Source organism: Tachyglossus aculeatus, unplaced genomic scaffold (assembly GCF_015852505.1).
Source record: "Tachyglossus aculeatus isolate mTacAcu1 unplaced genomic scaffold, mTacAcu1.pri SUPER_6_unloc_5, whole genome shotgun sequence".
NCBI lineage: Eukaryota > Metazoa > Chordata > Mammalia > Monotremata > Tachyglossidae > Tachyglossus > Tachyglossus aculeatus.
In genome coordinates this window covers 68,294-140,382 of record NW_024044840.1, presented here as the reverse complement: position 1 = coordinate 140,382, position 72,089 = coordinate 68,294, and the positions used below count along the sequence as shown (strand labels likewise).

Genomic DNA, 72,089 nt, shown 5'->3' with positions numbered 1-72,089 from the left:
CTGAAAGCATGAACTAGCCTAGCCTGGCCCAGCCCTAGATAAATTCCTGTAGTGTTATCCTATGGTCCACAGAGACAACATGGTCTACTGGGAGTCAGGGAACTAGAGTTCTAGGGTTTTAGCCCAGCTCTGCGATTCGACTGCTTGGGTAACCTTGGTCATGTGAGTTAACCTCTCTGGGCCTTATTAAATAAGAATAAAATATGTCTTCTCCATCTCTCTTTGATTGTAGTACAGGTACTGGGTCTGATCCTAGAACCCAGCTTAGGACAGTGCTTGGCACATGCATGTATAGTTATAGTAATAGTAATGATAGTGATCACTAGTTTCATCAGCTCGTGCCTATTTCCTTTTTCTCCACCAGCTGTAAAACATGAATCTCAGTTTTGATCTTTCTGTCTTGGTTATGGGAGAAGTTAAGTAATATTCAGTATTTTGGAGATTCTTAGGGGAAGATGTCATTATTAGGCAATGGACAGAAACATCTTAAAAGTGAAAAAAATCAAAGAGCAAAGGGATGGCAAGTAGTTTTATTTTTTATCACTGTGAAGTGTTTATATATAAAGACACTCCCAGAATGCTTTCTGAAAAATACAATTTTAAAGGTTCTTCTCTAGAATTTGACTTTCTTGAGGACGGTGGAAATATAATCATACTTAGGTAACTGTAATAGGTCTCAATCACAAGATTTAATTCAGACATTTGATATTAAACATATCTAAAGGAGATTAAATGAGCAAGGTGGCTAGATCCTTCGGTTTCTACCAGTTCAGCCCTTGCAGCACCTTACCATGGATCCATATTAACAAAGGAATATATTTAAAAGTAAATTTACAAATATCTACTAGAAAATTACTTCCCCCTTCCAAATCTAACCAAAAATATGAAAAAAATAGAGTAGCCTGGTGTTTTTAAGACTCAAATGGAGCAATTGAGGAAATAGTCTGACACATGGTTCAGACTACAATAACACGAATATTAAAATAGTTGACAAATTTAAAAAGAATATTCCTGCAAATTAACTATATGCTCCATTAACTATCTAGCTGTGCTTTAATTTTCCATCTGTAAGCAATTTCTTCAGACAGAAATCCATGTGACATGATTTGATTTTCGTTAACATTTGATCAAAAAATATAAAAACTTCAATAAACCTAAAAATTAGAATAAATGATTGGTACTACAAACACTGGAAGGAGGCAAACAAAAGTCTCTAAATGTTGATCCCTCAGTAGTGCATAGTTTTTGACTTTATCCACTCAACTCAAAGAAGGGGAAAGAAAGAGTCCTCTCTAAGTTTCTAGGTTTAGTCTGCCAATCAATTAAGCTGAGAGGTTTAGGTAATCTCACAGACTGTGGTGACTGGGTCCCTAGCTGTAGAGACAACATGTCTTTTTAAGCATAAGATCCATACTTCGTTCCAAGCACAGCTACCAATTGTATAACATATTTTAAAAATCTTTGATTCCCATTTTGGTCAGTACTGATGCTTGGTAAGTTCGCAGACTGATATTACTTGTCAACGTAGAATTTCAATTTTGAAAAATAAAACGACCTTCTTTAGCAACCCTAAAAGATTTGCATTCAATTGCAGCTCTCTGTATATTTGTGAAACTTCTTACCTATGGAGTGGAATTTCCCCTGAAAGACTGAATCAAGGCAACATATGATTGCCACTAAGAAGCTTATTGTGTAACTTTTTCTATTTAGAATAACATTGCTTTTCAATTATTACCCTGTAAAAGCCATTTTAAAGAATTCTAGGCATAGCATTCACACTTCATTCTTGTAGCTCTTAATTAGGATAGTATCTTCTATTTCAGTTGAAAATATAGAGCTATCCCATTCAAAGACAACCGTGTTGACAATGAGATTGAATTCATGGATGCAGGTCATACTGAGAACGAATTGCACCCTGTGCACTTGAAAACACAATAATTTCCTGGGGGAAACAGAGGTGGATTTAAAAGCCATTAATGTTTAAATACAGGAGGTCAGATCGAAACATTACCTCCATTCCTTAGGGATGCCTCCATCCCTCTGACATTCCTTGAACGTTTTAGTGAATAAATGTTTCTCCTAGCTTGGCAGGACCATTTGCTGACTTCTGCTTTTCTCTAGAAAATCTTCCAAACTCCAAAATGCACAACTCTCATTCTGGAGCAATAAATCAAGAACCAGAGTGGTTACTATTCGATTTTATCTAGGCTCACTGATACAGTTACTTTAATTGTGTTTTATCTACTTCTGAGCCATCTACAGAAGGCAATATTTCTGCTTCAAGCTAATCAGCTTGAAGGCTCCTAGATGGCAGAGATCACGTCTACTTACTCTAGTGTGTCCTCCCAAGTTCTTAGCACCATGCTATTTACAGAGCAAGTGTTCAATAAAAACTACTGATTGAGTGATTTCCAAGTGCTTCAAGGAAAGATTAACTCTGTCGTCATGGGAGACGAAGCAGTGTTTGTCAAAATTAAACTTAGCAGCCAGAATGATGGAAAGGTACTATCATCTGAATCTTTGATGGAAGAAGAGTTTCACCCTAGGATAACCATATTTCTCTGATGTAAGAAATGATTGTATAAGTTTTACCAGAAAGCACATAGAATAGGAACAGAATGTTCTGTAATTTCAGTTCACAAACTGAAACGTTTTCTGACACTCATAAGAGAGTTTCATTTATTTTATAAAGTTTTACTATACAGAGTTTGCTGGATTCACATGGGGCCTGTGGTCTCCTTGTAACTCGACAGTAGTAATTATGGTATTTTTTCAGTGCTTACTGTAGACCAGCAATTTTACTAAGAGTTGGGGTAGAACAGGTATTTAATCCCCTATTTTGTAGATGAGGAAACTGAGTTATGGAGAGGTTAGGTGACTTGCCTGGGGTCACAAACAGGCAGTTGTGGAATTGGGCTTATAACCCTGGTATGCTAGCTCCTAGGCCCTTGCTTTCACGACCAGGCCATGCTGACTTCTTAGAGGAGGTGGGAACTTAAAGATGCTTAAGAAACGGAGGGAGGGGTACATGTTGATGCTATTGACAACTGTCCACATGTTTTGTTTTGTTGTCTGTCTCCCCCTTCTAGACTGTAAGCCCGTTGTTGGGTAGGGGCCGTCTCTACATGTTGCCAACTTATACTTCCCAAGCGCTCTGCACACATTAAGTGCTCAATAAATACTATTGAATGAATAAATAGTATTCCCATGAATCTGCATGAATTCTCTCATTTAATGGTAGCCACTTTGCTTCTTACCTGCTAAAGTTTGCTGCCTCAAAATCGGAGGAGGTTGGGGCAAAAGCCAGAGGCCATATGAAGCACTAATTCTTTGACTGACAGGTGAAATCTGGCAAGAGTTTGTCTGTCATATTTTTAAAGTTGTTTCAAACTTGGCAATTTTCCCATGTCTCTGCAGTGCTGCAATAAGATACGTACAACAAATACAACAGATTGGGAGTAGCTTAGCCAGGCCTAGCCTTTTTTCTGTCTCATAAACTCAAGCTGAATATTGCTGGTACTATTGAAAAAATACTTTTCACCTCAATAATGAGAATTCTTTTCAGCTAGAACCATTTAGAGAACATCCCAAATTTCATGTTCAATATGCTTCTACGTAGAGGGTAAAAGGCAAATGACCCTTCTCCCATTCTTTTAGATTTGCTTCCCTCTCTGTACATCTTCTTGTTTATTGCACAATAACATTTTATTAGGAGACTAGATCAAACACTCGGGAAGAATCCATTTTGACTTAGCAATGAATTAAAAAATGGCAAAGTGATCACACTTTGTGAGAAATTCATTGTTTACTCGTATTTATTAAGCACTTAATGTGTGCAGACCACTGTACTAAACTTTGGAGATTACAGCATATCAACATAATGGGCACATTCCCTGCTCACAGTGAGTTTACAGTCTAGATGGGGAGAAAGATACTAATGTAACTATATTACCAATATGTACCTGAGTGCTGTGAAGCTGAGGCTGGGAGGTGAATAAAGGGAGCAAACAGGATGCTGTAGAAGGAGTCTGAGAGGAGGAAATGAGGGCTTAGTCAGAGACGGCCTCTTGGAGGAGATATGCCTTTAGTAAGGCTTTAAAAGTGGGGAGAGTAGTCATCTCTCGGATATGAAGAGGAAGGGTGTTCTGACAGGATGTGGGTAAGAGGTTGGTAGCTAAATAGATGAGATCAAGGCATGGTGACTAGGTTAGGATTAGAGGAACCAGGTGTACAAACTGGATTATAGAAGGAGAATGGTGAGGAGAGGTAGGAGGGAGCAAGGTGAATGAGTGCTTTGAAGTCAATGGTGGGGTTTTTTGTTTGATGTAGAGGTAGATGGAAAACCACTGGAGGTCTTTGAGGAGTGGGGAAACATGGACTGAATGTTTTTGTAGAAAAATAATCCAGGGAGTAGAGTGAAGTGGGGAGAGACAGGAATTAAGGAGGTCAGCAAGGAAGCTGACATAGTAAAGACGGGATAGGATAAGTGCTTGGATGAATGTTTTAGCAGTTTGGATGGAGAGAAAAGGGAGGATTTCAGTGATGCTCTGAAGGTAGAACTGACAGCATTCAGTGAAAGATTGAATATGTGGGTCGAATGAGAATTGTCAAGGTTCCAGGCTTGTGAGACAGGAAGGATGATAGTGTTGTCTACACTGATGTGAAAGTCACTGGGAAGAGAAGGTTTGGTTGAGAATATGAGGAGCTCTGTTTTGGACATGTAAAGTTCAACAGCAAGACAACTGAGTAAAGATGTCTTGAGTACGGGGGAAATGCAAAATTGCAGAGAGGGAGAGAGATCAGGGCTAGGGATATAGATTTGGGAATCATCCACATAGGGATGGTAATTGAAGCCTTTGGAGTGAATGAGTTCTCCAAGGGAGTGGGTGTAGATGGAGAATAGAAGGAGACATAGAATTGAAACTTGAGGGGTAGCTGCAATTAGGGGGAGAGAGGCAGAGAAAGAGTCCTCAAAAGAGACTGAGAACTAGCCACCTGAGAGATAGAGGGAGAATCATGGGAGGACAGTTTCAGTGAAGCCTAGGAGGGGAAGATTGACACTGTCAAATGTAGCTGAGGGCAGAGGAGGATTAGGATGAGATAGAGGCTATTGGATTTGACAAGAAGGAGATCATTTGTGATCTTTGAGAGGGTGGTGAAGGGGAGGGAAACCGAGTTGGAGGGTGTCAGAGGGAATTGGAGAAGAAGAATTTAAGACAATGGATGTACACAACTAGCTCAAGGAGTTTGGAGAGAATGGTAGGGGGGAGAATGGGAGATAACTGCAAAGAACAGTTGGGTTAAGGGAGGGTTTTTTTAGGATACGGGAGACATGAATAAGCATGTTTGAAAGCAGTGGAAAGAAGCCACTGGAGAGTTAAGAGTTGAAGCGGCAGTCAGGGAGGGAAGAAAGGAGGAGACAAGTGCTTTGATAAGGTGCAAAGGGATGGCATCAGATGTGCAAGTGGAGGTAGTGGATTTTGAGACAAAGCAGGAGATCTCCCCTCTTGAGATACTGCTGAGAAAGACTGAAGATGGGGCAGGAAGCAGGAGGGACTGAGGAGGGGCAGGATAGTTTTTAAATTCAACCGTATTTATTGGGCACTACTGTTTGCAGAGCACTGTACTAAGTGCTTAGGAAAGTACAGTACAACAATAGTGACATCCCCTGCCCACAACACGCTTACAGTCTAGAAGCGGGGGAAATAGTCAGTCATCCATACAAATAAATGAAAAGTACAGGTATGTAAGTGCTAAGGATGTGGGGCAAATATCAAGTGCTCGGATGGCCAGGATGGCAGGCTTCTCACAGGGAACGCCCCCCTCATTTCGACCCGAAGCAAGCCCTCCGAACGTCATGTCCCTGAGCACGGTGGAGTCTCCCAGCCCTAGGGAGACAATGTTTTCAAAAAGATCGGATATGCCCACATCATCTTCATCGTTGATGGGATTTGTTGAACGCTTGCTGTATGCAAAGCACTGCATTATGCACTTGGGAAAATCCAACACAGGAGAGTCAGTAAAGCCATTCCCTTTCTGGAAGGAGCTCCAGGTAGTTAAAGCAAGGGGAAGATTAAGGAAGATCACAATTTTCTCAATTAAGGAAGATAGCCAGGTCATTAGGGGTAAGGGATGGGGGAGGCAGGGAGAGGAAGGGAGTTAAACGTCTGGAATAAATGGTGAGGGCAATGGGTATGGGTGTCAGTAAGGAAGGATAAATTATTTTGCTGGGCAGAGTTAAAGCACACAAGGATGAACTTGAGGTGGACAAGGTCAGCCTGATATCTAGATTTCCTCCAGCAGTGCTCTGTGACTCTGTACTCTGTGGTTCATACACAGGAGTGATGGAAGTAGACTGTGGCTGATTCAGGGATGTGGGCTAGTGGTATGAGATTGATGAAAGATAGGGGAGTGAGTGAGTTGAGTTCATTAGAGAGGATGCTTTTGAGACTGTCAAACAGAGGTTTCTTTCAGGACAGATCTGTTGGTATACGGTGTGTGGGACAGAAGCCAGGTGAAGATGCTATAGTTAGATAGATTTCACCTTTGGTAAGGGTAGAACTTGTACAATGACTAGAGTTGATGAGATCAAGTATGTGTCCAGGTTGGTGAGTGGCTGAGCTGGGGTGGAGCAGGAGGTCAGTGGAGTTTAGGAATGATAGAAAGCGAACGTTAGAAAGGTTGTTCAGAAGCACCTATGTGGATATTGAATTCCCCGAGAACCAATGTAGGGGTGGAGAAAAGGTGGAGGAGTGTGAGAAAAGGATCATAATGGTTCAGAAAGTTGGAAGTGGGGCAGATCTCTTCCTGGGCGATTTTCGATTGTCCATGACGGTTTGTGGCCTCTCGGTGGACGGATTTCAATTTCCTTGGGCAGGTCTTTGTCCTGGGTAATGGTAGGTGGTATGCTTGCTCGTTCAAGCTCTCATCCTATCCCGTCTGGACTACTGTAACAGCCTCCTCTCCGATCTCCCATCCTCTTGTCTCTCCCCACTTCAATCCATACTTCACGCCGCTGCCCGGATTGTCTTTGTCCAGAAACGCTCTGGGCATGTTACTCCCCTCCTCAAAAATCTCCAGTGGCTACAAATCAACCTACGCATCAGGCAGAAACTCCTCACCCTCGACTTCAAGGCTCTTCATCATCTCGCCCCCTCCTACCTCATCTCCCTTTTCTCCTTCTACAGCCCAGCCCACACCCTCTGCTCCTCTGACGCTACTCTCCTCACCGTGCCTTGTTCTCGCCTGTCCCGCCATCGACCCCCGGCCCACGTTACCCCCTGGCCTGGAATGTCCTCCCTCCCCACATCCACCAAGCTAGCTCTCTTCCTCCCTTCAAGGCCGTACTGAAAGCTCACCTCCTCCAGGAGGCCTTCCCAGACTGAGACCCTCCTTCCTCTCCCTCTCCTCCCCCTCTCCATCCCCCCTGCCTTACCTCCTTCCCTTCCCCACAGCACCTGTATACATGTATATGTGTTTGTACGTATTTATTACTCTATTTATTTATTTATTTCATTGTACATATCTATTCTATTTATTTTATTTTGTTAATATGTTTTGTTTTGTTCTCTGTCTCCCCCTTCTAGACTGTGAGCCTACTGTTGGGTACGGACTGTCTCTATATGTTGACAACTTGTACTTCCCAAGTGCTTAGTACAGTGCTCTGCACACAGTAGGTGCTCAATAAATATGATTGATTGATTGACTGATGAAAGGCTGAGGCCTCTCCTGGTAGAGATCTCAGGATGCTCGGGGGGGTCTCTATTCCAAGAGATGTTTGTTGCTTCTGTGGCCTCTTGGCAGAGAAATCTCAGTGTTCTCAAGCAGTTCCCTATCCCGGGCAATGGTTGATGGTCCACACTAGTTTGTGGCTACTCAGCATAGAAATTTCATCGTCCTCAGGCAGGGCCCTGTTCCAGGCACTGGTCAATGGTACCCTTTGGTTTCTAGCCTCTCTTCAGAGAGATCTGTGTCCTCATGCAGATCTCTGCCCCGGGAGATGTTCAATCGTCCGTGCCAGTTTGTCATTTGCCAGATTCTCAGTGGAGCTATCTCAGCATCTCGGGTAGGTCTCTGTCCTGGGAGATATTAGATGATCCATATTGATTTGAGGTTTCTTGGTGGGGGAGTTCGTAACGATTTACTAAACAAATCCATGAGTTCCAAGGTAGCTCAGAAGCCTGTTATTACAGCCTGAAAAGATTGTAATTGATATTTACCATCCACTCTAATCAAAACTAATCATAAAAAATTGAAACAACTAAAAGCAACTTATACATCATGGAACCTTACTCTGACATTTGTCAGTTATCAAAATATAAACAGGTAGGCCTACAGGCAGGGGAGAAGGGTGGGGGGATATCTAAGAGAGACAAGAGACCAAAAGTTCAGAGAGATCATGAATGTAAGAAAGAAGACACAAGCTAATCGTTCAGGAGATTGGAAACAGAGTTTGCTTGTGACCATGTAGCAGACTGATTGGAAAATGAGTGCTACTGATAGACAATCAAGCTTGGACTGTACCCAACCTATCTTGTATTTTCCCTAGCATTTAGCATGGTGCCTGGTAATGAATAACATATACCATGAAAATAAATCAGAAAAACTCTTTATAATCAAATCATCTTCCTAGGGGACTAAATGTCTAGTTAGTGCTAAATTGTTCAAGATGGATTGGGTGCAGCAGGTTTTCAAGTTATCATCAATGGCAACATGCGCATTCATGTTAACATTAACTCCATGTTGCAACCTCATAACTCTGAAGTGGTAACTCCCCAAACTTTACTGCAGTATTCCTGCCCCTCGGTTTAGTGTTGTCAGTTATTCTGAATTATCTGTGCAGCTGCTTGCCACTATAAGCATGGATGACCTAGAATTGACTAGTTTCATTTTTAAGATCAAACCTGAAGTTATACGGGGGAAAGCACCAAACAATCATGTTAATTAACATTTACTGTGTGCAGAACACTGTACTAAATGCTTGGAGGGTGGGGTGGGGAAATATTACAGTATAACAGACACATTGCCCAAAATGAGCTCCACGTTCAAGTATGTTCAGTTTTGGTTGGCACCACAGATTAACGTTGGCATTAGGGATTATGACTACCCAATGTAATCATGACTGTGACATTCCACGTTTAGATGTACTAACATCTTCAGCTCCCAGAATTCAATCTAATAGGAGGGATTTATGAGACCCTGTCACCCGTCGTCCGGGGATGGGTTAGTTTAGTGATCAGTGAGTTGAGAGAGAGAGAGAGAGAGGCCAGGGACGGAAAGTCTGAGTTTTATATAAAATTTATTCTGCGAGGCGAATTGAATTTATGTAATTGTTTAGGCACAGTGGATTTAACTTCCCTTTTGGGAGGAATATAATCAATTAGCAATATTAGAGCTTCCCTACACGGGAGGAACACAATCATATGTTAATCGCGTGTGGGTGAGGTGGCTAGTTCTCACCCATGTGCACTTCCCACTCGGGAAGAATCCACTTACTTTCCCACATGGGAAGAATCTATTACATTACCCGCACACGTGGTGGGTGGCTAGCTCTCACAATGTGCTCTCCCTACATGGGAGGAATCCACTCATGATTCCCATCAGCAGCGGGGTACCTGGGTCCCACCCACAAGACAGTCACCTGTCCCGCGGCCTTTGCCTCAGTGTGTTGGTTCTGGTTGTAGAACGGGCATCTGGCCTTCTAGGCAGAGAGAGACACGTGGGCTGCTGCTGCTGCTGCAGCAGTGGCTATTCCTGCTGCTGCGTGTCCTGGTGTTCTGACCCCGAAGGTCAGAGGTGACAGGTATTTATTGCCTGTGCCCCTAGGCCATTCCAGCTTCCGGCCTCAGTCTATCCAATCTCTGCCCTCCCCCCTCCTCCATACCTAATTTGATTGGCACAGGGACGAGGGACAATTTCTGTATTCACGGCTTGGGCTGTCAATCTAGCAGGTTTGGTCGTGGGGGCGGTATCCCACCCTCACTTCCGAGTTCTGCCTGCTGGCTCAGGTGGTCAGGAGATAGCTTTTGACCTTGAGATGGCCAGTACCCTAGGGTCACCTCGGCACAGACCCTAAAACAGAATAAACTAGGAATTACTTTCACTGGCCTAGAAAGGGGATTTGTTCAGGTGAACAATAAACATGGATTACAGGGCTTCATTTTTGACCAGTGAGAGGTATAATTTCTCATGCCGTGGGAACCAACACTGTTTATTAGAAGAGCACATTGAAACCCTTGTGATGCCAAATTTGATGCTAATTAGGGGAAGCAGCATGATGCAGTGTATAGAGGATGTGCCTGGGAGTAAGAAGGTCATGGGTTCTAATCCCAGCTCTGCAACCTGTCTTCTGTGTGACCTTAGGCAAGTCACTTCAGTTCTCTGTGCCTCAGTTAACTCATCTGTGGAATGGGGAATAAGACTATGAGCCCTATGCGGGATAGGGACTGTGTCCAACCCAATTTGCTTGTGTCCACCCCAGTGCTTAGTACAGTGCCTGGCACATAGAAAGCACTTAAGAAATACCGTTATTATTATTATTATTATTAATAATAAATGTCTACCTTTAGAGCCCACTCCTACAGCCATTGTAATCCAACTATTATTAGTGATTTCCATATCTGTTTTGCCTGTAAAAGTTAAAATTTCAAAGTAAATCAGTGGTTTTTATTGATCAAATACTCTGTGCAGAGTGCTGTAATAGGCACTTAAGAAAGTGCAAATCAATAAAATTGGTAGATACGATCCCTGCCCACAAGGAGCTTGCAATCTATAGGAAAGTTGAAGTCTGTCCTTAATAAATGAAAGGAAAGTTCAGTAGTGAATGAACAGCTAATATTAAATCTAATATTCAGAAATCTACAATGACTAACAAACGGAGCAATTTTCATTTCACCCAGTCACCAAGCATTCAAACACAGATACTAAAATAGCATCAGAAAAAATCCTATCAAGAATTTAGTTTTATAATTTATGTTATGTCTAACATGAATACAATGAAGGATTCCAACAGTTATCTACCTGTCTTAAATTCGGGCAACAATTTAGATGATGTTTTCCTTTTAGGAGAGTAGACTTTGAAGGCAAGGCTTTGAAATATCCAAATCCCTTAAAGTTCAGGCAAACACATTTTACACTTAACTCCCAATGTGCATAATTAAAAATTCAATGATTTCACAACATCTTTTAAGTGTAAAAAATTCAGGCATCCCATGGGCATGATTTGTGAGGAATTAACAGTCCCTCATTAATTTCATCAGTCATACTCATATAGTGTATGTACATGTGTAAGCATTCCTATTAAAATTAGCACAGTTCCATAATGAAAATGTCCCTAAATTTAATTGGTTAAGGGTAAAAATTACACATTCATTTTCTGAGTTCATAAACTCTATTCAAAGGAATTGGAAAGATGAAGCAGATAATGGGTTGGAGAATATATCCAAATTAAGTAACACATGTAATGACAAGAATCCTGAAGCAGCATTATTTTTCCACTGTGTATAAATGCTCAGTGAAATTATAGAATCAATCAATTATTTTTCGATTTGAGTGCTTATTGTGTGTTGAGCACTGTACTAAGTGCTTGAGAAAGTACAACATAATGGAATTGGCAGACACATTCCCTAGCCTAGAGTAGCATACAATCTAGAGGGGAAGACAGCAAGCAATTGGTTTAAGTTATGGATATGTACTCCCTTTGAAGCGACTATCCATGGATTCTTATTAACAAAGGAATATATTTAGAAGTAAATTTACAAAGATCTGATAGAAATTGCTCTGTCTCCTCCCAAATCTAACCAAAAGTCTGCAAAAATGTAACAGTGTTTTTTAAGACTCAAATGGAGAAACTGAGGAAAAATACTGATACATGGCTCAGATTACCAATATTATGAAAATCAAAATAAATATTTTATACAATAAACTTTGAATGAATACTCCTGTAAATGTGTGGGCAGGGAATGTGACTGTTTATTGTTTTATTGTACTTCCCTAAGCGATTAGTACAGTGCTCTGCACACAGTAAGTGCTCAATAAATATGATTGAATGAATGAATGAACTATATGCTCCATTAAATAGCCAGCTGTGCTTTAATCTCTTTCATATGCCAGAAAGCTTCTCAGAAAGAGATTTGTATGACATGATTAAATTTTCACTAACCTTTCATCCAAAAAAAAGAATATAAAAATTTAAATAAAGCTAAAAATTAGAATAACTGCTTACTACTACAACCACAGGAAGAAGGCAAACAAAATCTCTAACATGTTCAACAGTTATTAGTGCATAATTTTTTTATCTTATACACTCACCCCAATGAAGGGGAAAGAAGGATTCCTCTCTAAATTTGGAGATTTACTCTGCTGATCAATTAAGTAAAGAATTTTAATTGGACTGTGGTGAGTGGCTCCCTAGCTGTAGAGGTGGTGTGCCCCTTTAAGCCTAAAATCCATACTTCATTCCAAGCATGGCTAGCATATGTATAACGTACTTTAAAAATCTCGGACTCCCATTTTGGTCAGAACTAATGTTTGGTAAGTATACAGACTGATTTTACTTGTCAAAGTAGTGATGATGCTAAGCACTGGAGCTTCAATTTTGAAAAAAAAATAATGTGACTTTTAATAACTCCAAAAGATTTGCATTAAGTTGCAGCACTCCATATATTTTTGAAGCTTCTTACCTATGGAGAGACTGAACGAAGACAATGTATGAAATGTTACTGGGTAACATTTTCTATTAGAATTGCACTGCCTTTAACTGACTACTCCATAAAAGTCACTTAAAAGAAATCTAGGCATAGCATTCACCCTTTATTCTTGTATCTCTTAATTAGCATAGTGTCTTCACTTTCAGTTGAATAGAGCTATCCCATTGAATATATTCAATTTCAGTTAGAGCTATCCCATTCAAAGACAACAGTGTTGACGATGAGATTGAATTTGTGAGTGCATGTCACAGTGAGAATGTATTGTACCCTGCGCACCTGAAAATACAATAATTTTCTGGGGGAAATAGAGGTAGATTTCAAAACTGGGAATGTCTAAATCGGAGAGGTCAGATAAAAAAAAATCCCTCCATTCTTTAGGTATGCTTCCACCCCTCTGACATTCCTTGAATGTTTTAATGAAGTAATGTTTTTCCTGGTTTGAAGGGTCATTTCCTGCCATCTTTTCTTCTCTAGAAAATCTTCCAAACTTCAAGATACACAATCCTCATTCTAGAGCAATTAATCAAGGATCCAGGGTGGTTACTGTTTGATTCCATCTGGGCCCAATAATACAGTTCCTCCAGTTGCGTTTTGTCTTAGCTCCTTTAGAGGAGACAATCTTTTAGTTCTAAACTAATTAGCTCATAAACTCCTAGATGGCAGAGATCATGTCTACTTATTCTAGTCTATGCTCCCAAGTGCTTTGTACAGTGTTCTTCACAGACTAAGTGCTCAATTCCACTGATGGCTTGATTCTCAGTAAAGCTTTAAATGCATCAAGGAAAGTTTAACTCCAACTTCAGTGGGAGATGAAGCAGTAATTGCCAAAATTAAGCTTAGCAGCCAGAAAGATGGAAATCTGGGTCATCTGACTCTCTGATGGATGAAGAGTTTCACCCTAAAATAACCACATTTTTCCGATGTAAAAAATGATTGTATTAGTTTTTACCAGGAAGTACATAGATAGGGAACAGATTGTTCTCTAATTTCAATTCCCAAACTGAAACATTTTCTGGCACTCCTAAGAGAATTTAATTTGTTTTATAAAGTTTTACTATAGAGTTTGAGGACTTCACATAGTGCTAGTGGTCTCTGCTTGTAGTAGGACAGTGACAACTGTGGCATTTGTTCAGTACTTACTATAGGCCAAGGCCTCTACTAAGAGTGGAATACGTATTTATTCCCTTATTTTATGCATGAGGAAACTGAGACAAGGAGAAGTTAGGTTACTTGTCTGGGGTCTCAAACAGGCAAGGGGTAGAGGTGGGATTAGAACCCTGGTATCCTAGCTCCCAGGCCCTTGATCTCACCACTAGACCATGTTAGTTCTTAAGGCAAATAACTCTTTAAATGATCCCTCCAGGGTACTGTTTCCTGACCAATCAATACTCTTAATCTTCTTAACCATTTAACCACCTCCTGCATGTATGTGCCAAATTATTATTTATTTATTTATTTAGGACAACTCTCATGTCTTGCAATGCATTTGAAAAACCCCTTGCCTTTGCTATGACAAACCATTTTTTAAAGCGTCTATGATATTTTGGAGGCCAAAAGTTTTCTAAGTTTTCACTGGAGAGTTTACTTTTTGACTAGTATTTAATTATGCTGGGTTATTCTGAAATGAGCTTTTGGTAGCTATGGAGCAAGAAAAAGTACTGAATGAAGGAATACATCTATTACTGGGAATTTAGAAAATGTTTTTACGAAGCTGGAAGTTAAGTTAGTAAAAAGATGAGCAGGACTCAGCTTTCAGAAATGACTTCAAAGAGGAGTCATTTAAAGATAAAGATGCTTTAAAGATGCTTAAGCAAGGGAGGGCGGGAACAAAATCCATGGCACTGATCTCAGACCAACTTGTTGTTCTCCGAAATGACATCTGGTGTCCACAAATAGAGACAATCAGGGAGGGTAATTAAGAGAAGCAATGTGGCCTAGAAGCAAGAGCACGGGCCTGGAAGCTGGAGGCCTTGGGTCATAATCCTGGCTTGCATGCTGGCTGACCATGGAGAAGCCAGTGAATGTCTCTGTGCCTCACTTTACTCTTTAAAATATGAGTTCAATTCCTGATCTCCCTCCTACTGTCAACTACCCCCTTCTCCTGGAAACATTATCCTATCTCAGCTTCACTTGGCACTTTCCTCTCCTGCTTCTCCCGGGAGGGACAGTGACTGTATTCGACCTGATTTTCTGGTATGTTCCCAAGCGTTTAGTATGGTACTTGGTACATAGAATGTCACAGTTATTATTATCTTTATTATTAGTAGTAGTACTAGTAGTATTCCCACGAATATACATGATTTCTCTCGTGTCCTGACAGCCATTGTACTTTTTCTCTACTGAGGTTTGCAGCCCCCAAATAGGAAGAGCTTGGGCAAGAGCCAGAGGCTGCATGAAGCATTAATGAACTGTTAAGTGAACAGAAAACATTCGAATATATTTGGATAATTACCTCCCTTTTAGAGGGTTAGATAAAACTACACAGTTCTTTTGGTTTTGTTAGACTGCCACTAAATTGGCCTCTGGACTAGTGGAAATTGGTCTAATATTTCAAATATATACAACCAGGTCAACTACTCCTAGAAAACAAAAATGGTCCACAACCAAAACACAGTTATCATGATATGGAGTCTTGAGATAGATTTGGAATTTTGTTTTCTTTTTCCCTTGCATTTTATTAAAGCTATTCACAAATTGAATCCTACATTAAAAAAACCCAAAATATTAGAGACAACAATAAACCTTTGTTAGGGAAAGGCAAAGACTTCAGGAGTTCAGATAGTTTTCTTAGTTCCCTGCTTTTCGAACTATTCCTCCTCTTCCACCCTTGTGACCCTATTGATAGCATGCATCCTTCTTACCATTTTCAAAATAAGAAAGGAAGAGTAGGGAAGGATTTCTAGCTTCTGGGAAGGGAAAAACCAATAGTTTTTCTTTTTGGAACTCATGTCACAAAACTTAAATCATAGCATTACTTCCCTAAGAATGAGCTTTGAGAGAGAAAAGGGATAAGAGGGGCTGGATTTGTAACAGTGTCATCAAAGGAAAGCTGGGAGAAGAGGATGGGCAGGGAAACAAGAGAAGGAACCAATCTGAGGATTCTCCATGTTGCTAAGAAGCACATATTTTGATTTTTTTGTGTGTGAAATTTTAATCCTGTCATTTTTAGGCACATGAGCACCCAAACTATGTGTATGTGCCTAGTGTGTTTGTGTATAGGTAAGTTTTTATGTGTGGTGTAGGCATGTGTGTGTGTGTGTGTGTGTGTGTGTGTGCGCACGTGCATGTGTGTGTATGTATAATGGGGAGTTGAGGAGATTTCTGTGTGAGTCATGCATTGGGGCATTTTGGTCCCAGCCGACAAGCTGTGATAGTAAGTGCTTAACAAATACCATTATTATTATTGTCCAGCCCTATGAAGGTGATGAGATGTGATGGGAAAAATGTGAGTTCATTATGCTAAACATTAGTAGCAAGTGATGAAAAAATGAAACACTTTCTTAGCATTCCTTTGCATAATTTGCTTCATTGACTAACAACACCACTTACCCAGTTTCCTGAAATTGATTTTAGCCATAAAGAAGCTAGACACCACATATATTTCACATTGTGATCACTTCCTTCATCCTTAACCGAACAAGCTACCCAACGTACATGCGGACAATGTTTGTAGAAAAGACCTGGACTCTGAAAACGTCACTACAGATTTTTATACTGAACTGAAATGACACATTTTGGACCCAGATATTTCTGTACCCACAATGAAAAAAAAATTGCAAAATGAAGGAAGGCAATCAGTCAGATGTGACTGAATTCATTCTTTTGGGTTTCTCAAATCTCTATGAATTTCAGGTCTACCTGTTTATGATTTTCCTTGTTATATACCCCACCTCACCTTCTTGACCCCACCTCACCTTCTAGTTATCGCCCCATATTCCTCCTACCATTCTTTTCCAAACTCCTTGAACGAGTTGTCTACACTCGCTGCCTAGAATTCCTCAACAACAACTCTCTCCTCGACCCCCTCCAGTCTGAATTCCGTCCCCTAAATTCCACGGAAACTGCCCTCTCAAAGGTCACCAATGGCCTCCTGCTTGCCAAATCCAACGGCTCATACTCTGTCCTAATCCTCCTCGACCTCTCAGCTGCCTTTGACACTGTGGACCACCCCCTTCTTCTCAACACGCTATCTGACCTTGGCTTCGCAGACTCCGTCCTCTCCTGGTTCTCCTCTTACCTCTCCGGTCATTCTTTCTCAGTCTCTTTTGCAGGCTCATCCTACCCTTCCCATCCTCTTACTGTGGGGGTTCCCCAAGGTTCAGTGCCTAGTCCCCTTTTGTTCTCGATCTACACGCAATCCCTTGGTGACCTCATTCGCTCCCACGGCTTCAACTATCATCTCTATGCTGATGACACCCAGATTTACATCTCTGCCACTGCTCTCTCCCCCTCTCTCCAGGCTCGCATCTCCTCCTGCCTTCAGGACATCTCCATTTGGACGTCTGCCCGCCACCTAAAGCTCAACATGTCGAAGACTGAACTCCTTGTCTTCCCTCCCAAACCTTGCCCTCTCCCTGACTTTCCCATCTCTGTTGACGGCACTACCATCCTTCCCGTCTCACAAGCCCGCAACCTTGGTGTCATCCTCGACTCTGCTCTCTCATTCACCCCTCACATCCAAGCTGTCACCAAAACCTGCCGGTCTCAGCTCCACGACATTGCCAAGATCTGCCCTTTCCTCTCCATCCCAACCGCTACCCTGCTCATTCAAGCTCTCATCCTGTCCCATCTGGACTACTGCATCAGCCTTCTCTCTGATCTCCCAACCTCGTGTCTCTCTCTACTTCAATCCATACTTCATGCTGCTGCCCGGATTATCTTTGTCCAGAAACGCTCTGGGCATATTAATACCCTCCTCAAAAATCTCCAGTGGCTACCAATCAATCTGCGCATCAGGCAGAAACTCCTCACCCTGGGCTTCAAGGCTGTCCATCACCTCGCCCCCTCCTACCTCACCTCCCTTCTCTCCTTCTACAGCCCAGCCCGCACCCTCGGCTCCTCTGCCGCTAATCTCCTCACCGTACCTCGCTCTAGCCTGTCCCGCCATCGACCCCTGGCCCACGTCATCCCCCGGGCCTGGAATGCCCTCCCTCTGCCCATCCGCCAAGCTAGCTCTCTTCCTCCCTTCAAGGCCCTGCTGAGAGCTCACCTCCTCCAGGAGGCCTTCCAAGACTGAGCCCCTTCCTTCCTCTCCCCCTCGTCCCCCTCTCCATCCCCCCATCTTACCTCCTTCCCTTCCCCACAGCACCTGTATATATGTATATATGGTTGTGCATATTTATTACTCTATTTATTTATTTATTTTATTTGTACATATTATGTTTGTACATATTTATTACTCTATTTATTTATTTATTTATTTTATTTGTACATATCTATTCTATTTATTTTATTTTGTTAGTATGTTTGCTTTTGTTCTCTGTCTCCCTCTTTTAGACTGTGAGCCCACTGTTGAGTAAGGACTGTCTATATGTTGCCAATTTGTACTTCCTAAGCACTTAGTACAGTGCTCTGCACATAGTAAGCGCTCAATAAATACGATTGATGATACCTAATAGCCTTGATAGGAAAGCCCCACTTAGTGTTGGTCTCCTCAATTGGACCCCACCCTTCAAACCCCCATGTAGTTTTTCCTCAGGTGTCTGTCCTTTATGGATATCGGCTACACCACTGTCATCATTCCCAAAATGCTCACCAATTTCCTGTCCAAGAATCAAAGTATTTCCTTTGGTGGTTGTGCAGCCCATATGTATTTCTCCTTCTTTTTCGGACCCTCAGAATGTTGGATCCTGACAACAATGGCTTATAACAGACATGCAGCCATCTGTGACTCTCTCCACTATTCTCTCATTATGAACCGGAGTCTGTGTCTTCATCTGGTCCTGGATATCAGGGATTCTCGTGGCAACAGTACACACTACAATGATATTACACTGCCCTTCTGTGGGCCTAATGTAGTTAACCATTTCTTCTGTGATGGGCCTCCTCTCTTAGAGCTCGTGTGCACAGTCACCTTCATTTTTGCGGTATATAGTTTAACAGCAACTGTTATCTTCCTGATGTTACCCTTTGGAGTGATCATTGTATCTTACGTACACAGCCTTGTCACAATCCTGAAGATGTCTTCTTCCTAGGGCCTTCACAAAGTTTTCTCCACCTGCTCGTCCCACCTCATTGCGGTCTTGCTGTTCTTCAGGGCTATGAATTTGAACTATTTTCTAGTCAAATCCTCCTCTCCTCTGAGAGCAAGAAGCTGCTTTCTCTGTCCAAAGACTCTTAACTCCCATGTTTAGTCCCCTGACTGAGGAATCAAGAGGTGAAAGGAGAGCTGAGGAGAATTCTAGGTAAAAAAAAATATTTTCCCAAAAGCTGGGAGGCTCTGATTTGAGATGGTGACACTTTTGAGATGGTGAGAAGCATTGTGACCAAGTGGAAAGAACCTGGGCTTGGGAGTCAGAGGTCATGTGTTCTAATCCCAATTTGGCTACCTGTCTGCTGTGTGACCTTGGGTTGGTCACTTCACTTCTCTGTGCCTCAGTTGACTAATCAACCTAACCTTCAGCTCCCAGGAACTCCTAAAGCATACTTTTCTCATCCATTCTCCCAACTTTTTAAATAATCATGGGACAGCGTAATTACCTTGTATCTACCCCAGTGCTTAGAAAAGTGCTTGGCACATAGTAAACACTTAACAAATACAATCATCATCATTATTTTTTTGAGGTATCAAGAAGTCAATGACTTTGCTTATGCACCATTACCTGGCACATTCCCATCTCTATTATTTGCTGAGGGCTCACTACAGGGAATATTCTGGGCTCTTTGAAAAATCATGGAAGAGTAAATTTGTTATCAGAATTAAAGTAACCAACACCAGTACGAACTCAGAAACTAGAACGCTAGCTAGATATGAAACACTGAGACCTGAACACCCATAGAATTGGACATTTTCTCAATCAGTGGTATTTACTGAGGGTTTCAGGTGTGCAGGACATGAGGACAAAATTTTGTACCGTTAAATAATTAATGATATGGCTTAATGTTCCATTGTTTTATTTAAAAAGTATGGAGAATGATTCAGAAAAGTATGCTTTAGGAGTTCCTGGAAGCTGAAGTTTAGGTTGATTACTCATCCATCAGACAAATTCCTCTGTTCCTGATCCCCTCCTCTTACCAGGAGCACTATGCAGTTCTTATAGGGAAAACTCCCTCATTCAACAATAATGATGGTGTTTGTTAAGTGCTTACTATGTGCCAAGCACTGCTCTAAGCACTGGAATATTAATGGTATTTGTTAAGCGCTTACTGTGTGTCATGCACTGTACTAAGCGCTGGGGTGGATATAAGCAAATCGGGTTGGACACAATCCCTGTCCCACATGGGGCTCACAGTCTCAATCCCCATTTTACAGATGAGTTATCTGAGACACAGAGAAGTAACCTGCCCAGCATAACACAGCAGACAAGTGATGATCTGGAATTTGAACCCATGACCTTCTGGCTCCAAGACCTGTGCTGTATGCACTCTGCATTTAAACAGATAATCCATGTCTTAAAATCCAATTACCAGGCCTGATTTTTGAGGCAAAGCCACAAGTGAAGTGACATCTAATAATTTTCAGCACTCAACAAAGCTCAAGGCAGTACACGTTGTGTTCCAAAAAAAGAAAAAAAATCAATCCCTTTGAATATTAACACCCAGAAATGGACTGTTTGGTCTGTTTCTTTTATCAGACTTTTTGCAATGGTATTTGTTAAGTCTTTACTGAGAGCTAGGCACTGTACTAACTTAGTACATACAAGCTAATCAGAGGGGGTACAGTCCATGTTCCACATGGGGCTATGTCTTATTACTCATTTCATAGATGAGGTAACAGGCACAGAGAAGTGAAGTGCCTTGCTCAAGTTCACACTGACAACAATTGGGAGAGCTGGGATTAGAACCCAAATTCTTCTGACTCCCAGGTCCTGGGCTATCCACGAGATCACTTTATTTCTCAATTGAGTTTATTAGACTAGGTTGCTTGTGTCTATCATGTTTTAGGTGGGGTAATCAAATGGTAGATTGAAATGTGGCTGCTCAGCGGAGAGATCTCAATATATCCTCAGGCAGGGAGATAGTTGATAGTCCACCCCAGTTTGTGGTCACTGGGCATAGAGATCTCAGTGTCCTCAGGCAGATCTGTGTCACGACCAATGGTCGATGGTCTGCACCAGATTGTGGTCTCCCAGCAGAGAGATCTCAGTGTACTCAGGTAGGTCTCAGTCCTGGTGAATGTTCAGTGGTCCACACGGGTTTGTCACCTCTCGGTGGAGAGATCTCATCATCATTGGGCTGGTCTCAGTCCTGGGAGATATTAGATCACCCGTGGTGGTTTGAGATTTCTCAAAGAAGGAGTTACTAAGGATTTACTAGGAAAATCCATGAGTTAAAATGTAGTCCTGAAGCCTGGTATTCCAGGCTGAGGATTGTTATTGATTTCCGTATCTGTCTTGCTTTTAAAATAGCAAAATCAGTAGGTGTTATGATTTTGAGTACTATGTGCAGAGCACTGTACTAAATACTTAGGAAAGTACAATTCAATGCAACTGGGAAACATTATATCTGCCCACGAGGATCTTGCAATCGATAGGAAACTCTATCTGTCCTCAATCAACTAAAGAAAAGGTTAGCATTAAATGAACAGCTAAAATAATAATGATAATAATAATGGTATTTGTTAAGCACTTACTATGTGCAAAGCACTGTTCTAAGCGCTGGGGCGATACAAGGTGATCACGTTGTCCCACGTGGGGCTCACAGTCTTAATCCCCATTTTACAGATGAGGTAACTGAGGCACAGAGAAGTTAAGTGACTTGCCCAAAGTCACACAGCTGACAAGTGACAGAGTTGGGATTAGAATCCACCACCTCTGATTCCCAAGCCCGGGCTCTTTCCACTCAGCCACGCATGCCTAACAAATTCTGAGCAATTTTTTAATCACCCAGACACCAAACAGTTGAAAACAGAATCGAAAATAATAACAATTAAAAATCCCACCAAGGATTCAGTTTAAGAATCTATGTGGTATTTCTAATGTGAATACAATGAAAAATCCCAACAGTTATCTACCCGGCTTAAATTAAGGCAAAATGTTTGATTATATCCTTTCAGATAAACAGACTCATTCATTCATTCATTCATTCATGGACTCTGGAGGCAAGGCTTTCGAAAAATCTAAATCCCTAAAATCTCTTCACTGTGCGTCATTCTTGCCTGTCCCGCCATCGACCCCCGGCCGACGTCATCCCCCTGGCCTGGAATGCCCTCTCCCCACACATTCGCCAAGCTAGCTCTCTTCCTCCCTTCAAGGCCCTACTGAGAGCTCACCTCCTCCAGGAGGCCTTCCCAGACTGAGCCACCTCCTTCCTCTCCCACTCCTCCCCCCTCCATCCCCCGCCTTACCTTCTTCCCCTCCCTACAGCACCTGTATACATGTTTGTATGTATTTATTACTCTATTTTATTTGTACATATTTATTCTATTCATTTTATTTTGTTAATATGCTTTGTTTTGTTCTCTGTCTCCCTCTTCTAGACTGTGAGCCCACTGTTGAGTAGGGACCGTCTCTATATGTTGCCAACTTGTACTTTCCAAGCGCTTAGTACAGTGCTCTGCACACAGTAAGCGCTCAATAAATATGATTGAATGAATGAATGAAGGAATAAAAGTTCAGGCGAACACATTTTACACTTTATCTCCAGTGTGTACAATTAAAAATTCAATGATTTCACAGAATCTTTTAAGGGTAAAATATACAAGCATCACCTTTCCATATTATCTCATTGCTTCCTTTGTTGTAAGCAATGGCCAGTGGCCTTTCAAGGGTCACCCCAAAACTTCAAAGAGGCCTTATCATGTAGAACCTGAGCCCATCAAATCAACCAGGGCAAAGCAATCCTTCTTCAAGAGTGTCACGTATAGCTCGGGGACGAATTCATTCAGGAATTGGAACAACTGGGGAGAGAGAGAGAGAGAGAGAGAGAGAGAGAGAGAGAGAGAGAGAGAGAGAGAGAGAGAGAGAGAGAGAGAGAGAGAGAGAGAGAGAGAGAGGCAGACAGACAGACAGACAGACAGATATCGGGGACAGAAAGCCTGAGTTTATTCTGCGAGGTGACCTGAATTATTTGATTATTTTAGGCACAGAAAATTGAACCTCTTTTTTTGGGAAGAATATGATTATTTACTGATGTTAGAGCTTCCCTAATGGGAGGAATATATTTATGTGTTACTTGCACGTGGCAAAAACCCAGGAGGTATTAAGTTATGGTTTGTTTGCACGTGGTGAGGTGGCTAGCTCCCACCCACTTGGGAGGAATCCACTTACGTTTTACCCACACGTGGTGAGGCGGCTAGCTCCCACCAACGTGTACTTCCCACTTGGAAGGAATCCACTTATGTGTTCCATACCAGTGGTGAAATGGCTAGCTCCCACCCACGAGCACTTCCCACTTGGGAGGAATCCACTTATGCATTACACACCTGTGGGGAAGCGCCTGGCTTCCAGCCCCACAAGTATTCAGCAGGACAGGAAACTCACCCATCCCATGGCTCCTCACTTGGTACAGGCAGAGGCGGCATCTCACACTCTGGGCAGAAGAGATCTGCAGCCGGCTGTTGCAAGCCTCGATCCACTGCACAAAAGGTCAGAGGACACAGGGATTTATCACCTGCACTCCTAGGCCATTCCCGTTTCTAACCTCAGTTTATCCAATCTCTGCCCTCCCCCCTTCCTCCATTACTAATGTGATTGTCACGGGGGCAATGGATGCCTTCTGTATTCTTAGTTTGGGCTGTCAGTCTAGCAGTTTTAGTTGTGGGGGTATCCCACCCTCGCTTCTGAGTTCTGCTTGCTGGCTCGGGCAGTGACAAGATAGCATTTGACCTTGTGATTGTGGGTACCCCGGGGTCACCTTGGGAAAAAGAGGCAGGTAAATTTTTCAATAAAGCGTTCACCATGTATTGTTAAATACAGCATGTATTGTTAAATACAGAAAGGACACCCAGCTAGGAAATGGCAGATCTGGCTTCTAATCCTGGATCTCCCACTTTCCCTTTTTCCCCTTTCACATTGTTAAAAGGAACATGCTACTTTTTTAGCTCTTTTTAATCTCACAGTGATGTTGGGAAGGTTGAGGCAATACTAGTAAGCTCCTCTAGACTGTAAGCACATTGTGAGCAGGTGACTTGCCTACCTAATCTCTTCTACTGTACTCTTCCAAGTGCTAAGTACAGTTTTCTGCACACAGTAAGCACTCAATAAGTATGATTGATTGATTAACAGCAGTGTTTGGTAAATGACATCCTTGTGAAATGCCCTGTTCTTTATAAGCACTGTATGTGGAATTATAAAGCAAGGATAAAATGTGGTTCTTGCTTTCCTGTAGCTTTGAAACTATTAAGGCAGATAGGTCCAGTATAAAAGTATGGGCATCTTACAAAACTAGATAAGATGAGCAAGGTATTTAAAATATACAACTAACAAAAATGCAAGAAAGTATAACCAAATCTGAAGGTAGATGTATGAAGAGCGTGGGAGGAGTAGATAGAGCATGGGCCTAGGAGTCAGAAGGTCATGGGTTCCAATTCCAGCTCTGCCACAACTCGGCTGTGTGACCTTAGGCAAGTCACTTCACTTCTGTGAAACTTAGTTACCTCATCTGTACAATGGGGATTGAAACTGTGAGCCCCACATAGGACAAGGGACTAGGTCTAACCTGATTTGTTTCTTTCCACGACAGTGCTTAGTATAGTGCCTGACACATAGTAGCACTTAACAAATGTCATAATAATTATTATTTTTATAACTGAGGGAAGAGCTCATGCAGGGGTTGGAATTTGAAGGGTTTAAAGAAGTGGTAGAATCTGTTTTGTGACTTAAAATGTTGCTTAATAGGCAAATAAACTGGAAAGCGTTGGGACAGTGAAAAAGTTTTCTTGAGTGAAAAGAGTAACAGGAGGAAAGCAGTTGGCAGAGAGCTATAAAGTGGTTTAGAAAACCCGAAGGTGAATGGAACCCTTGCTTTACTAACACCCACAAATTTTCCAGGGAAGAAGCACGATATAGTGGATAGAGCGTGGGTGTGGGAGTCAGAAGGTCATGGGTTCTCAACCCGGCTCCGGCACTTATCTGCTGTGTGATCTTGGGCAAATCACTTCACTTCTGAGTACCTCAGTTACCTCATCTGTAAAATGTGTATTGAGACTGTGAGCCCCACGTGGGACAGGGACTGTGTCCAACACCATTTACCGGGTCCACCCCAGGGCTTAGTACAGTGCCTGGCACATCAATCAATCAATCATATTTATTGAGCGCTTTCTGTGTGCAGAGCACTGTACTAAGCGCTTGGGAAGTACAAGTTGGCAACATATAGAGACAGTCCCTACCCTACAGTGGGCTCACAGTCTAAAAGAACAGTCTAAAAGCACATAGTAAGCACTTAATCAATACCATTATTATTATTATTATTACTATTACTCAAAAGACTTAATTTGATATTAATGGTAATGTGTCCCTGCAAACTTCCAGGAAATGGGGTGCCATCATTCAGTGTGTTGAAGAGAAGTGTCTTGCTGTTTTGTGTATCTGATTGGACTCTGGACAGGAGGTCAATAGGGAACTAAGAATAAAGTTGTTTAAATGATCCAGTTACTGGCTGTTAAGGGCTCTTTCTGGGGCAAAGGAATGATGAGAAAGGAGTAGATGTGAGGCAGTATTCTTCCCAAATCTTTCTTATGGCCAGTAAAATGAATTATTCCTCATGCTAAGTGAACAGAAATTTTTCTGATACTTTTGGAACCCTTCCATTTTGGTGGCTCAGATAAAACTACCCAAATCTTTTAGTTTAGCTAAGTGCTGCCCACTGACCATAGGGATTAGTGGAAATTGGTCTAATATTTCAAATACCTAAAAACAGGTAAACTGCTCCTAGAAAACAGAACTGGTTGTCACATACCCCAAAGTTACCATGGAATGGAGTCTTATGATAGATTTGGGCTTTTGTTTTCTTCCCTTTCATTTTACTAAATCTATTCAAAAATGAAATCCTACATTGAAAAAACAAAATGAAATATCAGAGAAAACAGTAAACCTTTGTTAAGGAAAGAGTAAGATTCTAGGAAATTTAGGTGTTTTCTTGGTTCGCTGATTCCCTAACTATTTCTCTTTTCCCACCCCTGTGTTTCTTTTTACAGCATCTATCCTTCTTGTCACTTCCAAAAGAAGAAAGGAAGAGTATGGAAGGATTTCCAAGAAAAGATGATAATTCAGTTCAATTCATTTCAATTGTATTTATTGAGTGCTTACTGTGGTTAAAACCCTGTACTAAGCACTTGAGAGAGTACAACAACATACAAAGTCCCTGCCCACAATAGGCTCACGGTCTAGAGGGGGAGATAGATATTAATATACCTAAGTAAATGAATAAATAAATGTCAGATATATACATATGTGCTGGGGAGATGGGAAGGAGGATTCATTCATCCATTCAGTCGTATTTATTGAGTGCTTACTGTGTGCAGAGCACTATACTAAGCGCTTGGGAAGTACATGTTGGCAACATATATAGATGGTCCTTTCCCAACAATGGGCTCACAATCTAGAAGCGGGAGGCAGACAACAAAACAAAGCATGTAAGAAGCGATGATGTAGAAAGGAGTGGGAGAAGAGGAGAAGAGAATTTAATCAGGGGAAGGCTTCTTGGAGGAGATGTGCCTTCAGGAAGGGATAAGGAAAGGGGGTAGATTTGTAAGTGTGGTCAGGAAGGCTGGGGGAGAAAAGGGGCAATGAAACAGGGAATCAATATGGGGATTTTCCATGTTGCTAAGAAGCACTTTTTTATGGTGAAAAACCTTAACTCTGTCATTGTTAGGGACATGAGCATTCAGCCTATGTGCATGTGTGTATGTGTTTGAATATAGGTGGGTTTATGTGTGTGATGTAGATGGGTGTGTGTGTCAGGGGGTGGTGAGGTGGGGAGTTGAGGAGCTTTCTATGTGGGAGTTATACACGTAGTCATGTGTGCTTTGTTTCCTACAAACAAGTGGTGATTATTAAATTAAATTAAATTATTTAATTAATGAGGGTGATAGGATGTAGTGTGGTGGGGAAAATGTGGGTTCAATAATGGTTAACATTAGTAACAAGTGTTGATAAAATGAAACACGTTCTGATCATTCCTTTGCAGAATTTTTATTATTGGCTTACTTCCCCACTTCCCCAGTTCCCTGGACTTGCTTCTAGCCAAAGAGAATCTAGACACCATACATTTCAAAATCATCACCTTGATCAAGGACCAAATTATCCACGTTCATGCTGAGAATTGTTTGGAGGGAAGACTTGGACTCTGTAAGCGTTGCTACTGATTTTTTTTCCTGAACAGAGAAAGAAACATTTCGGGCCCATCTGTACTTACACTGATTGCCATAAAAAACAAAAACAAAGACCAAAACCCATGTGAATGAGGGAAGGCAATTAGTCACTTGTAACTGAATTCATTCTTTTGGATTTCTCCAATTTCCCTGAATTTCAGGTCTACCTGTTTATAATTTTCCTTGTACTACACCTAATAGCCTTGATAGGAAAACCATATGAGTGTTGGTCTCCATGGTGGACTCCGTCCTTCAAACCCCCATGTACTTTTCCTCAGGAGTCTGTCCCTTATGGATATTGGTTACACCACTGTTGTCATCCCTAAAATGTTCACCAATTTTCTGTCCAAAGATAAAAATATTTCCTTTGGTGGCTGTGCAGCCCAGATGTATTTTGCCTTTTTTTCGGGCCCTTGGAGTTTTGGATTCTAACAATGATTGCTTATGGCAGTCAGACCGCCATCTGTGACCTCTTCCACTTTTCACTCATTATGAACCAGAGACTCTGTCTGCAGCTGGCCCTAGCTTTCTGGCTATCAGGGATTCCCATGGCAACAGTACAGACTTCAATCATGCTTACATTGCCCTTATGTGGGCCTAATGTAATTAACCATTTCTTCTGTGATAGCCCTCCTCTCTTAGACCTGGTGTGCACAGACACATTCACAATTGAGGTATAAAGTGTTACTGCAACTGTGATCATCTAAATAAGCCACTTTGCAATGATCATTGTATCTTACATCCACATCCGTATCACCATCCTGAAGATGTCCTCAGCCAAAGGCTGTCACAAAGCCTTCTCCACCTGCTCATCCCACCTCATTGTGGTCTCGCTGTTCTTCGGGGCTGCGGGTTTGACCTCTTTCTGAGTCAATTCCTCCTTCTCTCCTGAGAGCAAGAAGCTGTTTTCTCTCTCCTACTCAGTCTTCACTCCCCTGATCTAGAGTCTGAGGAATCAAGAGGTGAAAGGTGCCCTGAAGAGAATTCTAGGTTAAAAAATATTTTCCCAGGATCCAGGAGGCTTTGATTTGGGAAAGCGACTTTTTTGTTGAGGTATCAAGAAATCAATGGCTCTGCTTAGGCACCGTTACTAGTTGCAATCCCATCTTTATTATTTGCTGAGGGCTTACTGTGTACAGGGAATATTTTGGACTCTTGGAAAAACTTGTTCTCAGAATTGAAATGGCCAACAACAGCAGTTCAAACCTAGACGGTAAAGACTAGTAAGAGATGAGTCACTGAGACTTGGAAACCCATAAAATCGGGCATTTTCTCAATCAAATAATGGTATTTATAAAGTGTTTCAGGTGTGTAGAGAATTAGGACAAAGTTTTTATCATTAAAGAATTAATGATATATCAATGTTATATGGATTTATTTTAAAAGTGTGGATAGGGGATCAGAAAAGTATGCTGCAAGAGTTTCCGCGAGTTGAAGGTTAGGTTGATTATTCATCCACCAGATAAATTCTTATGCTCTTAATCTGCTCCTCTTATCCATACCACTTTGCTCTTCTTTTTAGGAAGAGTTCCTCATTTACAATTAAACAGACGCTGACATGTCTTAAATACCAATTATTGGGCCTGATTTGTAAAGCAAAATCATGAGTGATGTGCCATCTAATAACCGTCAGCACTCAACATAACCAAAAGCATGTACTTGTCTCATTCCCAAAGGAAAGAAATATCCGTCCCTTTAAATAGTAACACCTAGAAATCAAGTTTTTATTCAGTTCCTTTTACCAGAATTTTAAAAATGGTATTTTTTAAGTGCTTACTATGAGCTGGGCATCATACTAAGCACTGGAGTGCATACAGGCTAAACAAGTTGCACACAGTACATGTTCTAGATGGACCAAACAGTCTTAATTGCCAATTCACTGATGAGGAAACTGAGGCACAGAGAAGTGAAGTGCCAAACACAGATCTGTCCGACTCCCAGGCTCCTGAGCCCTAGGTCACATTGTTTCTCAATCCAGTTTATTAGACCAGGTTGTTCCTAGCATGTTTTGTGTGAGGTTATCAAATGGTAAATTGAAATATGGCTGCTCGGCAGAGAGATCTCAGTGCCCTCAGGCAGGTTTCTTTCCTGGGCTATGCATGGATGATGGTCCGCACAGGTTTGTGGCCACGGGGCAGAGATATCTCAGTATTCTTGGGCAGATCTCGGTCCCAAACTATGCTCAATGGTCCACTTCAATTTGGGGCCTCCTGGTGGAGACATCTCAGTGTCCTCAGGCAGGTAAAAGCCCTGGGTGATGTTCAATGGTCAGCATTAGTTTGCGGCCTTCCAGTGGAGAGAACCCATCATCATTTGGCTGTTCTCTGTCCTGGGAGATATTAGGTGATCCATGCAGTTTTGAGATTTCTCTAAGGAGGAGCTACTAAAGATTTACTAAGAAAATCCATTACAAGGTAGCCCTGAAGCCTCGTATTCTAGGCCGAAAAATTTTAGTTGATATTTAACATCCACTAAAATTAAAACTAATTACTAAAAAAGTGAAACATCCAGAAGCAACTTGTGTATAACGGAACATAACACTGACAATTGGTCAGTTAGCAAAATATTAAAAAGTAGGCTTAAAGGGAAGGTCACCAAAGTGAGACTAGAGACCAAAGATTCAGAGAGCTTATAAATTTAAGAAAGAAGCCACAAGCTTTTGTTCTAGAGACTGAAAACAGACTTGGTTGATTAACAGGCAAAAAATTGTTTGGAAAATGAGTGGCATTGATAGCAAATCAATCTTGTACTGTTTTGAACCTGACTGCCTTATATTTTCACCAGCACTTAATACAGTACTTCACACACAGGAAGTGCTTAACCGATACCATAAAAAGTCAGAAAATATCTTTATAACCCAATAATTTTAATAGGGGATAAAATATCTAGTGAATACTCAATAATTCAAGGTGAATTGGGTGTAGCAGGTTTTCAAATCAACTGCAACATGTCCAATCCCTTTAACTTTAATCCCATGTTACAACCTCAGAAATCTGATGTAGTAACTCCCCATTCCCCATTCTCCATTGCTGGGCTGCCTCTCCTCAGTTTCGAATTGTCAATTATTTTGAACTACCTGTGCCACTATTCAATCTAAAGTACACTAATCTTTACTTTAATGAAACCTGAAAGTATTATGGGAGAAGCACGATCCGTGTTTGAGTCTGTTCAATTTTGGTAGACACCAGTAATTGATGCTGGCATTAAGGATTACAGCTAGTATATGTAACCATGATCACAGTATTCTGTATTTAGATATAATAACGTGTTCATCTCTCAGAATTCAATCTGATGGGAAGGATTTGTGAGATTCTCAAACAGAAAGTTAGGAATTGCTTCCACTAGCCTAGAGAGGAGTTTTCTTTGGTTCAGGTGAACAGAAAACACTAATTTCACGGCTGGTGTGGGGCACTGTTTAACTTTTGTCTCTTGATAGAAATGATTTTTTCATTCCTAGAGAATCAACACTGTCTATTAGGAAGGCACACTGAAATTTTTGTGATGATAAATGTTTAGCTACAGAGCTTACTTCTGCAGGCCAGGTAACCTATTACTGTTGATTTCTCTATCTGATGCTTCTGTAAAATTTGAATACCAAAAAACAAGCAGTGGTTTCTGCTGTGCAGGTATTGTGTGCAGAACACTGTAATAAACATTTGGGAAAGTACAATTCAATAGAATTGAGAGACATGATCCCTTCAACAAGGATTATGCTTCTGATGCCATTCCCTCTCAACTCAGGAAATCTCTCACTCCATCCCTTCTCCACTCCTTAACTTCCATCTTCAACTGCTCACTCTCCACTGGTTCCTTCCCCTCTGCCTTCAAACATGCCTATGTCTCTCCCATCCTAGAAAAACCCCTCTCTTGACCCCACCTCACCTTCTAGTTATCGCCCCATATCCCTCCTACCATTCCTTTCCAAACTCCTTGAACGAGTTGTCTAAAGGCGCTGCCTCAAATTCCTCAACAACAACTTTCTCCTCGACCCCCTCCAGTCTGGCTTCCGTCCCCTACATTCCACGGAAACTGCCCTCTCAAAGGTCACCAATGACCTCCTGCTTGCCAAATCCAACGGCTCATACTCTATCCTAATCCTCCTCGACCTCTCAGCTGCCTTCGACACTGTGAACCACCCCCTTCTCCTCAACACGCTATCCAACCTTGGCTTCACAGACTCCGTCCTCTCCTGGTTCTCCTCTTATTTCTCCGGTCGTTCATTCTCAGTATCTTTTGCAGGCTCCTCCTCCCCCTCCCATCCCCTTACTGTGGGGGTTCCCCAAGGTTCAGTTTTTGGTCCCCTTCTGTTCTCGATCTACACTCTCTCCCTTGGTGACCTCATTGGCTCCCACGGCTTCAACTATCATCTCTACACTGATGACACCCAAATCTACATCTCTACCCCTGCTCTCTCCCCCTCCCTCCAGGCTTGCATCTCCTCCTGCCTTCAGGACATCTCCATCTGGATGTCTGCTGGCCACCTAAAACTCAACATGTCCAAGACTGAACTCCTTGTCTTCGCTCCCAAACCCTGCCCTCTCCCTGAATTTCCCATCACTGTTGACGGCACTACCATCCTTCCCATCTCACAAGCCCGCAACCTTGGTGTCATCCTCGACTCCGCTCTCTCATTCACCCCTCACATCCAAGCCGTCATCAAAACCTGCCGAGGTTCATTGCCAAGATCTGCCCTTTCCTTTCCATCCAAACCGCTACCCTGCTCGTTCAAGCTCTCATCCTATCCCGTCTGGACTACTGCATCAGCCTACTCTCTGATCTCCCATCCTCGTGTCTCTCCCCACTTCAATCCAAAATTCATGCTGCTGACCCGATTGTCTTTGTCCAGGAACGCTCTGGGCATGTTACTCCCCTCCTCAAAAATCTCCAGTGGCTACAAATCAATCTGTGCATCAGGCAGAAACTCCTCACCCTCGGCTTCAAGGCTCTCCATCACCTCGCCCCCTCCTACCTCACCTCCCTTCTCTCCTTCTACAGCCCAGCCCGCACCCTCTGCTCCTCTGCAGCTAATCTCCTCACCGTGCCTCGTTCTCACCTGTCCCACCATTTACCCCCAGCCCACGTCATCCCCCTGGCCTGGAATGCCCTCCCTCTGCCCATCCGCCAAGTTAGCTCTCTTCCTCCCTTCAAGGCCCTACTGAGAGCTCACCTCCTCCAGGAGACCTTCCCAGACTGAGCCCCCTCCTTCCTCTCCCCCTCCTCCCCCTCTCCATCTCCACCATTTTACCTCCTTCCCTTCCAGACCGCACCTGTATATATGTATATAGGTTTGTACATATTTATTACTCTATTTATTTATTTTACTTGTACATATCTATTCTATTTAATTTGTTTTGTTAAAGTTTGGTTTTGTTCTCTGTCTCCCCCTTCTAGACTGTGAGCCCACTGTTGGGTAGGGACTGTCTCTATTTTTTTGCCAACTTGTACTTCCCAAGCGCTTGGTACAGTACTCTGCACACAGTAAGCACTCAATAAATATGACTGATTGATTGATTGATTTATTCATAAGGCCTTATCATTCAGAACATGAGCCTATATAATCAACCAGGAAAAAACAATCCACCTTCAAGAGGCAGGTAAATTTCTCAATAAAGCATTTATCACGTGATAGTACATAGTGCATGTTAGTACATGTTTTGTTTTGTTTTGTTGTCTATCTCCCCCTTCTAGACTGTGAGCCCGTTGTTGGGTAGGCACTGTCTTTATATGTTGCTGACCTGTAATTCCGAAGCACTCTGCACACAGAAAACGCTCAATAAATCTGATTGAATGAATGAATGAATAGTGCAGAAGGAACAACCATCTAGGAAATGGCAGATTTGGCCATCCTAGATCTCTCATTTCCCCTTTTTCCTCTCTCCCATTTAAAAGAGGAACACAGTTCTACTTAAGATCTTTTGAATCTCACAGTGATGTTGGGAGGATGGATGGGACAATACTAGTAAGCTCCTCTAGACTGTAAACATCTTGTGTGCAGGTGACATGCCTACCAAATTTGTTATATTGTACTCCCCCAAGTGCTTAGTGCAATACGATTGATTGATTAGCAGCAGTGCTTGGTGAATACTATCTTTGTGCAATGCACTGTTGTAAGCACTGTATGTGGAATAAAGAGACAACGATAAAGTGTGGCTCTTGCCTTCCAGGAGCTTTCAAATTAATGAGGAAGATAAGTACAGAATAAAAGCATGAACACCTTATAACGCTAGATAAGGTGAGCCAGGTGTTTAAAATCACATTTTAAACTAACAACTGTTCAAGATGAATGCAACCAAATATGATGGTAGTTGAGTGAACAGTGTGGGAAGGGGTATTGTAGGAAGAGCTCATGCAGGGGTTGGAATCTGAAGAGCTTGAAGAAGTGTCAGAAATCTGGTTTGGGGAAAAATATTGCTCATGGGAAAATAAAATGGAAAGCGTTGTGACAGTGAAGTGGTTATATTGAGTTGAGTGGAGAGAATGACTTAGAAGGGAGGCAGTTGGCAGAGAGCTGTGAAGTCCACAGACAATACATTAAATTTGATATTAATGGTAATGTCCCTGCAGGCTTCCAAGAAATGGAGTGCCACCATCCAATGTGTTGAAGATAACTGTCTTGCTGCTCTTAGATTGTAATATTGGATTAGGGACAGAGAGACAGTAGGGAACCAAGAATAAATTTATTAAAATGATATAGTCACTGGGTGATATGGGCTCTCTCTGGGGCAAAGGAATGATGAGAAAGGGGTATATATGCATGAATATTTTTTCCAACTCAATTTTATGGTCCATAAATCTACTTTATGGTCTGTTGTGTGGCCACAGGAAGGCTGGGGAAAGAGGAGGGGCCAGGGTACAGGGAACCAATTTGGGGATCTTCTGTGTTACTAAGACACACGTTGTTTTATTTTGATTGTTTTTCTTGTGAAACTTTCACCCTGTCATTGTTAGGTTACATGACTACCTATCCTGTGTGCATGTGTAAAAATGAGTTTGTGTGTGCTGTTGTGTGATGGGGATTTAAAGAGATTTCTTTGTGTGAGTCATGTACTTTGTTGCTTTGTTCACTGCAGGGTAGCTGTGATTATTTAATCCTCTGGCATGCTTTGTCCTGTCCTATGAAGTTGATAGGATATAATGTGGTGGGAAAAATGAGGGATCAATAAAGATAAAAATTATTAGCAAGTGAAGATAAAATGAAACACTTTCTTATCATTCCTTTGCAGAATTTGTAGTATTGGCTAACTTCACCACTTCTCCAATCTCCTGAACTTGCTTCTACCCAAAGAGAACTTATTCCACAGTCAACTGTTTGATCCAGGACTAAACAAGGTACCTAACCTCATGGTGACAAATGCTTGTAGCAAGACCTGGACTCTGAAAACATTGCTACTGATTTTTTTTTCCTGAAAGATAAGACACACTTGGGGCCCAGATATTTCCGTACTTACGCTTTAAAAAAAATGAACACGAATGAAAGAAGGCAATCAGTCAAATGTGACTGAATTCATTCTTTTGGGTTTCTCGAATCTTCATTTCAGGTCTACCTGTTTATGGTTTTCCTTGTCATATACCTAATAGCCTTGATAGGAAACTTGCTCTTAGTGTTGGTTTCCTCAATGGACTCTGCCCTTCAAACCCCCATGTACTTTTTCCTCAGAAGTCTGTCCCTAATGAATATAGGCTACACTACTTTCATCATCCCCAAAATGATCATCAGTTTCTTGTCCAAGAGTGAAAGTATTTCCTTTGGTGGCTGTGCAGCCCAGATGTATTTCTCCTTCTTTTTTGGACCCTCAGAATGTTGGATCCTGACAACGATGGCTTATGACAGACATGCAGCCATCTGTGACCCATTCCGCTATTCTCTCATTATGAACCAGAAGCTCTGTCTCCAGTTGGCCCTGGCTTCCTGGCTATCAGGGATTCCCGTGGCAACAGTAAAGACTACAATGCTGTTGCCGACTTGTACTTCCCAAGCACTTAGTACAATGCTCTGCACACAGTAAGGGCTCAATAAACACGATTGAATAAATGAATGCATGATGTTTACATTGCCCTTCTGTGGGCCTAATCTAATTGACCATTTTTTCTGTGATAGCCCTCCTCTCCTAGAACTAGTGTGCACAGACACCTTCGCATTTGTGGTGTATGGTGTCACCGCGACCATGGCTTTTCTGATGTTCCCCTTTGGAGTGATCATTGTATCTTATGTCCACATCCTCGTCACAATCCTGAAGATGTCCTCTGACAAGGGCCATCGCAAAGCCTTCTCCAACTGTTCATCCCACCTCATTGTGGTCTCGCTGTTCTTTGGGGCTGAGAGTTTGACCTATTTCCGAGTCAAATCCTCCTACACTCCTGAGAGCAAGAAGCTGCTTTCTAATAATAATAATAATAATAATAATAATAATAATGGTATTTGGTAAGCTCTTACTATGTGCAAAGTACTGTTCTAAGCTCTAGGGAGGTTACAAGATGATCAGGTCGTCCCACAGCGGGGCTCACAGTCTTAATCTCCATTTTACAGATGAGGTAACTGAGGCACAAAGAAGTGAAGTGACTTGCCCAAAGTCACACAGCTGACAGTTGGCAGAGCTGAGATTTGAACCCATGACCTGTGACTCCAAAGCCCGTGCTCTTTCCACTGAGCCATGCTGCTGCTTCTTTCTCTCTCCTATACAGTCTTCACTCCCATGCTAAATCCTCTGATCTACAGTCTGAAGAATGAAGAGGTGAAAGGTGCCCTGAAGAGAATTCTGGGTAAAAAAGATATTTTCCCAGGGTTTGGGAAGCTGATTTTTAAAGGTGACATTTTTTGTTAAGGTATCTAAGAGTCACTGGCTTCGCTTATTCACCTAGCATATTACCATCTTCATTATTTGCTGAGGGCTTGAAACAATAATGATAATAATAATAATAATAATAATAATATTTTTAAGTGCTTACTATGTAGGCATTGTTCTAAGCACAGGGGTGGTTCAAGGTAACCAGGTTGTCACACGTGGGACTCAAGGTCTTAATACCCATTTTAAAGATGAGGGAACAGAGGCACAGAGAAGTTAAGTGACCTGCCCAATGTCACACAGCTGACAAGTGGCAGAGCCGGGATTAGAACCCACAACCTCTGACTCAGAAGCCCGTGCTCTTTCCACTGAGCCATGCTGCTTCTCTAAGATCCCATGGAAGAGTAAATCTGTTTTCAGAGTTATGATGGCCAACACCTGTACAAACTCAGAAGGTAGAAGGCTAGCAAGAGATGAAATGCTGAGGCAAGGACACCTGCAAATTGGGCATTTTCTTAATCAATTAATAGTATTTATTGAGGGCTAATGTACACAGAACATGAGGCCAAAATTTTGGAGAATTTAAAAATTAATGAAATGTCCCAATGTTCTATTGATTTATTTAAAAAGTATGGAGAAAGGATCAGAAAAGTATGCTTTAGGAGTTCCTGGGATCTGAAGATTGGGTTGATTATTCATCCATCAGTCAAGTTCCTCTGCTCTTGATCCACCCCTGCTACTAGCACCCCTACCATCATTTGCATTTAAACAGATGCTGTCATGTCCTAAAATCCAATGACCAGGCCTCATTTTTGAAGCAAAGCCGTAAGTGAAGTGATATCTAATAATTGTCAGCACCCAACAAAGCTCAAAGCAGGTACTCGTCTCGTTCCAAAAGAAAAAAAAAATCAATCCCTTTGAATAGAAACACCTAGGGATTAACTGTTTATTCAGTTCTTTTTATCAATCATTTTAAATGGCATTTAAGTGTTTATTATGAGCTAGGCATTATACTAGGCACTGAGGCATACACAGGCTATTCAAATTGGCCACAGTCCATGTTCCACGTGAGGCTTACAGTCTTAAACCCCATTTCACAGACATGGTAACTGAAGCACAGAGAAGTGAAAGTGACTTTCCCAAGGTCACACTGCAGACAATTGGCAGAGATAGGATTAGAACCCAGATCCTTCTGACTTCCAGGCTCGTGGGCTATCAACTAGGTCACACTGCCTTTCAAATCACTTTATTAGACCAGGTTATGCTTATCACGGTTTGGTTGAGGTTATCAAATGGTATATTGAAATGTGGCTGCTTGGCAGAGAGATCTCAGCGTTCGTAGGCAGGTGTCTGTCCTGGGCAATGGTTGTTGGTCCGTACCCATCTGTAACCTCTCAGTGGAGAGAACTCAGCATCACTGGGCTGTTCTCTGTCCTGAAAGATATCAGATGATATGCGCCAGTTTGAGGCTACTTGGAGGAGCGTTACTAAGGAGTCACTAAAAAAATCCATGAGTTAAAAGGTATTTCTGAAGCCTGGTGTTCCAAGCTGAAAAGATTTTAATTGATATTGCCATCCACTCAAATTAAAACTATTTACTAAGAAAGTGAAACAACCAAAAGCCACTTATGTAAAAAGGAACCTAACCCTGACATATGGTCAGTTAATAAAATATTAAAAAGTAGGCCTAAAGGGGAAGGCACCAAAGAGAGACAAGAGAAAGCATGAATGTAAGAAAGAAAACACAAGCTAGTTGTTCAGGAGATTGAAACAGACTTTACTGGGGACCAGGTACAAAATTGTTTGGAAAATGAGTGACATTGCCAGAAAATCAAGCTTAGACTTTGTCCATCCTCACTGTTTTTAATATTCCCAAGCACGTAGTACAGTACTTCGCAAACAGAAAGTGCTTAACAAATATTTCTTTAAAAAATCAGAAAGAATCCTTGTAACTGAATAATCTTAATAGGGGACAAAATATCTAGTGAATGACCAATTATTCAAGGTGGATTCAGTGTAGCAGGTTTTCAAATTATCAACTGCAACATGCACCTTCCCGTCAACTTAGGCCCTTGTTGCAACCTGAGAAATCTGAAGCAGTACCTCCCCATACTTCATTGCTGAGTTGCCTAACCTCAGTTTGGTATTGTCAATTATTTTTAACTACCTGTGCTACTGCTCAATCTAGAGCACACTAATTTTCACTTCTTGATTAAACCTGAAAGTATTTGAGAAAAGCACCATCCACATTTGAATCTGTTCCATTTTGGTTGACACCACTGATTGATGTTGACATTAAGGATTATGACTAATCAATGTAATCATTCATTCAATCATATTAACTGAGTAGTTACTGTGTACAGAGCACTGTACTAAGCACTTGGAAACTACAATTCAGCAATAGAGACAATCGCTGCCCACATCAGGCTTATGGTCTAGCAGGGGGGAGACAGACATCAAAACAAGTAAACAGGCATCAATATAAATTAATAGAATTATAGATATGTATATATATATATATATATATATATATAAATATATACACATCAAAACAAGTCATGATCAGTATACCATGTTTAAAGATACAAGCATCGTCACTTCTCAGAATTCAACCCTAAAAGAGAATAAAGAAGGAATTACCTTCACTGGCCTAGAGGGGAGAATTTTCTCTGATTCAGGTGAACAGAAAACACCGATTTCAGGGCTGGGTGTGAGGTATTGTTTAACTTTTATCCCTTAATAGGAATAATTTATTATTATTAATAATAGTATTTGTTAAGCATTTACTATGTGCCAAGTACTGTTCTAAGGGCTGGGGTAGAAACAAGGTGGGACACAGTCCCTGTGCCATATTGTACTCGCACTTTTAATCTCCACTTTTTACAGATGAGATAACTGAGGCTGAGGGAAGTTAAGTAACTTGCCCATAAGTAACCTGCCCAAGGTCACACAGCTGACACATGATGGAGTAAGATTAGAATTCATGATCTTCTGACTCCCAGACACGTACTCTATCCATTATTCCATGCTGCTTCTCATACTTGCTTGCTGTTTTGACTTGAGAACCAAACCTGTTCATTAGAAAGGCACACTGAAACCTTTGTGATTATAAATGTTTAGCTACAGAACTCACTCCTGCAAACATTGTAATCTGAGTATTAATGTTGATTTCTGTATTTTTTTTCTGTAAAAATTTGAATACCAAAATCAATCAATGGTTTTTCTTGAACAGCTCCTACGTGCAGAGCACTATACTAAACATTTGGGAAAGTACAATTCAATAGAATTGGTAGATAATCCCTGCCCACAAGGATCTTGCAATCTGCATGAAAGTCAGTCTGTCTTTAATCAATTTAAGTTAAGTACTGAATGACCAGCTAATATTGAATATAATAATCAGAAATAGATCTTCCACCATCCCAATCTAGTTTTCAGCATTTTTTTTCACTGTCACCAAATATTTGAAAAGAAGAAAGTAAGAATATCATAAGAACCCCCACCAAGGATTCAGTTTTGTAATCTATATGTTATTTCTAGTGTGGATACAATGAAGAATTCCAGCATTTATCTACCTAGTTTAAATTCAGCCAAAATTTAGATGACATTTTCCCTTTAGATAAGCAGACTTTGGAGACAAGGCTTTTGAAAAATCAAACCTCCTAAAAGCTCAGACAAACACATTTTACACCTTATTCCCAGTGTGCACAATTAAAAATTTAATGATTTTGCAATATCCTCAAAGTGTAAAATAAAATAATTATCTCACTGGCATGACATCCTATTGAAGCTTTCCATATTTCTATACAGAAAGATAAACAAAAGAATAATGAGCTATCCCATTGCTTCCTTTGGTGTAAGCAATGGCCTGGGGACCACCTCTCAGGGGTCACCCCAAAACTTCTAAAAGACCTTATCACCCAGAACCTGAGCATTTCAAATCAACCAGGAATATAAAAACATCATAAGAACCCCCACCAAGGATTTAGTTTTATAATTTACAGGGTATGTCTAACACGAATACAATGAGAAATTCTGAGAGTTATCTACCTGTCAAATTCAGGCAGCAAGTTAGATGATATTTTCCTTTTAGGTGAGCAGACTTTGAAAGAAAGTCTTTTGAAAAATCCAAATCCCAAAAAGTTCAGGCAAGCATATTTTACACATAACTCTCAATGTGCACAATTCAAAATTCAATGATTTTACATTTTTAAATTGTAAAAAACTAAAGTATCCCATGGGCATGATGTACCCTAATCAAGCTTTTCATATTTCTATTAAGAAAGGTAAGCAAAAGAATAGTTATCCCATTGCTTCTTTCATTATAAGCAATGACCTGGGGACCACCTCTCAGGGGTTACCCCAAAATTTCAAAGAGGTCTTATCATCCAGAACTTGAGTCTTTCAAATCAACCAGGAAAGAACAATCCTCCTTCAAAAATCAGGCAAATTTCTCAATAAAGCATTCATGATTTACTATTAAATAGTGTAGTAAGGACAGCCGGCTAGGTAACAGCAGATTTGACTTCTAATCTTGGATCTCTCACTTCCCATTTTTTCCCTTTCCTGTTTATGAAAGGAGCATGACTACTTCTTTAGCTCTTTTATCTCACAGGGATGTTGGAAGGATGGATGAGACAATACTAGTACACTCCTCTAGACTTTAAGCACTTTGTGGGCAGGGGGAAAGCCTACCAAATCTATTATGCTGTGCTCTTCCACGTGCTCAGTAGAGTTCTCTGCACACAGTAAGCACTCAATAAATACAAATGACTGATTAGCAGCAGTGTTTGGTGAACACCATCCTTGCACAATGCACTGTTGTATTCACTCATTCATTTAGATTATTCAATCATAGTTATTGAGTGCTTACTATGTGCACAGCACTGTACTAAACACTTGGAAAGTACAATTCAGAAATACCAGAAAATACAGTTGTATGTACGGTATGTGGAATTATCTAGGAAAGATAAAATGTGGTTCAAACTAGTGAGGAATGTGTAGGTCCAGTAGAGAAGCATGAACCTCTTACAGCACTAGATAAGAGGAGCCAGGTGTTTAAAATAACCATAAACAACCTACAGAAATGCACGAGATTATAACCAAATCTGAAGGTAGTTGAATGGAAAGTGTAAGAAGGTGTATTGTGGGAAGAGCCCATCGATTTGAAGAGCTTGAAGAAGTGGCAGAAGTCTGGTTTGGGAAAAAAAAAAATGTTACTTGATGGGCAAGTAAAGTGGGGTGGAACAGTGAACAGGTTTTCTTGAGTTGGGTGGAGGGAATGACTTATAATGACATCATTTGGCAGAGAGCCGTGAAGTTCACACTCAAAAGACTTCATCTGATATTAATGGTCATAAGTGACTCTGCAAATTTCCAAGGAATGGAGTGCCACCATCCAATATGTTGATGAGAAGTGACTTGGTGTTCGGTGTAATAAATAAAAACAGCTAAACTTTTCAAAGAAACAGAAATGGTTGTCAAACAATACACAGTTTTGGAATGGAGTCTCAAGATAGACTTGGGCTTTTGTTGTCTTCTTCCCTTTCCTTTTACTCAAGCTATTCAAAAATGAAATCTGAAATTGAAATAAAAGAAAATATCAGAGACAATGATATATCTTTGTCAGGGAAAGAGTAAGACTCTAGGAAGTTAAAATGGTTTTCTTGGTTCCCTGCTTTTCATTCATTCAGTCATATTTATTGAGTGATTACTGTATGCATAGCACTGTATTAAGTGCTTAGAAAGTACAATTCGGCAACAGATAGAGACAATCCCTACCCAACAACGGGCTCACAGTCTAGAAGGGGGAGACAGACAACAAAGCAAAACAAGTAGACAGGCATCACTAGCATCAAAATGGTCAGTTAGAGCTGGGAAGTTCGGCCTCTACTTTGGATTTTTCAAACAAACCCAAAGGACCAATGCAAACACCAAGTCCGGCTCCTTTCCTTGATGGTCTGGAGAGAAATGAGAGGGGACGGAGAATGAAATGACAATGGAATACTGAATGGGAGGAAAGTTTTGTTCCGATCAGTCTCGGCCAGCGCTGAAGCATGAGAGACATGGTCCTGGTCGGCTTGATCTTCCTCCTAATGGGTGGTGAACTCTCTAAGTCGCTCATCTTCTGAAAGGATTTGGCTGTGTAGGAGCAAGAGTCGTTGTCGACCTGGCTGCCTCTTCGACTAATAACCCCATAGACGCCAGAGTCCAGGATGCTGAAACTTTTGCACAATGAAATGGAGCTCCTTCTGCTGCTGCAGGCAGAACTTAGGTGTTCCAGCTTGGAAATTGTTTTGTCCAGTTGAGCGATGAGATCGCCGTGGGTGGAGGTGTCGAGTTGGGATTTCAAGTGCTCCAGCTTGTCGACGAGTAACGTTTTCCATACTCTGCTGGGAAGAATGAAGTTCTGGAAGAGCCAGAAGACTTGGGCGGCGAGGCCCCAGAAGCCTCTCCTGAGCAGGTGTTCCACGCACTGCTCCACAGGCAGCAACGACAAATGTGACATTTTCCCAGTTGTGCGCAGGCAGAAGCACTTATTTCTGTGGATGGCCACGTCTTGAATATCTTTGACTTCAGTCCACAGCAGAACGTGGACACTCTAAGGCACGAAGATGTAAATACCCATATCGGACCAGGTCATCACACAGTGCTCACTCAATTACTAACCAAAACCTACTATAGTGTCCCCAGATTAAACAGCATCTGCCCAAACCCAGAAGGAAGGAGTGAAGCTCTGCACCAAGAGGTAGAACGCTCAGGTTTGGGTTCAACTACTTTTCTCTTCCCAGGATCAAGCCAAGGTTAATGGTGGATGTTGAAAGAAAGAGCCTCTTTCTTTGGGAGAATGTGGAGAGGCTGGCACACAGGTGACCTTACCTCTCCTTCACAGCATTCTGGCAAGCACTGCCGGGGCAGGAGAGCAACTGAGATCCAGACAGGTAATTACATGTCTTATCCAAGGTTACACTGCAAGTCAAAAGCATGTTTGGGCCTCTGACAGTAGGTGGGGAAAGGAGGCCTCAGTCCTTAATGGGGTACTGGAACAATTCCTCCTCTCCCATCCCCGTAATTCTTTTGATAGCATCTATCTTTCAAGTCACTTCCAAAAGAAGAAAGGAAATGTACAGAAGGATTTCCAGGTTTCTGAGAAGGAGAAGACCAATACTTTTCTTTTTGGAATCTGTTTCACAGGACTAAAATCATAGCTCTACTTTCCTAAGAATGGGACTTGAAAGACAAAAGGTGACAAGGAAGAGGGGGTGGATTTGTAACTATATGGTCACAGGAAGGTTGGAGGAAGAGGAGGAGCAGAGAAACAAGAAATCAATTTGGGGATCTTCCATGTTGCTAAGAAGCATATTGTGTGTTTGTGTGTGTGTATGTGTGTGTGTGTATGTGTGTTTGTGTGAGATAGATAGATAGATAGATAGAGAGAGAGAGAGAGAGAGAGAGAGAGAGAGAACCCGTAACCCTGCTATTGTTAGGCACATGAGCACCAGGCATAGTGCATGTTTGTAAGTGTGTTTGTATGCAGGTAGATTGCTGTTTGTGATATGGGGGGGGATGTGTGTGAGAGAGAGAGAGAGAGAAGAGAGAGAGAGAGAGAGAGAGAGAGAGAGAGAGAGAGAGAGGGAGAGAGAGAGAGAGAGAGAGAGAGGGAGGGAGATGGGAAGTTGAGAAGATTTCTATGTGGGAGTCATGCATTGGGGTGTTTTGTTCCTTGCAGACAAGCTGTGATTAATTATTTAATTAAATTAAATTCCATTGTTTCAAAAATGAAGATGATAGGATGTAGTACGGTGGGAAAAAACTGTGGATTTAATAATGATAAACAGTAGTAGCAAGTGTTGATAAAATGAAACACTTTTGGCTCATTACTTTGCAGAATTTGTATTATTGGCTACCATCACCACTTCCCCAGTTTCCTGAACTTGCTTCTACCCAAAGAGAACCTAGGTATCATATATTCCACAATCACTACCTTGTTCAATCAAGGACCATACAAACTACTCAAGTTCATCCTGAGAAATGTCTGTAGGGAAGCCCTGGACTCTGAAAGTGTTGGTACTGATTTTTTTTCCTGAATAGAGAAAACAAATTTTGGGCCCAGTTATTCCTGTATTTATATTTCCAGTAAAAGTACCATACGAATGAAGGAAGGCAATCAGTCACATGTGACTGAATTCATTCTTTTGGGTTTTTCTAGCCTCCCTGAATTTCAGGTCATTCTGTTTATGATTTTTCTTGTGATATACCCAATAGCCATTATCAGAAACTCCCTCTTAGTGTTGGTCTCCACTGTGGACCCTGCCCTTTAAACTCCTGTGTACTTTTTCCTCAGGAGTCTGTCCATTGTGAATATTGGTTACACCACTGTCATCGACCACAAAATGCTCACCAATTTCCTGTCTAAGAATTAAACTATGTCCTTTGGTGGCTGTGCAGCCCAGTTGTATTTCTCCTTCTTTCTTTGGCCCTCAGCATGTTGGATCCTGATAATGATGGCATATGACAGACAGGCCGCTATCTGTGACCCGCTCTGCTATTCACTCATTATAAACCGTAGGAGCTGTCTGCAGCTGGCACTGGCTTCCTGGCTAGCAGGGATTCCCATGGCAACAGTACAGACTGCAATGATGTTTACATTGCCCTTCTGTGGACCTAATGTAATTAACTATTTCTTCTGTGATAGCCCTCCTCTCTTATACCTGGTGTGCATGGGCACCTTTGCAATTGAAGTATACAGTGTAACTGGGACAGGGATAATCCTGATACACCCATTTGGAGTGATCATTGATTCCTACATCCGCAGTCTCATCAACCATCTCATCACCCTCCCCTGAGGGCCGTCTCAAAGTGTTCTCCACCTGTTCATCCAACCTCATTGTTGTCTCGTTGTTCTTCAGGGTTGTGGGTTCAACTTCATTCCGAGTCAAATCTTCCTACTCTCCTGAGAGCAAGAAGCTGCTTTCTCTCTCCTATTCAGTGTTCACACCCACGCTAAATCTCTTGATCTTCAAGCTGAGGAATCAAGAGGTGAAAGGTGCCTTGAAGAAAATTATGTGTAAAAGGATATTTTCCAAGGGTCTGAGAGGCTCTGATTTTTCTTATTGTGATACTAAGTCAGTGACAATGCTTGCACACCATTACCTGGCACATTCCCATCTTTATTATTTACTGTGGGCTCACTGTGTGCACAAAGTATTCTGGGATCTTGTAAAGGCCATGGAGAAGTGTCAGAGGCACATTCCTTATTTTCAGAATTATAATGGACATCACTAATGCTAACTCAGAAGGTAGAAGGCTAGCAAGAGATGGGATACCAAGACAGCAATACAATAAATTGGACATATTCTCAGTTAATGGTATTTCTTGAGAGTTTCAGGTGTGCAGAGCGTGAAGCTAAAGATTTTTAACATTAAAGAATTAATGATATGCTTTAATGTTCTATTGTTTGATATAAAAAGTAAGGAGAAAGGATCAGAAAAGTATGCTTCTAGAGTTCCTGCAAGTTGAAGACTGAATTGATTATTCATCCATCAGATATGTTCCGCTGTTCTTGATCTGCTCCTCTTACCAAGACCACTACACTGTTATTTCAGGGAATACTCCCTCATTTGCATTTAAACAGATACTAATATGTCTTAAAATCCAATTGTCAGGCCTGATCTTTTAAGCAAAACCATAAGGGAAGAGACAACTAATAACTGTTGGCATTCAACAAATCCCAAATCAGGTATTCATCTTGCTCCAAAAGGAAAAAAAAATCCATCCCTTTGAATAGTAACATCTACAAATCAACAGCTTATTCAGTTGCTTTTATGATCATTTTTAATGGTATTTGTTAAGTGTTTACTATGAGTGAGGCACCTTACTAAGCAATGGGATACATACAAGGTAATTAAGTTGGACACCATCCATATTCCATATGGGGCTAACAGTCTTAAATCCCAAAAAAGTGAAGTGTCTTGCCCAAGGTCATACTGCAGACTGTTGGCAGAGCTGGGATTAGAACCCAGATACTCTGACTCCCAGTCAGATACTCTGACTCCCAGACCCCTGGACTATCCAATGTCAGATTACTTCTCACTTCAGCTTCTTAGACCAGGTTGTTCCTATCATGTTTTGAGTGGGATTATCAAATGGTAGAGTGAAATGTGGCTGCTCAGCAGAGATATCTCAATGTCCTCAGACAGATCTCTTCCCTGGGAGATGAATGATGGCCCACAGAGGTTTGTGGCCACTGGGCAGAAAGATCTCAGTATTCTTGGACAGATCTCTGTCCCAAACAATGGACAATGGTCCACGTCAATGGTCCACTCCAATTTGTGGCCTCCTGGAGGAGAAATCTCAGTGTCCTCGGGTAGGTATCAGTCCAGGGTGATGTTCAATGGTCTGCATTGGTATGTGGCCTCCCAGTAGAGAGAAACCATCATCATTGGGCTGGTCTCTGTCCTGGGAGATGATAGGTGAACCACACAGGTTTGAGATTTCTCAAATGAAGAGTTACTAAGGATTTACAAGGTAGTTCTGAAGTCTGGTATTACAGGCTGAAAAGGTTTTAATTGATCTTTAACATCAACTCAAATTAAAACTAATTACTGAAGAAATAATGAAACCTAACATTGACAATTGGTCAGTTAGCAAAATCCTAAAAAGTAGGCCTAAAGGGAAGGACACCAAAGTGAGACTAGAGACCAAAGATTCAGAGAGATTACGAATTTAAGAAAGAAGCAACAAGCTATCTGTTCTGGAGACTAAAAACAGACTTTAGTGGTGACCAGGTAAATAATTGTGTGGAAAGTGAGTGATATTACCAGGACATTAAGCTTAGATTTTGTCCAACCTGACTGTCTTGTTTTCCCCAGCACTTAGTATAGAACTAGTCAAACAAGAAGTGCTTAACAAATACCATTAAAAAATCAGAAAGTAACTTCATAACCAAATAATCTTAATAGAGGACACAATATCACGTGAATGCTCAATTTTTCGAGATGGATTGGGTGTTGCAGGTTTTTAAATTATCATCAACTCCAACATGTACATTCCCTTCAACTTTAATCCCAGGAAGCAACCTCAGAAATCTGAAGCAATAACTCCCTATTCCCTATTTCTGAGAGGCATCCCCTCAGTTTTGATTGTCAGTTACTTTGGGTTACCTATGCCACTACTCAATTTAGAGTAGATTATTTTTCACTTCTTGGATTAAACCTGAAAGTATTATGGGAGAAGCGCCTTCCATGTTTGAGTTTGGGAAGTGAAATGTTTTCATAAGCTAAATTTGAATTTGAGATGAAGCTATCAGTGATGAAGAATTGTGCTATGTATAGAACCTCATGCCAACCAGCCATACAAATATATCTTTATGTCAGAATTAGAATGATCGGCTCAATGATGAAATTACAAGAGCCAGTGACAGTTGTGTTTGATGTGGGCAGGGAAGGTGTCTATCAATGCTGTTGTATTGTATTGACACAAGCACTTAGTATAACACTTCGCACACAGTAAGTGCTCAGAAAATACCAGTGTTGATTATGTCTCCACATGGGACTATGTCACAAATGATAATAATGATGGTACTTGTTAAGCACTTACTATGTGCCAAGCACTGCTCTAAACACTGGGGTAGATACAAGGTAATCAGGTTGTCCCACGCAGGGCTCACAGTCTTGATCCCCATTTTACAGATGAGGTAACTGAGGAACAGAGAAGTTAAGTGACTTGCTCAAAGTCACACAGCTGAGAAATGAAAGAGCTGGGATTAGAACCCAGAAACTCTGACTCTCAGCCTGTGCTCTTTCCACTAAGCTACGATGCTTCTCTAGGAACATTCACATGCCTTGGAGTGCCACAGGGTTGCTAAGGGGCTAATTACCAAGTGTAAACCAATAATTAAAATTGTTGGAAAGACGTTTTTTCAGTGTCTCACAGAGCACACAGATATTACATTGCCAGCTGACTGTCAAATCTCTCTAGTTATTTTGCTTATGCACATATTTCTTGTTTGTCTTGTGCTGTCGAAGCAGCGTGGCTCAGTGGAAAGAGCACGGGCTTGGGTGTCAGAGGTCATGGGTTCGAATCCCGGCTCCGACACTTGTCAGCTGTGTGAACTTGGACAAGCCACTTACCTTCTCTGTACCTCAGTTACCTCATCGGTAAAATGGGGATTAAGACTGTGAGCCCCAGGTGGGACAACCTGATCACCTTGTATGCCCCCCAGTGCTTAGAACAGTGCTTTGCACATAGTAAGCACTTAACAAATACCACCATTATTATTATCTCCAACCCATAGCAGCACAATGGGTACATCTCTCCCAGAATGTCCTACCTCCATCTGCAATTGTTCTGGTAGTGTACCCAAAGAGTTTTCTTGATAAAACTACAGAAGTGGTTTACCATTGCCTCCTTCTGAGCAGTAAACTTGAGTACCACCCTCGACTCTTTCCCATGTGGCTGCTGCCCAGCACAGCAGATTTTAGTGTTAACTTATAGGAGATTGCCTTCCACTTGTTAGCCACTGCCCAAGCTAGGATTGGAATGGATATGCCTCTGCTGGACTCTCCCTCCCATAGTCGTGACTTAGTACTGGAAACTCTCCAGGTGTGACTCTGAGAGTGGACAAAGTTCTAAGATATCATTTTTTAAAATTTCCTTCTTCACCTGTAGTGATTTACAATGCCTTAAAAAAGTTTTTTATAGAAATTGACGCAATAGCCCAGAGGAAAGTGTGTTAAATATTGCCTTCTCAACCAGAATATGTAGGAGGCAACACTAATAATCTATGACACCAAATCGATATTTATGGAAGTGGCTCTGAGAACCTTGTGACCCCATTTCCTTCTCAAGTACTCCCTTAGCTCTGATGTTTCCCACTTTATTGAGAGACTGTGATAATTTGGGACCACTCTTCTTGCTCTGCCTTTGGTTCAGATTTTAGCAGTCTTTTCACACTCATTTGCTTGGGGGGCTCACAACTGACCTGATCTAAATGAAATCTTCTAACCCCATCTCCCTATTACCGTTCCTCTCAAGACTCCTTGAGTGAGCCGACTACACTCGCTGCCTCGAACTCCTTTCCTCAAATTCTCTCCTGGATCCCCTCTGATCTGGCTTCCGTCCCCTTCCTCCACTAAAACCACTCTTTCAAAAGTCTCCAATGACCTCCTTCTTGACAAATCCAATGGCTCCTACTCCATACAATCCTCCTTGACCTCTTAGCTGCCTTCGACACTGTGGACCATCTCCTTATCCTCAATACATAATCCAACCTTGGCTTCACTGACTCCATCCTCTCCTCGTTCTCCTCTTATCTCTCTGACCATTCATTCTCAGTCTCCTTTGCGGGCTCCTCCTCCCCCTCCCATCCCCTAACTGTAGGGGTCCCTCAAATTTCAGTTCTTGGTCCCCTTATATTCTCCATCTATACTCACTCCCTTGGAGAACTCATTTGCTCCTGCAGCTTCAACTATCAACTCTATATGGATGGCACCCAAATCTAAATCTCCTCCCCTGTTCTCTCTCCCTTCTTCCAAACTCACATCTCCTGCCTTCAGGACATCTGTACTGGTTGTCCTCCTGCCACCTCAAACTCAACATGTCCAACACAGAGCTCCTTATATTCCCTTCCAAACCCAGTCCTCTCCCTAACTTTCCCCAACACTACAGATGACACAACCACCCTTCGCATCTCACAAGCCCATAACTTGGTGTCATCCTTGACTCTTCTCTCTTATTCACCCTACATATCCAACAGTCACCAAATCCTGTCAGTCTCACCTTCATAACATCACCAAGATCTGCCGTTTGCTATCCATCCAAACTGATACCACATTAGTACAATCTCTCATCCTATCCCGACTGGATTATTGTGTCAGCCTCCTTTCTGACCTCCCAACTTCCTGCCTCTCTCCACTTCAGTCCATACTTCACTCTGCTTGCCTGATTATCTTTCTAAGTAAACGTTCAGGGCAGGTCACTCACCATCCTCAGAAACCTCCAGTGGTTGCCTATCCACCTCCGTATTAAATAAAAAATCCTCACTATTGGCTTTAAACCTCTCCATCACCTTGCCTCTTCTTACCTCATCTCCTTTCTCTTATACATCCCAGCCCACACACTCTGCTCCTCTTGTGCCAACCTTCTCACTGTGCCTCGTTCTCACCGGTTTCACCACCAACCCCTGGCCCAAGTCCTACCTCTGGCCTGGAACACCCTCCCTCCTCAAAATCCGCCAAACAATCACTCTTCCTCACTTCAAAGCTCTACTGAAGGCACAACTTCTCCAAGAGGGCTTCCCAGACTAAGCCCCCTTCTCCTCAGTTCCCCTTCCCTTTTGCGTCACCTCGACTCATTTCCTTTGCTCTTCCCCCCTTTCCGTCCCAAAGAAATTATGTGTACATGTATATATCTATAATTCTATGTATTCATATTGATGCCTGTTTACTTTTTTTGATGTGTTTCCCCCCAGCTCGACTGTAAGCCCATTGCCCATTGCGGGAAGGGATTGTTTTTCTTTACTGCTGTATTGTACTTTCCGAGAACTTAGTACAAGTTCTCAGCACATAGTAAGTGTTCCAAAAATGTGATTGAATGAATGAATGAATGAATGACCATATACAAAATATACTCAATCCACAATGGAGTTCGTTTTATAGTCTTCCCTTCCCCACCACTCATTTCACTCACTCTGTCATTATATCTGAAGCAGCTTCTATGTTTGCCACACCAGTGGAGTTTATTTTGCTTCCTTGAGTTAGGGGGAAATGCTTGTAAGGTAACTCTAGAGTGTTAGGGGAGAAGTGGCTTCTTTCAGTCTCCTTCTGTGCTCCTATCCAGTCTGGGTTGCCCAACAGGGCAAGAAATTACCCCAAACTAGAATTGCAGCCACGCTCTTGTTTGATAGCTAATGGGTATTAGAAGGGTAGGCATTCTTTGTCCACTTATATATATACTTGCCTAACCTCCTTCCTCCATGAAGGAAAATAAGGTAATTTGGAAAGGCACTAGCTGGCTGTAGCCCCAATGATATTATTCTCCAAAATCCACCTGAGCAACACATTCTAACATATGTTGCTTCCCTATCTAACCCTCAAAATAAATAAATATAAGTTCATCTGACAAAGACCATAGCACCTAATTCTCTTGATGACCAAATATATTTTTCATGTTCAGAATAATTTGTATTTGTTTAACTTTTGATTTCAGGCTTAATTAAAACTGCAATCAAATATTGGCAAGCCGAATAAACACAAAATTTAAATTACATCATTCCCAGCTCTTCTAAAGTCTAAAAGGGACTTTATATGCTTGTGACTCAGGTGGCCCTGGGAATACAGCTGAGCTTCAAATATTCCACGCCTAAATGTAGCAAATGAAATACAACTGGCAACATCTTGTTGCCATCCATCTGGAGTTCTTTCCTCTTCTTACCAGAGGTAAGAAGGGGTTTGATTGGGATTTTGATTGTCAGAAATAATAGATGAGGTATAATAATGGAATTTATAGGGGAATCCTATCTCAAACAGATTCAAATGAATTAAAATGAATTTGCAGAACAACCTCTTAGTTTATTGATGTTGCAACTCTCAATCTATAAGAACTACTGTTAGGAAAGATGTTATTTTACTTTTCAGGGAAAGAAATCTCCATATTAGAATTGGAGATGTTGCTAATTTATGACATTGATTCCTTTTCATTGGCCTCATGAGCAGAGTCATTAGGTCAACACCCATAGTTGGGAGAGCTACCAAGAATAATATTAATTATGGTATTTTAAAATCATGATTTCTCTCTTTCTCTGCAGTCTCCTATGTCCTCCCGCACTCAGAACCTCTTTACATGGATGTTCCACCTATTCCTCAAACTTAACATGTCCACAACAGAAATCCTTATTTTCTCACCAATCCCTATACTCCCCATGACTTTCCCATCACTGTAGCTAGCATCACCATCTGCCCTGTCTCACAAGCCTGTAACCTCATCTCTTTCATTCACCCATATACTGAATCTGTCCCCAAATCCTATCAGTTCAATCTTCACAACATCACTAATATCCACCCTTTCCTTTCCATCCAAACTGCTACCATGTTAATCCAAGCACTTATCTTATCGTTACCGTGATTATTTCATCAGCTTCCTTGCTGTCCTCCTTGCTGCCTGTCCCTCCCCACTCCATACTTCACTCTGCCCCAGACCATTTTTCTACAAAAATGTTCAGTCCATGTTTCCCCATTTCTCAAGAACCTCCAGTGACTGCCTATCCACTTCTGCATCAAACAGAAACTCCATTCCATAGGCTTTAAAGAAATCAATCACCTTGTCCCCTCCTACCTGATAATTCTGATAATTGAATAGCCCAAAGCAAGATGATGTCTATGTGGTTATGATCCCATTGTTGAACCCCTCAATTCATAGCCTGAGGAACAAAGATATATTGGTTTGTCCTCAGAGAAATGAATGATATAAAATTGTTGTCCTAATATAGTTTATTATTTTTCATAGAATCTCTGACTATAGCTTTGAAAATTTTGTATGAGTAGAGATGGAAGTGCAGATCCATGACATATTTTTAAAGAAAAATTGAAAGATTTTAGTAGTAGATTGGCTGATAACAGTGAGAAATTTCCATTTTGCTCTTGGCTTGGAAGCCCAGGTTTTTAGGACTTGCTAAGATTTGACAGGAAAATCAATCAATCGATGATGGTTAGTTGGGTGCGTATAACATTCAGAGAGCTGTTTGAAATTGGATTTCTCAAATTGAACCTAATAAACTATTTGTAATACTCTTCATAAAACTGTTCATATCTTTCATAGCTGTACCTCCTTTGAGCACCTTCCACCTCTGTGTGAAAATGCAAGGATTAGACACAATGAAAATCAGCAGACATGGTTGCTTTTTTAAAGGAGGTTGCAATTTAAGTTGGGAGAAGACATGGACATGGAAAGGTCCAACTCTCAAAAGCTAGCGAAGTGCCTAATAACCCCAAATAAACCAATAGCAACAACTGAGATACAAGGCCCTCAGTAAATATGATTAAGTGATTGATCCAAACACAAGCACAAACAGCTAACAGCCTGCCCAGGAACTAAAGGTGATTCAATGTATGCCAGCATTCTAACCAAAACTGAAGTATACTTTCCTCTCATATTCTCTGCAAATAATCTTCTTGGTTACGAGTTAAAAATATCATAGCGTTTTGAGGATGCTTATTCCGATCCTTTCCATGATATTAAGGATATTCATTTTATTGTTAATTCTGGGAATAACATTGGGGATAGCATTATGCTTTTGGGATTCAGTCCCAGTGCAACACAGAACCTAATATACCCATGTTTGGATGGTTCCCTTTCAATCTTCTTAGAACTTGAGGTGAAATAAAGTATTAATGATAATAATGGTATTTGTTAAGCCCTTACTATGTGTAAGGCGCTGAACTAAGTCCTGGGGTCTATACAAAGAAATCAGGTTGGACACAGTCCCTGTCCCATGGAAGGCTCACAGTCTTAATCCCCATTTTACAGATGAGGTAACTGAGCCACAGCTAAGTCAAGTGACTTACCCAAGGTCACACAGCAGATCAGTGATGGAGCTGGGACTGGAATAATAATAATTATGATATTGCCTGTCTTATTGCTTTGTTTTGTTTTGTTTTATGTCTCCCCCCTTCTTGACTGTGAGCCCTTTGTTGGATGGGGATTGTCTTTATTAATTGCTGAATTGTACTTTCCAAGCGCTTAGTGTACTGCTCTGCATACAGTAAGTACTTAATAAATACACTTGAATGAATGAGTAAATAAATGAATATTTGTTAAGCATTGATATGTGCCAGGCATTGTACTAAGTGCTGGGGTATATACAAGTAAATCGGGTTGACACAGTCCCTGTTCCAATTAGGGCTCACACTTTCAATCCCCGTTTTAAAGATGAGATAACTGAGACACAGAGAAGTGAAGTGACTTGCCGAAGGTCACACAGCTGACAAGTGGCAGAGCTGGAATTAGAACCCATGACCTTTTGACTTCCAGGCTTGTGCTCTCTCCAATACACCATGCTGCCTTGCAATGTCAGGCAGGGTCTGTAAATTCCCAGAAATTGATCTAATTAGGTTTATTTATTGTTTAAGGTGCCTAATTGATCCATTAGGTTAAGTTTCTCCAATAACCAGTATCTGCAAAAATCAAATGAATAGAAATGCTGACTGTGTGCTAGACAGGTTTGGGAATCTATTAATAAATAAGGTAGTCAAGGGGATGAATTCAATTCAATTCAATGCTCCCATCGTGTTGATTGCAAGTTGTCTTAATCTTGTTTACCAAAGCAGGGAGTATATGTGATTGTCCATGGGTTTCTCATTTATTTCAACAAAATATCTACAAATTTAGTGAGTTGAATTATGCAATGCTGAGGCAATTCAATTCCACTGAACCTGGAGGCAAAGCTGATAAATTTCCAGTGAGAATCAGATTAGCTAAGGGACTTTGGGAACCAAAGAAATGGGAAAGAAAAAGAAAAGATGGTGCAGGAAATAATAATAATAATGGCATTTATTAAGCACTTAACTATGGGCAAAGCACTGTTCTATGCACTGGGGAGGTTACAAGGCTATCAGGGTGTCCCACGGGGGGCTCACAGTCTTAATCCCCATTTTACAGATGAGGGAATTGAGGCCCAGAGAAGTTAAGTGACTTGCCCAAAGTCACACAGCTGACAAGTGGCAGAGTCGGGAATTTGAACCCATGAACTCCGACTCCAAAGCCCGGGCTCTTTCTTCTGAGCCACGCTGCTTCTCCAATAAGAGATATGGACATTAGAATGCACGGATGCAGGAACCGTAAATATTCAAAGTCGTACTACTCCTCTAAGACTTTACTTGTAAAAACTGGAATTTATTTCATGTCAGTCATTACTACTGAAATGTAAGAAATGTATTTATGGAATTAGGAAGCTGAATATGTTACTTAATTTGTTCCTCTGACTTAATGCAAGGTCTCACTTAAAACTATCCCTGACAGAAAATAATTGGTGCTATTGTTAAATACTTCCAGTGGGGAGAAATTGTCCACTTATGTAATGCATAAGTACCCTCAGGAAATTTAAACTGCTAATCACGAAGGGTATTTTGTTGGGGATACTGATGAGGATTCCCCTCTCAGGGAAGCACCTGGAGAGTTTCCATTACTCCACCTGTCTTGGCTACAAGAGGGAGAGTCAAGTAGAGGCCTACACATTCAATTCCTAGCTTGAGCAGTGGCTAGTAAGTGGAAGGCAATCTGCTACTTAGAAGCAGCATTGCTCAGTGGAAAAAGCCCCGGCTTTGGAGTCAGAGGTCATGGGTTCAAATCCCAGCTCCACCAATTGTCAGCTGCGTGACTTTGGGCAAGTCACTTAATAATAATGATGGCATTTATTAAGCGCTTACTATGTGAAAAGCACTTTTCTAAGCACTGGGGAGGTTACGGGGTGATCAGGTTGTCCCACATGGGGCTCGGTCTTAATCCCCATTTTACAGATGAGGTAACTGAGGCACAGAGAAGTTAAGCGATTTGCCCAAAGTCACACAGCTGACAATTGGCGGAGCTGGGATTTGAACCCAAGACCTCTGACTCCAAAGCCCGGGCTCTTTCCACTGAGACATGCTGCTTCTCACTTAACTTCTCTGCGCCTCAGTTACCTCATCTGTCAAATGGGGATTAAGACTGGGAGCCCCCCGTGGGACAACCTGATCCCCTTGTAACCTCCCCAGTGCTTAAAACAGTGCTTTGCACGTAGTAAGTGCTTAGTCAATGCCATTATTATTATTAATGATGTTTATATAGCTATGATTCTATTTATTCTGATGGTTTTGACAGCTGTCTACTTGTTTTGTTCTGTTGTCTGTCTCCCCCTTCTAGACTGTGAGCCCATTGTTGGGTAGGGACCGTCTCTATATGTTGCCGACTTGTATTTCCCAAGCGCTTAGTGCAGTGCTCTGCACATAAGTAAGTGCTCAATAAATACGATTGAATGAATGAATGAATGAATGCTACAAATGAAAACTCACCCTTTCTGGGCAGCAGTGGCATGGGAGAGAGTCGAGGGAGGAGACTCAGGTTTACTGCATGGAAGGTGGCAATGGTAAACCGCTTCTGTGTTTTTACCAGCAAAACTGTATGGACACACTACCAGAACGATTGCAAACGGAGAGCGGGGCATTCTGGAAGAGATGTGTCCGTGGTGTCACTATGGGTCAGAAATGACTCGACGGCATAAGACAAGTGTTGAGGGTTGGGATCATGTATACCTATTCCAGTGTACTCTCCCAAGCACTTAATAGAGGGACTGCACTCAATAAATAGCATTAATTGATTGATTGTAACTTTATCTTTCTTTTTAAAGTCATTTTTGTTATCTTAACCTTAATGATTTTTTTTTCTACTACAATGTCTCCTTTTTTAAAAAACGGAATTCTTTCTGGAAGCTTTCCTATGAATTTTGGATACCCTTCTGTACTACTGTGTTCTAATTTAGTCTCCAATTTCATCTCCCAAAACAGAAGTGGCTGATAAACGGCTGTTGAAAATGAAACTGCTGTCATGGAATTCATTCTTTTTGCATTGACAAATGATCCATTGTCCCAAATCACCCTCTTTGGGCTGTTTCTAGAGACTTACATGGTCACCCTTTTGAGGAACATTATTTTTCTCTTAGCCACTTGTCCTTCACAGATGTGGGTAAGTCCTCAACCACCACTTCTAAGTTACTTGAGAACAAACCTTTGGAGAAGGAAAGTATTTCATTTATGGAGTGGGCTGTCTAATTCTTTATCACTACTATCTTTGGACCAGCTAAGTGCTCTCTTTTGACCATGATGGCATGTAATCAATACGTAGTCATCTGCCCCTGCTGGCTTATCCAAAGAGTACATCTATGAAATTGCATGTACTTAGGCTAGTAGGCCTCTATTTAGGAAATTTGTTAAACAATCTTAACCACATGTATTAAGTGCTTACCATGCACAGAACACCATATTAGGGAATTTTGTTTATTTATATTAATCTTCAGACCCAATGTTATCATCATTTATTTCTGTGATTTCTCCACCTTACCAAAGCTTCCCTGCTCTTGCAAGACATTTACAAAAATAATTCCTTTAGCTTTAGAGGTCCTTATAATTCTACCCACTTTGGGGTACCCCGTTACTTTTTCTTATAGATCCTATTGGCAAGTCTCAGAATAAAATTATTTGAGGGGTTGAAAATCTTTCAACAGCTGTGCCTCTCATTTGAAAACAGTCACTCAATCCGATGGGTCTTCAGCTACTAGGAACAGCCCTGGGCACACAAATGTCTGTTTTAGGTTCCATCCCTCATTATAAACTCTAGTCCATCTTGTTTTCAGACATCTTTCATAGTACATGCATGACCTTTTTGGAACGGAATCAGGTTCTTCCTATATTTCTCTCTAGTGTGTAAGCTTGTGGTGGGTATTAAATGTGTCCATTATATGGTTGTACTGTACTCTCCCAAGCACTTAGTTCAATACCATTCACGCAGTAAGTGTTAAAGTATTAATAATACCGAGAATAATAATAATATACATTGTATGTGTTAAACACTTAATCAATCAATCAATCAATCGCATTTATTGAGCGCTTACTATGTGCACAGCACTGTACTAAGCGCTTGGGAAGTACAAATTGGCAACACATAGAGACAGTCCCTACCCAACAGTGGGCTCACAGTCTAAAAGGGGGAGACAGAGAACAGAACCAAACATACCGACAAAATAAAATAAATAGGATAGAAATGTACAAGTAAAATAAATAAATAAATAAATAAATAGAGTAATAAATATGTACAACCATATATACATATATACAGGTGCTGTGGGGAAGGGAAGGAGGTAAGATGGGGGGATGGAGAGGGGGACGAGGGGGAGAGGAAGGAAGGGGCTCAGTCTGGGAAGGCCTCCTGGAGGAGGTGAGCTCTCAGCAGGGCCTTGAAGGGAGGAAGAGAGCTAGCTTGGCAGAGGGGCAGAGGGAGGGCATTCCAGGCCCGGGGGATGACGTGGGCCGGGGGTCGACGGCGGGACAGGCGAGAACGAGGTACAGTGAGGAGATTAGCGGTGGAGGAGCGGAGGTTGCGGGCTGGGCTGTAGAAGGAGAGAAGGGAGGTGAGGTAGGAGGGGGCGAGGTGATGGAGAGCCTTGAAGCCCAGGGTGAGGAGTTTCTGCCTGATGCGCAGATTGATTGGTAGCCACTGGAGATTTTTGAGGAGGGGAGTAATATGCCCAGAGCGTTTCTGGACAAAGATAATCCGGGCAGCAGCATGAAGTATGGATTGAAGTGGAGAGAGACACGAGGATGGGAGATCAGAGAGAAGGCTGGTGCAGTAGTCCAGACGGGATAGGATGAGAGCTTGAATGAGCAGGGTAGCAGTTTGGATGGAGAGGAAAGGGCGGATCTTGGCAATGTTGCGGAGCTGAGACCGGCAGGTTTTGGTGACGGCTTGGATGTGAGGGGTGAATGAGAGAGCGGAGTCGAGGATGACACCAAGGTTGCGGGCTTGTGAGACGGGAAGGATGGTAGTGCCGTCAACAGAGATGGGAAATTCAGGGAGAGGACAAGGTTTGGGAGGGAAGACATGGAGCTCAGTCTTCGACATGTTGAGCTTTAGGTGGTGGGCAGACATCCAGATGGAGATGTCCTGAAGGCAGGAGGAGATGCGAGCCTGGAAGGAGGGGGAGAGAGCAGGGGCAGAGATGTAGATCTGGGTGTCATCAGCGTAGAGATGATAGTTGAAGCCGTGGGAGCGAATGAGGTCACCAAGGGAGTGAGTGTAGATTGAGAACAGAAGGGGACCAAGCACTGAACCTTGGGGAACCCCCACAGTAAGAGGATGGGAGGGGGAGGAGGAGCCTGCAAAAGAGACTGAGAAAGAACGACCGGAGAGATAAGAGGAGAACCAGGAGAGGACGAAGTCTGGCACTTAATATGTGCCAGACACTCTTCTAACCACTGGGGTAGATACAAAATAGTCGGGTTGGTCACAATCCCAAATAGGGCTCAGAGTTTTAATCAATATTTTACAGATGAAGCAACTGAGGCACAGAGAAGAGAACTGACTAGGCCAAAGTCACACAGCAGACAATTGGCAGAGCTGGGATTAGAACGCATGGCCTTCTGACTCCCAGGCCCATGTTCTAACCACTTTGCCACGCTGCTCTACAATTAATATGATTCATTCACTCAATCGTATTTATTTAGTGCTTACCGTGTGCAGAGCACTTTACTGAGCTCTTGGGAGAGCACAATACAACAGTAAGCAGACACATTCCCTGCCCACAGAGAACTTAGAGTCTAGAGGTGGGGAGATGGACTTAAACATAAGTAAATAAATTTCAGATATATACATGAATTCGGTGGGGCTGGTAGGGAGGAAGAATGAAGGGAGCAAGTCAGGGTTATGCAGAAGGAAGTGGGAGACAAGGAAAGAGGCTCTTAGTCAGGATCAATCTCCCTGAATCTAATTAACACACCTTTCAGTAGAGAGACATTTTTAAGGGAATTAGTCAAATAATTACCCCGTTGATCTCTCATTGATTGAAAAAGTCCCCTTTTGTCTCAACAGAATCTATTTCTAGAATACCTCATGGCTGGCAGAAACCACAGCACCATGACGGAATTCATTCCTTTGGGGTTAACCAGAGATGCCACCCTTTAGGCCATCCTCTCTGTGACATTCCTCCGTATCTATATGGTAACCTTACTGGGAAATCTCAGTATCATCATGTTAATTAGGATCAGTTCCAAACTTTATACCCCAGTGTACTTCTTCCTCAACCATTTAGCTGCAGTTGATATTGGGTATTCCTCCTCTGTGACACCAGCAATGATTGGGGGCTTCTTGGCTGATGGCTACACAACGCCTTTGGCTGGCTGTGTTGTTCAGGTATTTTACATTGTGCCTTTTGGAACGGCTGAGTGCTTCCTGCTGGCTGCTATGGCTTATGACCCATACATAGCTGTGTGTATCCCACTGCTCTACTCTGTCAAAATGTCCAACAAATTCTGTGTCCTTCTGGTAGTTGATTCCTACATAGATGGTTTTGTGAATGCTGGGACATTTACCAGTTGCTTATTAAATATAAATTTCTGTGGGCCTAATCACCACTTTTTCTGTGATTAGTCTCCTTTAATGAAACTTTATTTCTTGGACATTTTGGTTATCAGAATCATTCCTTCTGTCTCTTCAGGGTCAATAATAGTGTTCACTATGCTTGTCATAGTCATTTCTTATGTATATATTGTCTTGAAACTCCTGAGGATGAACTCAAAGGAAGGGAGGCACAAAGCTTTCTCCACATGCACCTCCCACCTCACTCACTTTCATTCATGTGATGCTCAAATCCAGTTACTCCATAGAGCAGGACAAAGTGGTGTCTGTGTTCTACAATTATGATCCCCATGTGGAATCCTCTGATCTATAGCCTGAGGAACAAGGATGTTCAAGAGGCCTTTAAACAGGTGATTGAAAAGAAAAGGATTTCTTTAACTATAATGATGCATTGACACTGTTATAATGAGGGATTCATAATGAAGACAAGTTTCCAGGGTTGCTTCATTGACTTTTGCTGATGAACTTTTTAATCATTAATATTTATTAGAAGGTCACTTCATAACTCCCTCCTATCCCCAATGAAGGCCTAGAACTTATTCAAAATCAAGTAGAGCTTCAAGACATGAAGTTATAGAAAAAGCCCGATTTTAATAACATTGAAAATGCTCCCAAATATCTCTAAACCTTAAGCTATTCTCATCACCACTGCCATTGCCACAATCCTGAGAAGAATTAGGAGGAACAGCACAGTCTGTAGAATCCTGGGAAAATGAAACATGCTTCAGTTACAGACTTTAGTGAGCTGCAAATGTTTTTGCGACCTGTGTTTGAGATGCAACTGTCAATGAAGAATTGTCCGATGAATCGAACCTCATGTCAACCAATAATACAAATATATCCTTATGTCTAGAGAATTACAGTTAATGTGGGACATCAAAAAGCCTGTTGTTAGTAAAGTTTTTCTATTCTATGAGTTGTAGAAGATTGAGTCAGGTTTCACATAGCCCCAGTGGCAGACTGGCAAAGATGGTTCCATTAACATACTCTATGAAAGCCTTTTCTGGCCCACCTACTCTTCTCACTCAAATAATTCCTTTACCTTTAGAGCCCCTTACAATTCTATCCACTGTAGCTATCTCTATCCCAGTAGCTTTTTCGTATATATCCTGTTGCCCAGTCTCAGAATAAAATCATCTGAGGGACAAAGAAAAGTCTTCAACACTTGTGCCTCTCATTTGACCACAATTAGACTCCATCCTGTGCGTCTTCAACTACTGTCCCATCTCCCATCTCCTCTTATTCAGAAAGTGTTGCCTCAGGGAACACATTAATTCCTCTGTAGTCCTGGACTCTCAATTGCTTTCTGATCTAATGTCTCTTCCTGCCTCCAGAACACCTCCAAATGGTAACCTGCTGTCACTTTGAGCTTAACTGCTCATCTTTCCTCCCTCTTACACCTTTTCCTCTTCTTATCTTTCCCATTATTATCAGCTCCACCTTCATCATCGCTGCCCCAGAAATCTGTAACCTTGGTGTCCAACCATGCTATTTCCTCTCCACCCTTCTAGCCACCACCTTGAGTCAAGCCTTCTTCATCTTCTGGCTGGATTGCCAACTGCTTCTTTACTTGTCACCCTTTATTCAAATCTCTTTCCTCTTCAATTTAGACTACATTTAGCCGCTCAGATCATCACCTTCAGGCGACATCACACCACTTCTCAAAAACCTTCAATGGTTACCCATTTCTACTAATAATGGGATTTAGGATTTTCCACTAGTTTTCTCCCTCCTACCTACCTTCTCTCTTCCCTTACTACGACCTATCTCACACTTTCCTCTTCATAAACCCCTAACCTAAGTTTCTCACTGTTTCATGTTCATGACTGTCCAATTTCTGACCCATTAGGAATAACCTTCCCTCATGCATATGCCCTCAAACCCCTCAAACGATGTTATTGGCCTTCTGATACCTTTCTCCTGCTTAAAGCGATCCTCACTTTATGTATTGGCCACCTTAGTACTTATCTGAATACCTATTTACGTTTAATTTAATTGCCTACTCTTCAACATTTGTACCTCAACTGTTGTTCTTTGGCCTATTGTTTGTCGTCTATATGTGGCTGCTTGTTTCTCCCATTTTATTGTAAATCAGTGAGGGCAGGGCCCCCTTTAACTCCATCATATCTTTCCAAGTGCTTAGTACAGAGCAAAGAGAAGATATTTAATAAATGCCCTGGATGATGAAGTATGGCACCCATTAAAACCCAGGTATGATATCCAACTGTTATATCAGTTTTCCCAGTGATCTCTCTTAGAAATAAATGGGAAGACCACGTAATAAACAATGAAGTCCTCGGCTTCGTCTATGATTTGTTTGATTATTGCCCTCTTCACTGGGTAATAAACGAGATGATTGTAGGTTGGAAGCGTGTGACCAAACAACATACTGACTGCATAACTGTTATGTCAACCAGGCCTGAAAGAGATTTTTCAGACTACAGTTTGAAAGACACCACTTAGCCTTTGGTTTGAATACCACAGTCACACATACCCAGAGGTAATTTGTTGCCTTCTTCAGTGCGGGAGCTATCTGAAATATATTTTCATGCCTGTTTCCCCCAGTAGATTTTAAATTTATCCCATCTCCAAAGCACTTATGTACATATCCTTATACTCTACTATTTCTCCTATCTGCAATTTCTATTAATGTCTGTCTCCCCCTGTAATAATAAAATAAATAATAATAATGTTGGTATTTTTATGTGCTTACTATGTGCCAAACACTGTTGTAAGGGCTGGGGGATATACAAGGTAATCATGTTTTCCCAGGTGGGCCTCACAGGCTTCATCCCCATTTGACAGATGAGGTAACTGAGGCACAGAGAAGTTATGTGACTTGCCCAATGTCACACAGCTGACAAGTGGCAGCGTGGGGATTAGAACCCACAAACTCTGACTCCCAAGCCCGTGCTCTTTCCACTGTGCCACGCTGCTTCTCTGTAGACTGTAAACTCCTTGTGGGCAGGGATTGGGTCTATTCTATTATTATTATCATTATTGTTATTACAATATTTGTTAATCACTTACTACATACCAAAAACTGAACTAAACACTGGGGTAGATATAAATTCATCAAGTTGGAAACAATCCTTGTCCTATTTGGTGCTCACAGCCCTAATATTCTATAGTACTGAACTTCCCTAAGCTCTTAGTACAGTGCCGTGCACACAGTAAGGGCACAGTGAATATAATTGATTGATTAGAGACCCTATAATCCAATAACAAGTAGTTTTTGCTTGAGGCAGGAGAAAATTCACTTTTGAAAGGTTTTGAGGAAAGGAGAGATGTGCTCAATGACATTTCCTGAAGATGATCCAGGCAGTCGTGTGGAGTCTGGTACCAAAAGGGTGAGTGGCTGGAGGCAAGAATACCACCAATGAGGTTGAGGCGATACTCTAATAGTGACATGATTTATGTTTAAATCTGAGGAATGGCTTGTGTGGGTAGAGCTGAATGGGTAGATCCATGAGATGTTTGAAAGCAAAGATTGACAGATTTCAGCTGTAGTTTGGCGGTAAAAATAATGGAGAGAAGTTTCCTATAAATTCTGAATCTAAAAGCACATGATGCTAGAACCCAGTGAGATACGATGGGGAAATCAATTAATGAATGGTGTTTAATTGAGAGTCCAAGACATGAATAACTCTGTACTAAGTCCTTGGGAAAGTGCAGTTGAAGAAGAGAAACATTCTTTACCCAGGTTCTGGCTTGAAAATGAATTTACCAAATGAATCTAATAAATTACTTGCATCAGCATTCACTAAACCTCTCCAATGTCCTTCATATCTGTACCTCCTTTTGCACTCCTTCCACCCTGGAGTACAATACTGGGGATAAATATAACGAAAAATATCAGAAATGGAAGCTATGGTATGGAGGTTGCAATCTAGGTTGGGAGAAACCCCGCACATAAAAAGGTCCAGCTCACAAAATTCAGCAAAATAAGCCAGCAACCCTCGAAATAACCCAATAAGAGCAAATGAGGCACATCACAAACACAAATACAAACAGCTAGCAGCCTGACCAGGGGCTAAAGGTGATTCAATATGTGCTAACTTTCTATACAAATTAGAAGTAACATTTCCTCTCTCGCATCCTCTGCAAAAAAAAATCTTCTTGGTTACCAGTTAAAAATATCATATGGTTTTGGGTATTCTTTATTCTCATCACTTCTGTGAACTGAAGGGTATTCATTGTATTGTTTATTCTGAGAATAACATTGGAGATACCATTATGCTTTTGGAATTCAGTCCCTATGCAATACAGAACCTAATATACCCACATCTGTGTGGTTCCTTTTCAATCCTTTTGGAGCTCGTACTGATGGTTGCCTTGCAATGAATCAGGTAGGGTTAGTATTTCTGAGGCTTCACAGAAATAGATTTAATGGACTTATTTTAATTGCTTAAGATGCCTAATTGATCCAGTGACTGGAGCGTTTCCATTATTAATCCAGGAATGGTCCAATGTACAGAAATGCTGACTGTGTTCCAGATTGGTTGGAAATCCTTTGGTAAATCTGATGAAAAATTTACTCATTGGACAATGCTCCATTGTGTTTACAGCAGGTTATCTTGATCTTTTTTGCCTGAGCATGGACCCTAGTTGGTTCATGTGTGCTTTTTCTTTGTTTCACTAAAGAAAGTATCCCCAATTCTATTGAGATAAAGATTGCAGTTCTGAGATCATCCTATTCAACTGACCTTGCAGGCACAGTTCTGAAATCAAATTTGCTATGTGGTTGAGGAGTCAAAGAAATTGGAAGGAAAAGGGGGAGCAGGTATAGAAAATGAGAGACATGGACATTAGCATTCAGGGATGCAGAAATAGGGCTACCATCCACAATTAACTATTGTTCTTACACCTTTTTTATTTTGAAAACTTGAATTCATTTCATATAATTTAATGTAATTTTAAGGAATGAAATGTATTCATAGAATCAGGAAGAAAATATGTCACTTAATGGGTTTCTCTGCCTTCAGGCAGGGCCACGCTGAAACCATCAGCACACAGTTAATTAAATTCCACAATTCAACAACTCCTTATAATGCCTAATTCTCTCAGGAAAGTGAAACTAAGTATCATGGAGGAGCAGAGCATTTTGATTGGGCAAGCTTTGAGTGCAGGGAGCGTATCTATTTACCCCTTTGTGCTTTCTCAAGTGTTTAGTATATTGACTTTAGGTAAGTCACTTAACTTCTCTGTGACTCAGTTGCCTCATCTCTAAAATGGGGATTAGGATCGTGAGCCCCACATGAACAACCTGATTACCTTATATCGACCTCAGTGCTTAGAACAGTGCTGCCACATATTAAGTGCTTAACGAACACCATAATTATTATTACATGATCTGCACACAGTGAGGGTTCAGTGCATACCACTGATTGATTGACTGGAATTTTACCTTGTTTACTTATATTTCTGCAGTTATTTTCTTTTTAATGCTGCTCTTGCTACTAAATTGTCTCCATCATTTTGTTTTTATTCTTTCTGCAAGTAATCCAATGAGCTGTGGATTCTCTTCCTCACTGCTAAATCCTCTCCATTTTTTTGTTTTTATTAATTCTGGAAGCCTCCTTATGAGCTGTGGATTCCTTCCATGCTACTGCATTCCAATTTAGTCAGCAGGATTCTCTCCTCGAAGGAGATCTGGCTGATAAATGGCTGGTGGAAATCAGACCGCTGTGGTGGAATTCATTCTTCTTGGACTAATAAGTGATCCAGTGGCTCAGGTTATCCTCTTTGGGCTATTTCCAGGAACCTATACTGTCACCCTGTTGGGGAATTGTAGCATCATTTTGTTAATCGGGATTCATTCCCAACTCCACACCCCCATGTATTTTTTCCTTAGTCACTTATCCTTCATAGATACGTGTATCTCCTCAGCTGCCACTTCAAAATTACTTGAGAATGCACTAATGTAGAAGAAAAAGTATCTCCTATGTGGAGGGTGCTGTGCAGTTCTTTATCACTAGTATTTTTGGACCTGCTGAGTTCCTCCTTTTGGCCACGATGGCATATGATTGATTCGTGGCCAACTGCAAACCACTGGATTACCCAACATTTATGTCTAAGAGATTCTGTCTTCTTATGGTAATGGGCTCACACCTAAGAAGTTTGTTAACTGCTTTCACATTTACAAGTAATTTATTCAGATTATCCTTCTGTGGGCCCAATGCTATCAATCATTTTTTCTGTGATTTCGATCCACTATTGAAGCTCTCCTTTTCTGACATGACACTTGCTAAAATAATTCCTTCGTCTTTTGCCGCCCTTCTAATTCTGTCCACATTGGCGATCATAGTTGTTTCTTATCTATATATTATGTCGGCCATTCTCAGAATAAAATCGTCTGCAGGGTGAGGAAAGCCTTCTCCACTTGTGCCTCCCATTTGACCTCAGTGACTCTAATCTATGGCTCTTCAACATTAATTTATATGCTGCACAAATCCAGATACTCAGTGGATCAGTAGAAAGTTGCGTCCATGTTCTACATGGTACTGATGCCCATGTTGAACCCACTGATCTACAGCCTGAGGAACAAGGAAGTGAAGGAAGCTTTGAAAAGGACACTTGGTATCAAAGGGATTTCTTTGGGCAATTCTAGTCAGAAAGCATAATGCAAAAAATGTTCTCAGTGTCTGCGAATTCCAGGGTAGTTAATTAATGATCATAATGATAATAATAATAATAATAGTAATGGTCATCATTTAGCATTTATTATGTGCCAAGCACTGTTCTCCAAGTTGTAGGCTCACTGGGAGCAGGAAATGTGCCTACCAACTCTGATGTATTAAACTCTTAGTGCATAGCACAGTGTTTGGTACAGCACTTGATATGGCTTGGTACAGTGCTCTACAAGCAGAAAGTGCTCAGTAAATAATATTGATTTTTTATGATATTCATTAAGTGTTTATTATGTCAAGCACTGTTCTAAGCACTGGGATAGATACACCTTCAACAGACAGAACTGATTGATTGATTAATACTTTCTAAGTACTTGGTACAGTGCTCTGCACACATTAAGTACTCAATGAATGTCACTGATTCATGGACTGGTTGTTCTAAGCACCTGAGTAGATACAAGATAAGCAGGTCAGACACAGTTCCATGTCCTAGTGAACAGAGCAAAGGCCTGCAAATTAGAAGTACTTGGGTTCTAATTCTGGCCACCATTTGTCTGCTGTGTGGCTTTGGGCAAGTCACTTAACTTCTCTGTGCCTCAATTACCTCATCTGTAAAATGGGAAGACAGTGAGCCCCATGTGGAACATGGATTGTGTCCAACCTAATTTCCTTGTATCTACTCCTGCTCTTAGTAGAGTGTCTGGTATATAGTAAGGACTTAACAAATATGTTTCTTTAAAAAAAAGTTCATGTCCAACTTGGGGCTTGTATTCTACGTAGGAGAAAGAATAGGTACTGAATCCCAGTTTTACAGATGAGAAACATGAGGCAGAGAGAAGTCAAGTGATTTGCCCAAGGTCACACAACAGACATGAGACAGAGCCAGGAGAGAAACCAACTTTCAAAATGAAGATATTTCTGCATTACTTAGAGAGATAATATCTCCAAGACTAAACTCCTTATCTTCCTTGAATGAGTTGTCTACATGCGCTGCCTAGAATTCCTCAATGCCAACTTTCTCCTCGACCCCCTCCAATCTGGCTTCTGTCCCCTACATTCCACGGAAACTGCCCTCTCAATGCTCACCAATGACCTCCTGATAGCCAAATACAACGGCTCATACTCTATCCTAATCCTCCTCGACCTCTCAGCTGCCTTCGACACTGTGGACCACTCCCTTCTCCTCCACATGCTATCCAACATTGGCTTCACAGACTCTGTCCTCTCCTGGTTCTCCTCTTAACTCTCCAGTCGTTCATTCTCAGTCTCTTTTGCAGGCTCCTCCTCCCCCTCCCATCTCCTTATTGTAGGGGCTCCTCAAGGTTCAGTTCTTGGTCCCCTTCTGTTCTCGATCTACACTTACTCCCTTGGTGACCTCATTCGCTCCCACGGCTTCAACTATCATCTCTACGATGATGAGACCCAAATTTACATCTCTGCCCCTGCTCTCTCTCCTTCCCTCCAGGCTCGCATCTCCTGCTACCTTCAGGACATCTCTATCTGGATGTCTGCCCGCCACCTAAAACTCAACATGTCCAAGACTGAACATCTTGTCTTCCCTCCCGAACCCTGCCCTCTCCCTGACTTTCCCATCACTCTAGATGGCACTACCATCCTTCCCGTCTCACAAGCCCGCAAACTTGGTGTCACACTCGACTCCGCTCTCTCGTTCACCCCTCACATCCAAGCCGTCACCAAAACCTGCCGATCTCACCTCCGCAACACTGCCAATATCCGCCCTTTTCTCTCCATCCAAACCGCTACCCTGCTCGTTCAAGCTCTCATCCTATCCCATCTGGATTACAGTATCAGCCTCTGCTCCGATCTCCCATCCTCCTGTCTCTCCCCTCTTCAATCCATACTTCACACCGCTTCCAGGATTGTTTTTGTCCAGAAATGCTCTGGGCATGTTACTCCCCTCCTCAAAAATCTCCAGTGGCTACCAATCAACCTACGCATCAGGCAGAATCTCCTCACCCTCGGCTTCAAGGCACTCCATCACCTCGCTCCCTTCTACCTCACCTCACTTTTCTCCTTCTGCAGCCCAGCCCATACCCTCTGCTCCTCTGCCTCTAATCTCATCGCCGTGCCTCGTTCTCACCTGTCCCACCATCGACCCCCGGCCCACGTCATCCCCCTGGCCTGGAATGTCCTCCCTCCACACATCTGCCAAGCTAGCTCTCTTCCTCCCTTCAAGACCCTACTGAGAGCTCACCTTCTCCAGGAGGCCTTCCCAGACTGAGCCACCTCCTTCCTTTCCCCCTCCTTCCCCTCTCCATCCCCCCGCCTTACCTCCTTCCTTTCCCCACAGCACCTGTATATATGTATATATGTTTGTATGTATTTATTACTATATTTCTTTCTTTATTTATTTTATTTGTACATATTCTATTTATTTTATTTTGTTACTATTTATTTTATTTTGTTTATTATGTTTTGTTTTGTTCTCTGTCTCCCCCTTCTAGACTGTGCGCCCACTGTTGGGATAGGGACCATTTCTATATGTCGCCAACTTGTACTTCCCAAGCGCTTAGTACAGTGCTCTGCACACAGTAAGCACTCAATAAATACGATTGATTGAATGAGTGAATGAATGAATGAATGAACCATGGTGTCACAATGGGTCGGAGACAAATCAACAACATAAGACAAGACAAGGGGAAGTGATGAGGAGGAGAAGCTAAAGCCATCACTCAGTAAAGGCGTGAGAAGTACTGAAATGCCCCACTTTTTTGCAAAATCCCATTCAACTGGAAAAATTGAAGGCAAAGGAATGGAGCACAACACATGGAAAAGAGCTCCAATTCCATACTTGGTTATATTGGAAGGATACGTGGGCAGTAGAGACGTTGATTGATTGATAGGAAATGGAGGGGTGGGACAAAGCAGGAAAGTATCTCTGAACCATAGAAGCCAGAGTGGCCTAGTTTTTCCCTTATTAAAGATCCCCAAACACAACACTCAGGAGCTTATTAAAATGTTTTATCATCATCACCAACAACACCAATTGCTGATTTTATCGCTAACGTCTCTCGATGATAGCACCATCTGCTTATTTTACTGCCATCGCATGTTGTTAACTGCTGTCTGTAATATCATCTGCTTATTTTTTGCCATCACTAGTAATTATCTGCTCTCTGTAAGATCATTAACTGCTAATTTTATTATTGCCGCAGCATGTTAATTGTTAACTAACCTCTGTGATGTCACCACCTACTTATATTGTTGCTACTGCGTTATTGCTACTGCATTTTAGTTGTTAACCTCCCACTGCGCTGCCATTTACCTTGTTGAACTCACCATGAACTATCAATTCCCCTGCTTCCAACTGCCATTTCCATTCCTCACCTTCCTTTCCCCTCTCCTACCCAGCTCTTTCCCTCCCTTCCCCCCCAACCCCTCCCCCTCACTCCTTACCCAGGATCAATCTGTACCAGTGCCAACCTTCAGCTCCTCCCTCTCAACTCCCTCCCTCCCCTCCTCTGCGCCCCCACCCCATCCCAGTTCTCGGTTCTCGTTGCCACCCCTTTTCCCACTCTCCCCGCCCAGGCCCCCGCCAACTCATCCCAATCCAAACTCTCCCCATCCCTCGCACACTTACCCCTCCCTCCCTCCCTCCACAGCTGCTGCCAAGTGTGGCCTTTGGAACCCTGGATCCTTTATAGGTAAGCTTCCTTTCATTCTAGACCTATTCCTTTCCAGCTCTCTACTCCTCTTCGCCCTAACTGAAACATGGTTGTCTCCGGACAACACGGTCTCTTCTGCTGCTCTCTCTAGTGGAGGCCTCTTCTTCTCCCACTCCCCCAGACTCACCGGAAAAGGAGGAGGTATCTGTTTCCTTCTCGCTCCCCAATGTTGCTTATGCACTATCCCTCCTCCCCCTCCCCTTTCCTTCCCCTCCTTTGAAGCCCACATTATTTGCCTCTACCACCCCCTCCAAATTATTGTAGCCTTCATCTACCGCCCCCCACGGCACCACCTCCAACTTCTTTAACGACTTTGACCCCTTTATCACCTTCCTTCTCTACTTTTCCATGCCCCCTTTGATCCTCGCAGTCTTCAACATCCACATGGACGTTCCTGGTGACTCCTCTGCCACCTGCCTTCTATCTCTCCTAGACACTGCCAACTTCCTGCTCCACCCCACCTCGCCCAGTCACCAACGTGGTCACACCCTCGACCTCATCATCTCCTACGACTGGACTATCTCCACCCTCACCAGCTCTGAAATCCCTCTCTCTGATCATAACATTCTCACCTACCTCCTCACTCACACTCCTTTCCCATAAATCTATATTACTACCACACACAGACCTTCACTCTCTCGACCGCATCCATCTTTCTGAGCATCTCAATCAATCAATCAATCAATCGTATTTATTGAGCTCTTACTGTGTGCAGAGCACTGTACTGAAAGCTTGGGAAGTACAAGTTGGCAACATACAGAAACAGTCCCTACCCAACAGTGGGTTCACAGTCTAGAAGGGGGAGACAGAGAACAAAACAAAACATATTAACAAAATAAAATAAATAGAATAGATATGTACAAGTAAAATAAATAAATTAATAGAGTAATAAATATGTACAAACATATATACGTATATACAGGTGCTGTGGGGAAGGGAAGGAGGTAAGACGGGGTGATGGAGAGGGGGACGAGGGGGAGAGGAAGGAGGGGGCTCAGTCTGGGAAGGCCTCCTGATGGAGGTGAGCTCTCAGTAGGGCCTTGAAGGGAGGAAGAGAGCTAGCTTGGCGGATGTGCAGAGGGAGTGCATTCCAGGCCCGGGGGATGATGTGGGCCGGGGCTCGACGGCAGGACAAGCGAGAACGAGGCACGGTGAGGAGATTAGCGGCAGAGGAGCGGAGGGTGCCGGTTGGGCTGTAGGAGGAGAGAAGGGAGGTGAGGTAGGAGGGGGCGAGGTGATGGAGAGCCTTGAAGCCGAGGGTGAGGAGTTTCTGCCTGAGGCGCAGATTGAATGGTAGCCACTGGAGATTTTTGAGGAGGGGAGTAACATGCCCAGAGCATTTCTGGACAAAGACAATCCGGGCAGCGGCATGAAGTATGGATTGGAGTGGGGAGAGACACGAGGATGGGAGATCAGAGAGGAGGCTGGTGCAGTAGACCAGACGGGATAGGATGAGAGCATGAACGTGCAGGGTAGCGGTTTGGATGGAGAGGAAAGGGAGGATCTTGGCAATGTTGCGGGGCTGAGACTGGCAGGTTTTGGTGTGGCTTGAATGTGAGGACTGAATGAGAGAGCAGAGTCGAGGATGACACCAAGGTTGCGGACTTGTGAGACGGGAAGCGTGGTAGTGCCATCAACAGTGATGGAAAAGTCAGGGACAG

The 72,089-nt window shown here is 41.9% G+C and overlaps 2 pseudogenes; both read left to right on the top strand.

Annotated features, from left to right (window-relative positions):
• The first annotated feature begins 34,647 nt into the window (after positions 1 to 34,647).
• On the top strand, positions 34,648 to 39,623 carry LOC119922120 (annotated as a pseudogene).
• Positions 39,624 to 45,228: 5,605 nt separating this feature from the next.
• LOC119922118 lies at positions 45,229 to 60,508 on the top strand (annotated as a pseudogene).
• The last annotated feature ends 11,581 nt before the right edge of the window (positions 60,509 to 72,089 follow it).